This window comes from Myodes glareolus, chromosome 17 (genome assembly GCF_982192425.1).
Source record: "Myodes glareolus chromosome 17, mMyoGla1.1, whole genome shotgun sequence".
NCBI lineage: Eukaryota > Metazoa > Chordata > Mammalia > Rodentia > Cricetidae > Myodes > Myodes glareolus.
This window is the reverse complement of record NC_142042.1, coordinates 17,777,607-17,849,695: the sequence shown is the minus strand read 5'-3', so window position 1 is coordinate 17,849,695 and position 72,089 is coordinate 17,777,607. Positions and strand designations below refer to the sequence as shown.

The window sequence follows — 72,089 nt, the reverse complement described above, 5'->3', positions numbered from 1 at the left end:
CTAGCAGTCTGCAAACTTTCATATGAAGTCCAGGTGTGACTCAAATATAGCATTGATTAAAGATCTATTTTAAGAAAACCTGGTAGAATTCGTAGGAAAAAAAGATAATATTCCTAGTAAAATATATTCAGAAAACAATACCAATTTTTTATACTCAATCAAGATTATCCATCCAGGAAATCCCCAATGTTTCTATCAGTTGTTTGTTTTATGCATATTGGCCTCTAATCCATGTGAAATTAATGACTTCTTAATAAAGGATAAGTGAAAGAGATCTCTCAAAGCACTTCGTGCATTTAGCCTGTGGGCCTTTATTATCACAGGACGTCACTGCATCAAATATTGTGGATTGGATTTTGAAAGCTGCTGAAATTTTTTATAATGACTAATAGCATCATCATTATTCATGCCAAACTGAAAGTAATGAACTCTTCCAACGTAAGGCTCTAATCACCTCATGGGTCAAATAGAGTAGTCCTTTTGTATAGCTAAACAACAGCCTATTCATCTAGGAGCAACCATGAACTTGAGAAAAAGATTTTACAAATTAGAGACATCCAGAAAATATATAACACTTCAAAATTTCAGTGTGTTAAGGGGAGAACCTAATAATACATCACTATCAAACATGTTTGCTCTATTTTTTGCACAATTAGCTTTGGGCACTCTAAAGTTTGGTGAGGCTGAAATTGCAGTTATATCTCAATTGTATACTAACAGATAATCCATTTTTTAATTCAGAAGTCCAAGCACAGCCTCAAACTGTTTTAAAGACAAAGAAAACATTTTTCATTGCCTTAAACATTTATGTTAGTGTTCATCTATGTGAGGTCCACAATAGTAGAAGGCCTAAAAAGGGAAGAAAAGATTGGAGCAATGGCAGCTTGATCTTTCCTTTATTTTTCTATGTATACCAGTAAACACTTTAAGTACCAAGATAAAATGCAAAGGCTGTATGCATCACTTTGGTCTTCAGATTAAGAGGACAGTGTCATTTCTCCACCTGCATTGTAGGATAGAAAGAGATGAGTTAAAGCACAACAGGAATGGCCTTTGTCTTCCTCGTCATTGTTTTATCAGAGTGCTATTTTGTTCTATTTACTTGAACTATTAAAAAGACCTTTTTATACAAAAATGGAAATAAAAATTTAAACTTCAGACCAAAGTAAGCACACTGGGGAGGTTATGTGGTATTTGGAACTATTTAAACTCCTGTTATTTACCCTATTCTAAAGCAAAATTATCAGGAAAGGGCATTTTTGTGAGTTTGAAGTATTGCTAAGTTTCTATATTTTACATATAAGCAAAGGAGAAAATAGAATAGAAAACGTTTGGAGTTAAGTTTATTCATTCATCACTACTAATAGTTCCATAAATAGTGGATAAAAAATTGATATTATATGTGATTGAGGTAAATGAGGAATGGAAAATATGAATAGGGTAAGCACGGATAATATCTCTAGCCCTATGTAAAATCTAAAAAATAAAAACAAAACGAGTGAGGTGGTTACTTCTCAGAATCCCAAGCTAGTGTTTAGTTAAAAACCTGTAAGAGAGATCCCCAATTCTGTTACTTAATATCATGTCAATAATTGCTCATAATTATTGTTTATTTAGATATGGTTTAAATAAATGTACATTTCTGAAATCTAGGAAAATCTTGTTTCTAATTACCTGTTCCATGTTTTCAGTTAAGCTACCCTTATTGACAATATAAATATTTATTTAGATATCGAGGACTGTATTAGTTTTATGGACATGAAGGGAAAACAGCACTCATAATTCAGAATACTTTTACAATAATGTATGTTTACCAGATCAGCAGAGCTATCTTTTTTATTATCTTCTTCATCAAAAAAGTCTAAGGGATAAAATAACTCTTTCTTTTTTGGGCTCAGTTATCAATTTATTTGATGGCATTATTTTATAACCAGTATTTGGGTCACCAAGATAAGTGTGGCTAACTAATTCTATCTCTGGGTTGTCATAGTTGAGGATGCCAAAGAAATTGGTCCAAATTCTAATTGTTCTTTGTTGGAGAAAAGCAACTGACAGGGACATGAATATGGAGAAAGCAACTGCTCCCCTTCTGTTGCCCTCAATCCACAGCCCATTTCCCCTATTTTCAGAGCCTAAAAGAATCCCAGCTAAGAAAAGAACCCAGAAGACTGAACATGAGACTATAGAAAGAGAGTTAAAGGTGAGATTAGACAAAACTGATGCCTGACAAAACAGTTTTCTTTAGAGAAAATCCATTACAAACAAGAATTATGATGTTAAGAGGTAAATGTATAAGGCAGTTATGGCATTAAAAATTAATGAACTTCATATAATGTATAAAAATCTAAATTTTCGATTAGTTTAGACACTACCAACTGTCCTCATCATTTAGCAGATTATCATATACTTGCACAGTTTAACATTTGAGTATCAAGAAAATTCCAAAATTACAGAATAAACTATTATTGTCATGCTGAATAATCAACCAACTGATGACAGTTTTAAAATTATCATTGTTTCTTAGTAATAAATAAGAGCTGCTCAAAATATTTGAAAGGAATATAAGCATACTAGTAGAGTAAATATAGGAAATTGAGCAAAGCATGATTTTAGTGGATTAAAATAGCTTCTGTTGTATAAGAGATGAACAATTTTTCACATTTTCTCTTCTATAATATTTTTCTAATTGGTAATTGTCTTCACTCAGGAAAACCATGGAGTTAGAGGTATTTCCAGTTAGTCCATGTTCATAACTTTTAATAGTTCACTCCATTTTTTCATACTCCCAGTAGAAAAATCATTATCAATTATATTATCTATAAATGACGAGCCTTTTTCCTTGTTTAGCAAATTTATATTTGTTTCCTGCCTCATAGTGTACTTGATTAAGAAGGGTGTCACCATGTACTGTTACTTTCCCTTACCAAGTCGTGACTGACACTTGGTCCTTACTCTCTGCTGAGTTTACTTCTATTATCTGTATGGATTTTCTATTATTTGTCAAGCTCTGTTTTGTACTTCACATACATGAAAAAGTTTCCTGACATTTGAAAGTAAACTATATATTACTAATGAAACATCATATTGCTTCAGAGACACAAAATTAAAGGAGGTTTTGAAATATGCACTTCAAAGCAGTACTAAGATTCCATTTTCCGTAGCTAAACCAAGCATATTCACGCTAAATGGTGTGAGGGAAATGTGAACTCATTAACAAAGAAAAAGTGTTGTTTTCAAGTAGTTTCATTACAGCATACTAGACAGTAAGTGTTGTCTCAGGTTTTTACATAGATGATTACAAAATCTTCACAATTGGCCCTTGAAGTAGAGTTTGAAATTGCGTGGACAATAAATCTGAGGCTCCATAAAGCTTGGAAGGACTTGCTTAGGTCCATGTAGCGATTGCCTAATCCCCAGCAGAGTTATCTTTAAAGTACAAACTCTCTGATTAAGAATCCACTTAAATCTTAGGGCGACTTCCTCTGAAAATGTAGAACCTGGTACCAACTGGTTGGTAGCAGAGGGTGACAGTTTTGTGCCATTTTTAAGGATGGAAGTTTATTTGAGAAAAGTGTTCCACACAGAGACTCACTAATGAGATAGTATGTGACGATTCTAGGGTTTAGGGGACATGCTGATTTGAATAATCTAATGAATGTATGGTGTCTATAAAGGAGAGACAAAGTCTGGCAAATTTTGGAGGGAATGTTGAATGCTAACCTAAAGATTATTCTTTTCTCAACTTGAAGTAATTAGAAATAGCAGAGAGAATGCAGCACTTGTGAACAGAAGTCCAGATAAAGCAGGCCTTTTTAATACCATCAGTCATGTGGTTAAAAAGAGAAATTAAGATATTATAATCTAAAAGCAATACCACAGAATGGAGAAACCAAGAATTTTTCAGCAACAATTATCGAGACCAAGAAAATATATGAAAAGAAGAAATGAGCTTCTTTGGATCAGCGTAGAATTGCTCCCCTCAGCCTATTGCAGCCCCCATAGGGCACTGTCGGAAGGAACAAAGCTTGGGTTCAAAAGGCCCAATGCAATTTCCATCTTCAAAATTCTGTCAAACTGTGTTAGAAATATTTTTATCCAAACCCTCCTAAGATTTCAGGTAGCCTCCAGCTATGTGGAGCCACTTTTCATATGGTTTCAAACCTTTCATTTCTTTTGTGACTGAAATATGGATTAGCCTTATCTTAAAATGCACATGTATGCATGTGGGCAAATAAACTTTATCCCCATAAAAGCTTAAGCAAGAGAAAAGTTGCAGAATCTTTAAGTCTATCAGCAAAATTTAGCTTAATGTCCTGTGTGGGGGCCTTAGTCACCTGTCCTCTCACCAGTTTGTTCTTCCATAGAAATGACCTTAGGATCGGGACTGCGTTATAAATCGTCATGCTGAGGAACATTTTAATTACTGTCTGAGTCTAAGGAAGCCCTGTCTGTAAGCATTATCAGGCATTTGGCACAAAATTCAAATTATTGAAAGACCAGCACAGCAGAGAAGTACATCCTACCTCATCTGAGTGCTCAGACGCACAGCGACTGGTAACAAAACTGTTTATAATTGCAGTCACAAAAAAGGTGTCTAACTTCTATCAAAAAGTTTAGCTACCTCAATCCATATTTTCATGCAAAAAAGATCATGATCAAATTTGAGAGCCATATTTTAGTGATTTTACAAATGTTCACCAAGAGTAATTTAAATCTGTGCTAAAAGGAAAATATTTTTAGATGTTAGTGTCAAAAATATAGTGAGTGACTGATGCCAGGAAAAAAAAAGTGTAACTTTATGAAAATTTAAATTTTATGCATATTTAATCCACTTTATTTTTTCTTAGCTATATTGAGTCTTTATTGAGAGCAAGCAGAAGCTGTACTGAACAGCATCACTATCCAGTATAACTTTTTGTTGAAAATATTGTAAACCCATGCCCTATAATATCTAGGGTCATATATACTAATCATCTGAAAGTGACTAATATACCTAAAAAGTAGAATTTTATGCTTTATTTAAATTTAATGAATTGAGGTATGACTAGCCCATGAAATTAGTTACTATCATTTAACCCAGTAGAATATGAATCATGCAATATGATTATATAGATATCAAAGTGTTTTAATATTTTCACCAAGTTGTTGCTTGTGCACCTTCAATGAATAACATAAAAATCATATAGTGATAAGATACTAATCTTGCAGTTTTTTATTTATAAATGTAGTCATAGAACTTGTTCTTTTGGTCCGTGAAGAATTCAGGACAGTTGAATACATTGTGTTGGATGAGAAAATGTTTCTTCAAAGACCAGGCACTTTCTAATAAATGAGTTGAGTCTTCACAGAAAGAGTTTTATTAAAATTTTAATTTAGGGACCCAAGTATGGTGGAAAAAAACTGTGTCAGTACATTTGTGTGTGTTCCCATCAGCTTGGAGCGTTAGAATGAACTGGTGTCATCTATTCTCATTAACACTGTCGAAAATCTTTTCAACGCGTTTATTACATTGTGTTTACTCTTGGTTGTGGAGGTTAAATATATGCCCTTCAAACAACCTAGTTCTATGTCTTTGCTTGTGACTTAAAAATCTCCCTGAGTGCTATTTCATTTAGTAGCGTTACTTAATGAACAGTTACAGCAATTACTGGCTGATGTATGGCCACACGCAGGAAGGTAAATAAAAGGTAGCTGCCACACAAAAGTATTCAACTCTTGTTCTTTCAGCAATGACTTGCTCTCCGTGTGTCTACACACAACGGACAAGATCCCTTTCTTGGTTTTCTCCTCTGCTTTAGTTGATTATGGATGTTTTTGGAGTTTCTCTCTTTGTAATAATTATTGTTTTTGTTAGTAGTAAGGTGGCATATTTTAAGCGAATCAATAAGGAAGTATTTGAGACCACAAGGCTCATCCCCTTCTAAATGCTATTAGTACTGGAATCCCAAGGGCCAACTGTGCAGTGAACCATGGTAATGAGGTTGATAGTTCATGAAGAGGCTGATGTGACAAATTGCCAACCCGCTGCAGGGACAGCCTCTCTAGCCCTACGGAAGACCAATGTTATTCCAATTTCCATTCAGTTTTGTTCCCATTGTAAGTGTGTCTGTGCTCACACCACAATGAAATGATTCAAATGGGCACAGTCCCTCCCCTCCCCTCAGGAAGGAGAGCACCTGGTGGCATGTATATCTGTAATCCCTCCTTCAAACTGACATGCTTCCAGGGTGAAATTAAACAGCACTTATCATGGACAAAAAGAATGCTTCATTTTTCATGACTTATTTTGGAATTATTTATGAAAACAATAATTTCACCTATTGCTATTGTAGATCTATAAGGACCTTTTAGCTCTATTGTTCCTCTTTTGATAGTCACATTGACTGAGTTCTGCAGTATTCTGTTGTGTTTGAATAGAATCCCTTGCAGGCAGCTTTTCTTCTCTATCTCTGCCTGAATTTGCAATTTATGTAAGAGAGGCATAACGTGTGATCGACTGACACACAGTCAAAGCCGCTAGCAGGTGGATTTCATTATAAGTGCTGCTGTTTATAATTCATGTCAGTTTACACCCCTGTTCATTTCTTCATCTTCCCTTTGGACGTCTGCCTTTTAAGATGCTATTGTGATCAAGTTAACAATGAGACTTAGATGTCCCTGAATTTTAGAGTGAAATCTGACCAAATTAGATTGATGTTCAACAAGTCATTCATTAGAAAGAAATAAGTGTTTAAGGAAATCATTCTTTAGGCAGACTTCAAAAAATAATATTGACTTGTTCTGAGGGGATATAACCAATATGGACTAACTTTTCGGGAACAGACCAAACATTTTTAGAGAGAGAGGTACTAAAATGATCTTCTTAAATTCTTATATACTTCTAAAACTCGTCAGTCTTACATTCGGAAGCTTGCTAAAAACATCCTTTGCCTTCGAAGCTTAGAAATTTACCTCTTCTCTGTTTAGTCCTAAGATACTATGAGTCGTTAGAGAATCAGATTTTCTGTTCCAAGTCTTGATGAATTCAGTCTCCTAATCACTACACCAATGCCTCCAACACACAAAGTTTAAATCTGTCTTGTTCTACACAGTTTTTGTCTAAGTAAAACATTGTAATTGCTGTCATGCTGCCTGTTCTTCGACTTATTTTTTTTTTCTAAGCTCCTCAACGGAAAGTAAAGCATGTGGTCTTTTTTACTTTCTTAACTGCTAAGGTTCTCAGTCCTTGTTCCTCAAAAAGGGGGACCCATCAGTTGCTCTGCTTATTCACTGTGGGGACTTTATTGTACCTTGCACTACAAAGGCTTGCCACTGGTTACCTCACTCGAAGGTAAGGAGCTAGCAGTCTGCTAACCAAATTTAACTTCTGGATTTGTTTTAATTGGTCAGCAAAGCGTTAAAGCATTAACAGTTAAATGCTTTAATGCAAGTCTTGCACTCATCAGCTCTTAGGCCTTTTACTTCACTCATAAATATAACACTTCAGCAATCCACTTCTTGAGTTTGAGATGTTTGTGTTCATCTTAGTGTTCTATAACACCTACACTTGCAGTGTTCTAGAAACAAGCAAACAAACAGGATTCTCTCTCCTTATAGAGGTAACATTGTAACAAGTTTCATCAGGGAAATAAATGAATAATGTAAACCTTGGCTCTTGTCCTCTGAGAGGCAAATACCATAATGAGGTTAATTGTGCAAGAATTTTATTAAGGACGAGGATACGATGAGGTAACACAAAGCCTGTCCTAATTTTTGTCTTGACCTGTCTGACAAACTCAGTCTAAAATGAGTGGTTTAAGATAAAGGATAGTTAGATGTCCTGTAGACAATAATTATGTCTCTTACAGTTTCATATAACACAGTTGTTTCTCAGGAATGTATCATTACTTGCTGCTGTGGGCATGGTCTTGAATCTTTTACTTAGGGGTAGAAGATAGCATCAAGTTCTTCTCATTGAATCATTTCAGAAATCCCAAACATTATGTTGTTTTCTGTGCACAGCGAACAAATCCAACACCTAATAAGGCCTCCTAGATAGAAGATATGGTTCAAGTTGCATAGCTGTACTCACCTCACCCATGCCAGACTCTAGACTGACAACTGTCTATACCATCTGGTATGGGAATGAAATACTGCTTTCAGAACGCAAACTGAGTCACAAACCTATGTGCTGCTCTCCTGCAATAAAATACCAGATTCAGGGATGTGTCATCTTGAAGGTGATATTGTAGCATCTTCTTGAGGAATGAACCTATAAAATTTCTCATGTGTACCAGTCACCGTAATTACTTAACCTGTAAGTAAATTCAATAGGTCTTTCCATGGTTCTTATTATTTTACATATCTTCATTGCCTAGAATTGTTTGATTTACTACATTAAGAAGTATACTTCACAAATCTGTACAAATCATTTTGCGATTTATAAGAATTTTTCTGGAAAACATGCTTTGGTGAACCTGAACATATATGTCTATCTCTGAAAATAAATTCATTGAATATATTTTTCAACTAACATTTTGTGTTACTTTATTTGTCCAATTCTGAAGGAGGTTTTTATATTATCAGCCACTATAAAGTAAATTTTTATACAGTTTCTGTGTTCTTTGGCATTTATAGATTTCCCTGGTACTTTTCTTGCTGCATACATTTTTATGACTATAGATTTTTCTCAGTGTGTACCCTTTACCATTAAATAGTAAAAATTTCTGTCCTGCTTAATGCACTGGCATTGAGTTCTGTGTCCCTTCATATCAACAGTGACATTTTGGCGTCCACTCTGTTTAGATTTTTCCATAATCTCTCTATCATCATATTTTTACTTCACTTTATTTTTCGAGCAAAGTTTGAATTTATTAAGAACTGGTATAGATTTGAGTGTGGACAATAGGAGAGGGGAAAAAGAGATGTTTAGAAGAGTAATCGCATAAATTTAGCGTCAACCTGAGTTTCTGACAGAGCTGCTGTATTTAGATTTTTCTACTCTCAGCTCAGTGTAAGAGTCCTGCCTACACAGTACCCCTCACCTTCTCTTCTGAGTTTATAAAATCTTCCTGGATGAGTTTTCTCTTTGCTTTATATACCCAAGCTGATATAAAAAAGTACAACCCCACAAAATTCAAGCTGTATGAATTATATGAGATAAAGTTAATGATAAATTATAGAAACATGCTATGTATCACTTACCAATCACATAGGATGGATACATATGTCTCTTATTTTTGGCTAAATCAGTCTGATTTGGAAATAAGCTTAGCTATAATATCACATTGACTTTGATACAAAAATTAACCATGTGACCCATTATGAGCTAACTTCGATCAGTGTAGTTACCAACTGATATGCATGTATGAGTAGACTATTAGAAGGCAGAGCTGATTTGATGGAAATGGATACCATGGTCATTATTTTGAAGGTCTTTCTTGTCTTGAGATTCTTCATCACTCTCTTAGCTTCCTGACACCCTTGAAGTTTGTAGTTCATTGCTATATTACACCCTTCTGCCACCATAATCCTGCCTTTCCACTGGACTTGTTGAAACAGACCTTAGTGACCATACACTGAAGCCTCTAAGATTCCCGAGGGAGGAATGCCCTTTAAGAAAATTTGTTTGTTTATTATATTTATTTATCTATTTTACATCTTGACAGCATTTTCTCCTCACTCTTCATATCCCATGCTTTCCATCCTCCTCCCCTTCACCCTTGTTCAATCCATGCCACCTTTGTTTCAGTTCATAATGGGGCAGGCCTCCGATGAGCATAATAAAAACATAGCATATCAAGTTGTAGTAAGACTAAACACTTCCTTATGTAGTAAGACTAGGCAAAGCAATCCAGTATGAGGAATAGGTTCCCAAGGGTCAGCCAAAGTATTAGCAACACCCCTTAGGAGTCCCACAAGTAGACAAGCTACAGAAATGTCACATACATGTAGAAGACCTAGGTTAGTCCCATGCAGGCTCCCTGGATGTTGGCTCAGACTTAGTGGGCTCCTATGAGCTCAGTTTAGTCGTTTCTGTGACTTTTATTGTGATATCGTTGACCTATCTGGTTCCTACACTCTCTTCAGCCAGATTGGCTGAGCTCAGTCTAATGTTTCTGTGAAGGTCTCTACATTTGTTTCCATCAGTTACTGGATGAAGGCTATTGAATGAAAATTGGGATAGTCACCAATCTGATCACAGGAGATGGCCAGTTCAGGTTATGCATCCACGATTGTTAAGAGTCTTAACTAGGGTCATTCTTGTAGAGTCCTGAGAGTTTCCCTGGTGCCAGGTTTCTTCCTAACCCCGAAATCCGTTCCATTTCCAGTGATTTCTTCCAGTACTCTCTTCTTTCATCACACCCAGTTCAATCCCTCAAACTTTCATCTCCACCAATCCCCAGTTCTCACAGGAGATCTTGTCTATTTCCCTTTCCCAGGGAGATCCATATATACCCCATAGGTTCTTCTCATTACTCAGCTCTCTGGGCCTGTGGATTATATACTATTTCTAACCTTACCACTAATAGCAACTTATGAGTGAGTACATATCAGAATTTGTACAGTTTGTTATATAGTATCATGAGATATGAAACAGGGCTTCTACACATGGCCTTTGAGAGAAATCAAAAATTCAAACTAGGTCAGTACAACTTAAATAATATCTATTTTAACTGTGAACTTTAGCTAATTCTTCCATAAGATATAATATTATTTATAAAGTAATAAAAATTATAAACAGTTTATATCAAAAGTAGAGTATATTATAATCCTTCTTGGATGAGAAATAATTCCAGTTAAACTACCACAGAAACAAAAGAACTGTAAAGTCCTCTTCCTAATATGCTTTCTGAAATTTGCATATTTAATTTTTAATAAATGGAGACAGTGAGAGACTCAGTGAACAAAAGTACTTGCCTCCTAAGCCTTAAAATCTAGTTTCAAATCCAGGATTCCATGCTAAAGGGAAGAACTGAATCTTAAGAGTGTTCCTCTGACCTTCATATGCATGCAATAACAGGAACATGTGTGTGCATGCAAACATGTACATACCCTCTGCGAAATAAAAGAGTAAAATAACTACTATTACTACTACTATGATGTGACTACTATGATTGCCACTATTATTTTTATTAATATTACTAATATTAATATACAGACTGCTAGGCAAAAGAACTAGCTTCAGCATTCTTACCTTGTTGTGAACCTTAGCATCTTTAATATTCATCTGTCAAGCCATATTTGGTCACTCGTGCAAGACTATTATTGGTTAACCAACAGTTCTATGACTTGAGGCTCACTCTATAGGAAGAAATTATTATCTGATATCATAAGCCCAATCTGAGTCCATAATGGAGGGGCCATAAACTCTGAGCATTATTAATCTGTTGCTTAGGTAATTGACATACTATAAAGCTGTCCTCCAAACATATATTTATACTTGTAGAGAACTACCAGTCTGGTCCTTAATCTGAGAAACTTCTCTTCTCCAAGATCTATGGTGAATATGGAGACTTATGGCTACAAATAATGTTTAGAATAAGTGACAGTTCCATGACCAGGTTTGAAAGGACATTCGTAAGACTACCTCTAAGATTCAGGGAATGTTAGAGCTAGAAGGGAGAAAGAGAAGGGCAGACAAATAATTTCTTGAAAGCAATGCACATATATTGCAATCATGAACTCTTAACCACAGATGGCTGCAATCAACATAAGAATAAACACTTCCCACAGGGCAGGAAACCCTGACTGCCCTAAGGGAGGAAGAGGGAGGAGGAGAGGGAGTGGGGGGAGTGGGAGGGTGTTGGGAAGAGGGGCGGAAATGGAAACTTTTATAATTTAATAAAATTTACTTTCAAAAAAAAAAAAGAAAAAAAGAAAATTAAACACGGGTGAATTTCGGTACTCACTGGAATTCCCTCCTGATATTATCCTAAAAAAAAAAAAAAAAGAATAAACACTTCAAAAGCCCGTCATGTATGGAGGACAGGCTCCAAGGATACTGACACTCTGCTGCACTATATTCTGCAGCAACTTACGGGAAGAGAAAGTCATTGAACTGAGTATTGTAACTATTGGAAACCATGCATGTTTTCCTTATAAATTCCAAACTCAGAGGTCAGATGGATTGCCTAGTTTAAGTAAATGAACAATAATTTAAAAAGTGACGAATTTGGGAAATTAACAAGTGAGACTAGATGAGGTAAGAGATATAAAACAAGGGCTGGGAGAGTCAGTAAGCAGAATGCATTGCATGCAGATATGGAACTATAGAAGAACTAGCTTCTAACTTAATCATCTTTAGCAATAGGGTGTTAGCAATAAGGGAAGGTACAAATTAGCTTTGATTTCTTATAAATAATTGTAGAGGGGTGCAAACCAAATAAATAACAACAGAATGCTAAACTTAGTTTGAAGAATGGTATTTCCTAATGAGAAAGGTTATTATATTGCAAGAAAATCTAGAAACATGTATATGAGTATAGAAATATGTCTTAGAAGCCAAGATAGACAAATAGAACAGAAATGATATACTCAGTTCTAGCTCCTCTTAAAATAAAATGTCTCTGAGTAGGGGGAATTTAGTCGGTATTAAATCAGTAAAATGATAGAAAACCAGAAAAATGCAACAGACGGGAAGCCAAATCTGAAATAATCTCCAAAGTGTTCCAGTATCTAAGAATTATAAAAGTTGATAGCAAGATGAAATCTTGCCAGACAAAATTGGAGTGGGAAGCTCTGAGAGGGGAGGGCTTCAGCATGCCCGCCTGAGAGAAGGACATTCTCAAGGACTTTCTCCAGGCTCCAAGGCATCTCACTCTACTCACCCCATAATTTACACACCTCATAGTCATGCACAGTTCTGTTTAACAAAGTGTATTTTTAATATTCCTTTGGATTACAATAATTCCAACACAAAGCTCTGGACAAAAACCTCCTCAGCCACAGTCCTTAAGCTCAGGTTTCCCCCTCCAAGACCAATGTCTCTGCATCCAGTCCCTTGTATAAACCTCTCTTGTGTGGCCCCTCAAGTACTTTTTTCTTTTCAGAGCTTCCTTAAAGAGGCCTTCATTTTACAATTATGTGTGAATTATCACTGCTATTGCAAAATAAATATAACTATTCTTGGGAGAATCTGCTATTAGGGTGACGAAAAGTCTTTATGAGCAGCTTCAGACAAATATGACAAAGAATTTGGAGTAATGGCAATAACAGACCACCTGCAGCTATCTGGGAAGATTTTATAATGTAGTTTTAGAAGATCCAGTGATATTTCAAATCAAATGAATAACATCAAAGGATGACTTAAAAGTATATATAGAACATTTTTGTTGAACTCTGAATGTGCTAGACTGAAAGGACTATGAGGACATAGGTTCTTAGGTTCTTTTGTTTGTTTGCTTGCTTGCTTGCTTGTTTTTCAAGACTGGGTTTCTCTCTGTAACTTTGGAACCTGTCCTGGACCTCACTCTGTAGATCAAGCTGACCTTGAACTCACATAGATCTGCCTGCCTCTGCCTCCCAAGTGCTGGAATTAAAGATGTGTGCCACTACCTCCTGGCAGGATATAGGTTCTTATTAAGGCAAAAATGTTTGAAACTAAAATCTTAGTTCAAGGCTAGGAAAGATGAGGTGACAGTAGTAGAGAAATCACCAATAGCTTCACTACATTCCTTCGTCAAATATTACACTTAGAAGAAGATTGCCTCTGTGGAGCTATACGATGAAAAATAAAGAAGCAAGGGAGATGAAGACACTATGCGCACCTTTATAAAAATACAAACTACTCTATATCTCTTTTCACTGAAAAGAGAATCTGGAATAAGACTTGTATTTCTACATAATGAAGTCACGCATCTGGAAATAAGCAGAGATTTAAATACAAAATCCAGCAGTTTAGTGCTGTGCAAACCTCTGATTATTCAGACAGTACTAAGTGTAGTACCAACAGTGTCTAATTCAGCATAATGATGCACCCTCACAAGTGGAATGGATATCTTGTAAAAGAACCTCATGGTGGGCAGTGGGGGCACATGCCTTTAATCCCAGCACTCAGAAGACAGAGGCAGGCAGATCTCTATGAGTTTGAGACCTGCCTGGTCTACCAAGCAAGTTCTAGGACAGTCAAAGCTACACAGTGAAACCCTGTTTTGAAAAGCCAAAAGAAAAAAAAAAGAAGAAAGAAGAAAGAAGAAAGAAAGAAAGAAAGAAAGAAAGAAAGAAAGAGAGAAAGAAAGAGAGAGAGAGAAAGAAAGGAGTTTCATTAAAATTTATCTCCCTTTTTCTTTTGCATTCTGTGTGAGAATCCAAGAACATACTGGCCACATGCCAGAATTTTAATACTGCTTGCCACACTTTAGAATAGCTACAAATAAAAGTCTGGATACATGCATTTTCCAAGTTTTCTAGCAGTACAATTAGAACATGACAATCCCTAAACTGCTCCAGTCCTGCACATACAGACAAAGGAAAAAGAGTTGTAAAGAAATTAAGAAGTTGTTTTGACTATTAGAGATTAGAAAGTCTCCTCAAAGTTGCATATAATTACCAAAGACAAATGAATTCTTCTTCTATGGGACCTTTCATTGAATATATGTCTATCAACTTCAAACTTTTCATTTTGGTATGAATAATGTTTAAGTTTTCTACAGTGAACAGTACATTTTCCTGTAGTAATCTCCGAATTCTCCAGAAAGAAGACAGAGCCCACAATGACTTAACCTGGTTCATATGAAGCCATTGAGCTGATAGCAACACTCAAAGTTTGGTTTTGGACTACAAACTGCTCAAGATGATTCCAATTTGGCTAGCTGAGATGGTGCACCTTCTGAGAACATTCTGGACAGGACTTCAAATAAGAACTTCAGAAAACCCAAACTGATTTCTCAGAGAATATCTAAAATTGTACCAGACAGTAATGTTTTTTAGTTTTTCACAGAATCCCTTAGAAATAACATGGCCCTCATGATGGCTAGACATAATTCTAGAAAACAACTTCCCTTCTCACCACTAAATTTGTCCTCAGGATTAGGGACAATTGCAGCTTCCAGAACCCACATAGGACTGCAGCTCTCTACTCTTATTGTAAGTTTTTTCCCATAAATAAATAATTGTTATTCTTTATTCTGAGCTCTTGTGAACTTCCTCAGTTATACCTACAACAGACAGAATAAGACAGTCTCCAAACTGTTCTAGTCCTGCACATATACAGGAAAAAAAGAAAGAGTGGGAAAGAAATTAAGAAGAAACAGTTTTGATTATTAGAGATTAGAAAATCTCCTCCAAAGTGGTATACTATTACCAAAACCATAGAAATCATTCTGTCATTTCAAATTGGGGGAAAACAAAGAAACGTTTGTATCCTTGACATCTAGCATTTTAAAACACTCAAGAAAGGCTTTGTATTGACAAATTCACTTCAGACATGTCTGTTTTTACCAGTCCCTAAGAATATCAATACCTTCTTCAAAAAAGTCTGAACAGGATAATTCTATACCAGAGCAAATTATGATGCATAGTGGTGCCACTCTCTTTAGAAGCATATTTTAGAAATGGAAAGATATTTTATTATTTGTGGCTAATTTAAAAGGAAATATTTCTATAAATCTTTTACAGAATGTTTGTTTATGGATATATAGAAAAACCAGTGATTTTGTAAGTTCATTTTGTATCCAGAAACATCACTGGAAGAGCTGCTCAGCAGTCCAGGCTGTTTTGTACAAGAATGTTGGAGGTCTCTTATGTTTATCTTCTCATCTGTCAATGGGGATATTTGCCTTCCTTTCTTATTTGTACCATTCCTTCAGTTTCCCTTTCTTTTCTTGTTGCTGTAACTAATTTGAAATTTCATTTTACACTAACCAGTCCAAATGGGTAAGATCAAGTGAACAACTGTTATTAAATGCTGTAAGCATCTCTGGAAAAAGAAGTCTTCATTCATGGTTACTGGGATTGTAAATCAGCATGTCACTATAGAAATCAATATGAAAAATTCTCAGAAAACTAAAAATATATCTATCATACAATTCAGCTGTATTATCTCTTATAATACACCCAAATCACACAATGTCTTATTGTAGATATATTGGCTTATCCATGTTTATTACTGCTATATTCATAACAGCAAGAAAATTAAAAAAAACCTAAGTATCCTATAAATGGTGAAGAGTAATGAAAACATGCTACATATACACAAGTTGTCTTATTATATACATATAAAAAATTATGATATTAGCTAGGACATGCTCCAATCTAGGGACACTAAGGAATATCCTTTTCATATATATGTACAACTATGCATGTAGATATTTAATGATATATGATTTTACATTTGCTATTTTTATCATTTTATGTGTTAAAGGCAAAATCAGTTTTTAAATCAATTCATAAAAGTAATTTCATAAATTTTTATTTTTATTTATATTATTTTCCATACAGTAGATTTTGATCATATTCTTTCTCCTCCTCCAATTCCTCCCATGAACTCCCAGCCTCCCTAATTACTCACTTGATGTTCTTTCTCACTCAAAAATGGACAGAAAAAAAGTGAAAATAGAAGAATTCCAATGAGGAAGAATATAAAAAGGAAATAAACACACAAAATAAAGCAAACAAACATGAAGACTATTTTGTGGTGGAGTGCTACTCCTAGGCATGGGGGCTGCTTTGAAGTTTGGCTGGCATATTGTGTGTTTTTAATCTGAACAACTATAGAGGTTAGGTAGCTAGTAACGAAATGGGGAAGAGGTGGGTCTTCGAAGATGGGATGCAAATACAGTATTATAAAGAGAAATTAGAATAAAAGAATTATATGAATGGGCAGTTGGGAGAACAGGGTAAAGAAGGTAATTTGAAGCTGAACAACTAACACTAAATACCCTTTAAAAATCAACACAACTTTGAACTTTCTGATTTATAATTTAACATTTGTAATTATGAACATTCTTGAGTTGATGTGTTTTAAAGGTAAAAGAACAATGTGTAGAATGACTTAATATATCGTGATGTCCAAATTTCCTTGTATTTTTTTGTTAAAAAAACTACACATTGCTTCTGTGATTGACTTTTTCTTTTTCAAAAGTAGATTTTTTTCATATCTGTGAGACACTATTTTTGAGTTCCATGTTCTGATCCAATGATGCTTTTTTACCTCTGATACAGGCTGAACATTCTGTACCTAAAATATTTTAGATAAGATGTATTTCAGAATTGGAATTACATAGTAGTTTGTACTTCCAAACATAGACTGATGGTATTTTTTGTGCAGTATTATCTCATAATTTTGTGCATAAAATTGTTTCATTGTATAAAGATTTCCAAATATGGTATCACATCAGTATTCAATGAATGTTGACTGTTGGATAATTTTGTATTTGAGATTTAAGGATGGTAGAGTCCTAATTTGACCTGTGCTTTCTGGATCACTATGGTATAGTAAATTTGGATTGGGAAAGTATCTATCTCTTAACTTTTCTCTCCTTGATTTTTTTGAAATGTTTTATTGATTCTTTGTTAATTTCAGATCAATCACACTTATCATTTTACCCCTCCATATAATGCCCTCTGCCCTTCAAAGCCCCCCCCAAAAAGTAGTATTAATAAAAAATAAAATTAAAAGAAACAAATCTCACCATGGAGGTTGCAGTGTATCTCGGTATGTCACACATAGACCTTTTTTGCCTAATTAGCTTTACTTGCAAATGTTCATTGCAATTCGTCATTGGTCTGGTTCAATGCCTCTGGCTTCTAATACATTCTCAATACTGGATCCTCACCTGAACTCTTCTTGGATATCCTGTTGTTGACTTGTGTTGGTTCTACAGGTTTGGCCCTTTCTTGTGCTCCAGCAGTTCTTAAATTGGGTAGATGTTAGGGTGGTAGCAAAGCTCTGGATCTGGGCCTGGGTGGTATTTGAATTGGTCAGCACGCTCAATCTCCTGCTCCCCTGCCACTTGGGTCATCTCTCCCACTTTCCCCAGGTAAGTGGCCAGGCCAGCTTTCCTGAGTGCTGCAGCCAACAAGCAGCTGGGCCAGTTCTTGTAATGGTTGAGACAAGCTCTTCTGTATCCACACCTATCAGAACAATTCTCCCATGCTACCCAGGCATTGGATGAGTGTGGGGTGGACACAGAGCCAGCTCTCCGGTGTTCACTTCTGCAGGGTTACCTCCCCCACGCGCATACCACCAGGGCCCCCTCTACTGTGATACCCAGGTAAGGTCCAGGACCAGCTCTTGATGAATGCTATAGCCAACACGGGGTTGGACCAGATCACTCACTTTCATTCCATCTGTTTACCCAGATTTTCTATTTCCAGAATTTCCCTGGTTTGTGTTTTCTTTATTGCCTCTAGTCTTGAACTATTTGCTTTGCCTGTTTATTTTTTAGGTTTTCTTTAAGAGATTTATTGATTTCTTCCATTTTTTTTTGTTTTCCTCCTTTTCTTCAAGGTAACTTTTTATTTTCTCTTTAAAGTTCTCCATCATCCCCATAAAGTTACATTTAGAATAATTTTCTTCTGCTTCTTCTGGGTTAGGATGATTAAGTCTTCCTATAGTATAACCACTGGGTTCTGGTGTATGTTCTGGTAATGTTGCTTTTTAGGTTGTTGAAAGAATTCTTGCATTGGTGCCCACCCATCTCTTTCTCTAATTGGTGCAGGCAGTGTCTTTGCCTCTTGGCCCAATCCTTGCAGTTGCTGTCTGTTCCTCTAGGCACTGTTCTTGGTCTGCTCTTTGCCGTAACAGTCTGTGTCTCAGGTAGCCACTGAGCATTTTTTGGTCCACTCTCTTGGTTGGTATTTTTGGTCCATTTTCTTGGTCTGCTCTATGTAGTTGTAGCCTGTGCTTCAGAGTTCCTCTCTTTGTCCACTCAGTGCAGTCACACCCTGTGCTTCAGAATTCTTCTGAGGTCATGGGTGATCCGTTTCTGTCATTTCTATAGTTTTGGAAGTTGTTTGTTCTGTACTTTCTGTCAGATAATATATCTTTCTCAGGTCTCTTATGGGTATTGAAGACTAGCTACCTTTATAATTTTCTTTGTTATCAAATTAAGCAAAGAAATTTTTAAAATGTAAAGTTTATAAAGATTTGAAGACATAAAAGGTTAAGTTGTTTATCTAAGAAAATATTTTGGGATTTAGGAGGACATCTCCAGTAATAATAATACCAGTTATGATAAGAAGTGGTTTAGGTATAAACTTTGGGCTAACCAAGATAGGAGAGATAATAGAGTACTTTCCCAGAATTTGCCAAATACTAAGGGGCTGGACATTGTGAATGTAATTATTACTTGCTAATTATTCTTATTGTTTAAAGTTTCACTGTGTTAGGGTTAAAACATTTCCTTTTTATTTAGACCATATCTGATAATTGTTCTTATTGTGTGTAGTTTTACTGGGTTAAGAGCTAAGAGCTTTCCTGGACTTGTTTTTGGTGGGAGGGGAAGCTGATCACTGTAACATTCTGAAACTACTATACTTTCTCTCTCTCTCTCTCTCTCTCTCTCTCTCTCTCTCTCTCTCTTTCTCTCTCTCTCTGACATAGCTAATTACACTGTGAAAATCTGAAACTGTTAATAAAGTTAACCTTGAATTAGGAGGCAGAGTCAGTGACTATCTTATGGAATTAGCCATAAAGAGTCCAAGAATATGGATAGAGAAGACACACAGAATAGAGAAAGGAAGGATTGGGAGATTTCATTCTGTCTTTGATCTGGGAAGTATACAGAGAACAGTTAAGTAGCTCTTCTACCACTTCTTGGATCTATCAGGATTTTACCCTGATATTTGACTCCTGAGTTTTTATTGATAACAAAATAATTTACATAAACACTTTATACATTTATAAAAGGATTGCATAGACTCTGTATGTATGAAGGAAGAACTGAAATTTTGACTATATTATTCCAACCTGCGAATATGAAACACTGTGATATTTCATTTTGAGTAATCAATACAAACAGCATATTTGAAACAGCACAGTACAATTGCCATTAAGGTTGTTGATACAGACAATCCTATCATCTGTAAAACAAAGTTTGTTTTATTTTTCTTTCTGTTTTTTATTTTTTAATTCTCCATCTGGACACTTGTCATTTCCTTCTGCTTTCTTAGGTCAATAGTAGATTTCTACTATATTCATTAAACTGGACAAAGCAGAATGAACCCTTTTTTCCCTAATGTTAGGAATGCCTCCCATTCCTCCTCATCAAGCTAATTGTAGGGACTTCTCTATATTGAAAACTTTAAGGACAGTTTCCTCTTTTCTCTGCTTAATGGGACTTTTTATTATTATTTTATTATAAATAGGCATTTAATTTGTCCAATGATTGTTTTATGATAACTTATATGATTACATCATTTTTCTTGTATAGCTTGCTCAGGAGATCTGTTACATCATTTCATTTTCAAACTTTCAATCAAACTTGCATGCTTGAAATAAATGTCATGCCTCCCTGGTGTATAATTAATTTTGTAGATTAGTAAACTCTTTTTGACCTTTTTGAATTAAGGGGTTTGTAAGACTATTTCATAAAAGATACTGTCGTCTGCTTTTACTTCATTTTAATTTCTTCAACTTATTTTGGACAGTTCAGACAGTAGCGACCATATTAAACAAACAATAAATTGTCCTTTCTGTTTCCATTTTTAAAAACAGATTGTGAAAAATTATGGTTTTCCTTTAAATTTTGACTCAAGAGACAAGGCCAAAGATAATGTTCTTCAGAAGGTTATTAATTTTTAGCTCAATATATTTAGTTGATGTAAGTACAGAAATAAATAGGTGTTTTTTAAATGTTGCATTTATTTGTATAAAGGTGTGTGCATTTGTGTGTGTTTGTATGTATGTACATGTATGTATATACTACAGCACACATGTAAAGGTCAAAGTACAGCTTATGGGAGCTTATGGAAGTTAATTCCTTGTTTTATGATATTTCTAGGGACCTGGGTCATTGGTTTTGTAACAAGTGCCCTGATCCACTGAGACTTCTTGTAGATCCTCTTATGTCTATTTTTCTTTGACATTTGTATGTTTGCTTCTATTTAAATATTGTTCATAACATCTACATTATCAATTGTAGTAGCACAAAATTTCTACCATTGTTCATAGCATTCCTTGTCTTTTACTAACTGGTGTCTTCTCATTAAGCATAAAATGCATAGGGATTTATCAGCTATGTCAGCTTCATCTTCACAGAAGAGATTCTGACTCTTTTTTATATAAAAAATGTTCTATCTTATACTTCTTTGAATTACAATAATAGCTTCTCCATTTTTAAGTTATTTTGCTCTATGTTTTAAATTATGCATTTATTCAAATCATCTTATCCTCTCTTTTCTGATATGAAAATTATTGTAGATTATTTACTTTAGGTCTTTCTTCTATTATATACATTTAATGCTATAAATTCCTTGTGAAGAATGGATTCCTACATTCTATAAATTCAAATCATGTTTTCATTTAATTTCAAAAAGTTTTCAATTTCTTTTGAGATTCCTTTGACTCATATATAATGTGAAAATAATTTGACCTTCCAATATTTGTGTGTTGCCCAACTATGTTTCTGCTGTGGCTTCAATCTGACAGAGTTCTCTGTATATTTTCTATGCTCTCCATCCTGTGAAGAATTCTTTTATGTGGACAGTAATGTGGTTTATCTTGCTGAATGTCCCATGTAATCTTGAGAAGAATGTATATTCTTCTCTGTTTGGATAGACTAGTCTACCAATGCTAATTGGATCCAGATGATTGATCATGCTGTTCAGATAAATCTTATTTTTACTGATTTTCTGCTTATCTGCTCTAGTAATTACAGATGAAGGAATGTTGAAATCTCTAACTATGAAGGACAATTTTTTCATACACATTATAGATTTTTCTGTCTTCTGAGGAACTGATCGCTTTATCATTGTGTAATGTCCTTCTTCATAACTGATAATTTTCCTCCTTGAAGTTGGCTTTGTCTGAAATTCATAGAACTATGATCATTCACTTTGACTTGGGTTAGAATGATAGATCTGTTAACATATCTTTCTTTATATGTAAAGCAGATATTTTAGATAATTGACAAGTGAAGGAGGGGGTTGTTCCACCTTCTGTAAGTCTCCTGAACCAAACTGGCCAAAACAGATTAAAAAGAAAAAATTCATAAATGTTGTTACAATATGTAGACAACCTCATTAAGTAATTATCCAATACTTTATTATGACCCTGAATTTTTTGAGTTTATTCAAAATAGAAGAGGATAAGTCATTTGGCATTGGAAAATTTGGGGTGGGGGAACAGGTGATTTCTAGGAATATTCAATGTCCTGCCATTTCTGTGACAAATCCCATTTCTTCAACTGGAAATTACTACCTCTTATGAGTAATTCTCACAGCCTAAGAAATAATCTTACATTCATTCAATTACTGGTATGGTGTTTATTTGTGATTTTATATCATGTCTTAGAACAGTTTGCTTCTGTGGATTTCTTTGTAATACTTTTGTATGGGCCCCTTAAAGAAATTTCATCTCGTCAGTATTAACAAAATATGGTTCCAAACACCTGAAAATATTAATTTCTACTCCTTGTATACATTTACAGCTTATGCATAGGTGCAAGCTGTAGATAATGTACAGCTACATGTATATTCAAATTCATTTATTTATACAGTGCATGTTGTATAAGGAAAAGTGCAGGAATCAGAAATCCTGGAATAGCAGAAGCTACTCAGGTACCTGTTTCCTGACATCAGTATTATGAAAACATTTCTGTAATGCCAAATAAACACCAAAAGGAAAGTAAATAAACTCTCAGAGAAAAACTCAGTCTTTTAGAGTATTTGTCTGGTCAGTGAAAATTTCTACCTCTAAGTTAATATTTTTCTGATCGGTGTGTATTAGCAGAAGTTGGACACACACACAACCATTGCTCATAATTCAAACCTACCAACATGAGTTACCAAACCTTGAAGCCTTGAGGAGGGAGCATCACCATAGTCATTTTCCTCAAAATATTACAATTATTGAAAAGATAAATATATGTGAATCAGATTGATGGGGTAGTTTCTTTTTTTTAATGTATCATATTTTTCTATTTATTTATTAAAAATTTCGACCTCTTCCCCACCTCCCATTTCCCTCCTACTCCCTCCCTCCCCCTCCCTCTCCAGTCCTAAGAGCAGTCAGAGTTCCCTGCCCCATGGGAAGTCCAAGGTCCTCCCCCCTCCATCCAGGTCTATAAAGGTGAGCATCCAAACAAATAAGGCTCCCACAAAGCCACTACATGCAGCAGAAACAAAACTCAGTGCCATTGTCCTTGGCTTCTCAGTCAGCCCTCCTTGTCAGCCATGTTCAGAGAGTCGGGTTTGATTACATGCTCCATCAGTCTCAGTCCAGCTGGCCTTGGTGAGCTCTCATTAGATCAGCCCCATCGTCTCAGTGGGTGGACGCACCCCTCACAATCCTGATTTCCTTGCTCATGTTCTCCCTCCTTCTGCTCCTCATTTGCACATTGGGAGCTCAGTCCAGTGCTCCAATGTGGGTCTCTGTCTCTATCTCTATCCATTGCCAGATGAAGGTTCTATGGTGTTATGCAAGATATTCATCAGTGTGGCTTAGATAGTTTTAAGTGAGATAGTTTCAAGAGAAAGTGATAGAATATAGACATTTGTGTGTGTGCCTCTGAGTCGCTACTATGAATTTGTAGTCCCCATAAAATTTAAATGTAATCATTTTAAAAGTATTCCAAAATATCAGATATACTTTGGACATATTTTTAGATTCCTGAACAAAATAGGCACAATTTTTTTCAACATAAACTGATTTTAATCATAAATATGATCACATTAAAAAAAGAATTGCATTACTGTAAGAAGGCTATTATGATAGTGCATAGAGACAAGCTGTGACAATCATTGTTGTTTCTCATGATCACATCTGCAGTAGAAAAGAAAGGTCACATGAGGTGTAGTGGTGTAAATAATGAAGGATATGGGTATTTTCAGCACAGGGCTAAGGGAGGTCATATTCAAACTTCCAAGGCACAGCTTCTCCTTGTGAAATTTCAGACATCCTTATAACCTCAGTGGGTTTTGCTTAGCTCTGGCATCAGCATTTGAGGAAAAAAATTTCTAGGCATGAAAAATTTGTTCAACAGTTCATTCCACACAATTTATGTGGCTTTGTTAACTGAACCATGTAAGTGTCTTTGCTACTAGTATCATCAACAAACAAGTGAACATCAGCTATTTATTGAGAAAGCAGAAAAACTGTTTGGATTACACAATATTCCCATTGTGAGAATTTCTCCTAATACAGAAAGTAGATAAAATCACACTAAAGAAAAATAGGGGAAAACAGAGCAATGGAAAATGGCCTAGAGCAAAGATATAAGAAAAAAATACATGTCATCAGTGTGTCAGAGGGAGTTACAAAAATCTTGGTGTTTGTACCAAAGTCTGACCAGGTGATCTGTAAGTACTTTTTTAATTTCTTTTTTTTCTTTATTTTATTGAGCTATACATTTTTCTCTGCTCCTCTCCCTTCCTCCCCCCTTCAACCCTCTCCCAAAGTCCTCATGTTCCCAATATACTCAGATCTAGTCTTTTTCCACTTCCCATGTAGATTAGATCCATATATGTCTCTCTTAGGGTCCTCATTGTTGACTTGGTTCTCTGGGATTGGGATTTGTAGGCTGATTTTCTTTGCTTTATATTTAAAAGCCACTTATGAGTGAGTACATATGATAATTGTCTTTCTGTGTCTGGGTTACCTCACTCAGCATGATGTTTTCTAGATCAATCCATTTGCCTGCAAATTACAAAATGTCATTTTTTTCTGCTATATAGTACTCCATTATGTAAATGTACCACATTTTCCTTATCTATTGTTTGGTTGAGGAGCATTTAGGTTGTTTCTAGGTTCTGGCCATGACAGACAATGCTGCTCTGAATATAATTGAGAACATGTCCTTGTGGTATGCTTGAGCATCAGTAAGTACATTAAAGTGAAGAGATGCAACTCATTTTAAAAGGAATAGGTACAGAAAGCCCAAAGGCTATCTTGAAGAATTTATAAAGCTATTTTATTATTTTTTTGTTGTTTATAAAAGTATCCGAAAACACTCTTTCCACTTCCTCCCAATACCCTCCCGCTCCCTCCACTCCCTCTCCTCCTCCCTTCCCCAACCTATAAAGCTATTTTATGAAAGAGAAAGTAGACTTCCCTGAATGACTCAAAGACTTACAGAACACGTTTGAAGAGACAATTTCCTATGTCTGGTTGTAGAGCAGCATACGTGTGTGTGTGTGTGTGTGTGTGTGTGTGTGTGTGTGTGTGTGTGTGAATGTGAAAGAGAAACATAAACTGGGATATCTCATTATAACCCAGACTGTCACTGAGGTTGCAGCTCCGCCTGAACCACAAGTTTACAGGTTTTAGTACCACATATGACCAAGTTTTGTATTTGTGTGTGTGTGTGTGTGTGTGTGTGTATATGTTTTCTAAAATTACAAGGCATTCCTTCAGGTCACTGAGTATGCATTTGATTATTCTGATGATAGACAAGGCCTGGAATTTAACAGTGCACAATAAAAATTTTGTACTCATGCAACTAGACTGAATATGATGGGAAACAGATGCTGGAAATCTTATTATCTCACAACGATTGAATTACAGTATAAGTCCTGTGTAGGAAAGGCACCCAATATTGTAAATATTTTGATAAAGCTATCAAGAGTCAAAAAAAGATTATTTGAAAACGTGATAACAAAGCTAGAGTGTAATTATATGATAAGCAGTTAGAGAGACCTGAAGAGAGATTGATGTATCACTGAGCACTGAAAATAGTAGGCAAACATTTTGAACAGCAAAGAAATAAATCACCTCAGAGAACAAAAGCATGACAATGATGACAAAGAGATCAGAAAAGGGTGTGGGTTGGGCTAAGGAACATAAAAGAGTTCATGGTATGTTACTCGGGCCACAGAAAATATCTTTAGTGGTGAGTACTCAGTGGTGCATGATATCAGGTACCAAAAGTCATCTTACTTCCTCATAAGGTATCATTCTCAGTCCAAATAGTCAATAAACTGTGTCAATGACAGTCACTTGTCTAACCAGTGGTTCACAATCAACCCTTTTAATGTGGACATTGCTAAACTCTCCACAATAGATGAGGCAAGGTTTGGGCATTGTGAATGGCGACCCTTACAACTATATAATCTTTATTTGTATAAAAAGCTTGATATCTTTTGTAGTTTACTTACTATTATTTTGTAATTTAAGTTTTGTATTACTTCAGTAGTTCCTGTACAATGCTAAATAATGTGAAAATATTGGACCCTATTTACATTTCTATTTATTTTAAGAGGAAAAAATTTTCTTTCTTAGATATTAAAACACATTTTTCAATTGATTAAATGCATTTTTCTGAGTGATAACTTATTTAAATTTTTCATATTTTGAAACAGAAATGCATATTCAAATTTTTATTTTTTTTCTGTGATGATAAAAAACATTGTTCTTGTCAAATGTGGTGTGCTCTTCTTTATAACGAAGAAGCTGGCTGGATGATTTGCAGATGTAAGAATATAATGATGTGATGAGTAGATGGGGAGGGGCAATAGTCTACCCCTTTCATTTTCAGTGTTACTGCTGTTTGTTGAAGAACAGTTTAAGCAAACCTGTCAGAAATTGTCAAGCTATTCTAGAATATAAGACACTTTTTACTCCCTGACATTCTTCAAGTTTGTGGATTAGTCTCAAATACAAAATACATCCATGTACACTGAGCAAAAAATTCACTGGAAAATTCATAGACATTTAGAGAAATATAAGGCATTATCCTTAAAGAGTGGTTTTACTCATCCCCTTCATTATCTTCTGTCTAACCTAAAAAGAGTCTAAGAAATAAAACGTGCTTGAGAATTAAAAAGGTACCTTAGTGTAGAGTAAGAGTAAGTGAGAAGGGAATTAATATATGTCACACAGTTGCTTCTTTCTTATTGTCTCACCCAAAGCCTGCTTTGAAAGTCAATGCCAAGACTGGTGTTGAAGGTGCTTGCTACAAGACACGTGTCTTCTTCAGAACACAGTGAAATCCTGCACATTAGTTATAGTGTCTTGTTCCCAGCGAAGAGATGTGGCAGTGCGGATGTACACAGAGCCTTCTCCCAGTCCTCAGCTGGAAACCGTACAATGTGATGCAATTTGAAAGAAGAGGGGAGTTATAAATTATACACCGCTGTAATTAGATGTGAAATTGCCGCTCATCAGGTAGCCACACCATCCATAAAGACCTTCCCAGCTCGTTGCGCTGGACTTCTTAATTTGGTTCTTGGGAGGCAGTTAATTTCCTCTTTAATTGAAAGAATATCCATTGCAAATGATTTCTAGGAACAAGTGAATAGGGCGATGATTTGCTCAATTGGTCAGTGGGTCTTAAGCTTTTCCTTTATGAACTTAAAGTGATTTCTCCAGGGCCCCTAAATGTCTAACTGGATTCCAGGAAAGGTCTTGTGCTTTGGCTGGAATCAGTCACCTCACTGTGCATTTTAAGTGGGGTGGGAACATTGACTGATCACAGGGACACAAAGGAAAATTACCAAAAGTAACCTTATGTTTATGACACTGAAAAGCTGTTAAGCAAGCTGTGGACTGCAGTGTCTAAAATACCACTATGGAATATAAAGAAAAGAAAAGAAAAGAATTATTTGGGAATGCCTAGCATTGCCCAAAGAAAACTATTATATTATTTTCTCTATTGAGAAATTGAGTCAGATTAGATTCATAAATGCTCAACAGCATAAGTAATATTGCTTGATGGCACCTGCCAAGTCTGTTAACCATGATGATTCTCCTTCAGAACTGGACATTAATTATTTCACAGTTTGAACAAATATTTTAATCACTATGGGTCAAAGTTTTATAGACCTTCCACTAATAACCTGACTCTAATAGAATTCCTCCTTTCTATTACCTTACATTGGCAGAACACCTCTCCAAGGAACACAAGCAATTGCCAGAACATACCTTATTAATTCCAAAAACTTGAGAAAAGACCAACAGAAGTTTAAAAAGCATCTATACACATAAGGATATTTTGTACAATTACCACAGCTAGTTCTTATTAAATAGAAAACTTCAAAGTTATTCTTTAGGTTTTTTTCTATCAGTAACACCTTTGATATATATTTTGAATTAACAAAAACTTAAAGAGAATTTGCTTTCTTTTACTGTCTTTGATTCTTCTATCATACATTTTATCCCTGTTGCAGTTTCTCCTTCCTCACCTTTTTCCAGTACTCCCCCACCTCGTTTCCTCCCAACGCAAGATCTACTACTCCTCCATCTACTCTTAGAAAAGACCAAGCTTCCCAGGGATATCAATCCGACGTAGCATAACAAGTCACAGTAAGATTAGGCACAAACTCTCAGGACAAGGTTCGACAATGCAACCCATTAGCAGGAAAACAATATCGAAATCAGGCCAAGGACTAAGAGTCACCCTCCACTTAAACTACTAGGAGTCCCATCAAAACAGTGAACCTCACAATCATAATGTATATGCAGAGGACCTAGCACCGACCCACACAGTTTCCATGGTTGCTTTTTCAGTCTCTGTGAGCCACTAAAGTCCTGCTCAGTTTATTCTGTGGGCAGTGTTCTCATGGTTTCCCCAGCTTCCCTGGCTTCTGCCTTCCTTTCCTAACATCTATGGGGTTCTGAAATTTTTCTTTCTTATGTTGAGCAAACACAAAATATTTGACAATGTTTTAACAGGTTTAACCAACAAGTCAACACTAAGTTTTTTTCTAGTTATAGTAAATAAATACACTGACAAAATCAACCTGAAGGATAAAGGACTTATTTAATCACATGGTTCCAGATTATAGTCCATCTTGTACGGAATTCATAACAGCCCATGCTTGAAACAACTGGTCACAACTTGTCCATATCAGAAATCAAAAAATGGCAAAGAAACACACTCAACTTATTGTCTTCTATTTTTTATTCCATGAAGGACCCGAAAGCCCAGGGTACAGTACCTCTGTCGGGGTGGGGGGGGGGATCCTCACACATCAGTTAATATAATTAACATAATCCCTTACAGACAAACTTAGATATCTTTCTCCAGGTGATTTAGATTGTATCAAATTGACAATTAAAACTACTCTCCTGTGTCAGGCTACACTAGAGAACAAATCACACATAAGATGCAATCACATTTATTGTATGCTTGGGGATGATGATGAACTTCTGCATCAAAAGGCAAGGTAGATCTCAGTTATCATCAAGGATTTCAAAAACATAGACATATATCCTTATGTAATTAGTATGCAAAGGAAGTATATGCTATTAAAGTTCATTAAAGATGGTCATTTTCAATATTTGAAAAGGAGTAGAATGCAGTTATGTTTCTCTCTCATTGTGTGTGTGAGAGAGAGAGAGAGGGAGAGAAAGAGACAGAGAGAGAGAGAGAGAAACAACATTACAACCATAGTGCCATTCTTTAGGCACTCCCCCATCTTATTTTTGTTGAGACAAAGTCTCTTTCTGACCTTGGGATTACCATTAACTGGCTGGATAACTAGCCCCCTAGTCATTTGCCTGTCTGTGCCTCCATGGGACCATCATAAGCATTTGCATCAAAATCACCTTATCTTTATGTGGATGTGGAGACAAATTTGAGTTTTCATGTTTGGAAGCCAAACATTTTAATGACTGAGATATCTCCCTTGCCAATATTACTCAGGTTTCATGTGTCAACACCTGTTTATAGGGAAGAAATGGAAGTGTGAGGAAAGACTTTTAATGCCTCTGAAAACCTTTAATACTTGCCAGAATTTTTCCAAAATTAAAATAAAACCTTTTAATACATTCCTAAAAAGTCCTGCAAAGTTGTGGCAGAATATTTGAGCCAATTTCTGACAATCATCAAAGTACCATGAAATTGTATGAGCTAGCCCCTTATAAACTTATACAGCCTGCTTGTCCCAGAAATTGTGACTAGTTCCAGATCACAGCTGCCTTTGAACAATGACAGGCAAGAAAGAATAATGTCATTAAGGCCAAGAGAGTAACAGCCCCTGATGGATGTGATTGGACAGGATTCTAAGGCAATATTTACATGTATTTGAGGCAACAGAAACAAAATGCCTAGGCCATACCAAGTTCTGGGAATTTCTCTTCTTCCTGACCACACATCGCCTGGAAGACAAAATAACTGGGGTCAAAGGCTTCATTCAACCCAGTGGAGGCTGTTTCTCTTGAGAATTTAGTTCAGAAACACTTCAGGGAATATCTGTAACCTTGGACACTGGAGAAAGAGCTATGGTGGAAATGAGCCAGCCCTTCAGAATAAGATGTTTCAAAAGGAACATCCATTGCTCATAGAAATGGCACAAGACTACATATATTACCGAGAGAAGGGCAGGTTGTCCTACCCTGAGACAAATGTATGGCAGTGTGGGACTGGCACCCAGCTTAGTAACTCTGCACAGGTGAGAGGACCCGCACAGAAAACAAATGTCCTCTGTCAGGATTACTCATGGGCCAGTGCCCTCAGGGAAACACAAATTAAAGCAATAACTCAACATCATATCATGCATGTGGAAATAGGATAGACCTGGATACTATAAGACCGTTCTAGAATAATATTCAAGCTTTTCATTGGGACATCTTTATCTCTGACATCTACTGAAGAGATCGAAGAATTTTTATCACCATTTTAAACTAAAACACACACACACACACACACACACACACACACACACACACACACACACACACCAGAGGAGTTAAACTGCCAGTCAATCATCCATATAACAGTTAGAAAACTAGTCTTCTGCTACAGGGAGGAAAAGGTAATAATAATATTTTCATTTTAAAATAAAGCTATCCAATATTGTATACTCTAAATCCAACTGATCTTTGATATTGACTCCATGTTTTCCCATTTCCCTTAAACTTCTTTTGCAATTGTTTTAAGACAGGGCCTCCCATCGCTCATGCTAGCCTTGAACTCATTGCTTGCCTATAACTTCTGAACTTCCTGCCTCTACCTCCCAAACACACCACCATGCCCAGCTTCTAAGCCTCTTAAACTTCCCATAAACAAGCTCATGCATTCTCTTTCATCACTACAACATACAAACTATTCTTCATTTTTTATTCAAATTTATTATTGATGTGTAATTAATTTAAGGTCTTGAACCAATTTTAATTATGCCACTAGCACCATGTCTTCTTTCTAATCACCTTGCTTTCATTAAAATAGGCTGCAAGGGTTCCTAAAATCTTGTCATTCTCTGAAACAGTCACTGTCTAATTGACAAGAAAAGTAGACTAAAGCAATAGTGCAATAATAATGAGATGTCCAGTTCTTGTAGAGGTAAGATGGGATTTAAAGTAGAGGAACAATTGATTTAACTATGAATATTTTGTAATATTTGCACAAATGATGGTATATTTTTCAAAATTACAACCTGTTATAGAAATGTTATAAAGAGCAAAGGAATGTTTAGAGATTTGAGGTAAAGCTCTGTTAGGAGCAGGAGGTAGTTGGCCCAGAATGTAAATCTCTCACTCCTGACCTTAGAACGTCTATTCATCTGTGGTGATATCTGATCCTAAAGTTGAAAAGGAAAGAGAATTACTGGGGAGAGGACAATACAGAGAATATTAGACCAAGTTCTTACAGATGGATAATGAACAAAAATAAATAGATTTTATTTTACAAAAATAAATTGTTTTTATACTTTCTTCTCTCAAAACAGACAATGATGTTGTGGAGTTGTACAAACCTCTGGGCAAACCTGAGATATTCAAGGATCCCTCTTGTCATGTGTGGGAAGTACACAGTTAGAAAATTCTGTTGCTAAATACTTATCCCCTAGTTGGAATTATGAGCATATAGGTGGATAGTTAAAAAATGGAACTCCTAGTATTGAAATAATAGTCTAATGTCCTGTCTCTATGTTATGATATTTTGTTTGTGCTTTAACAAATAAAGTTTGTCTATGATCAGAATGTGGAGCTGGCCACTAGGTAGCCGTAAAGTCCAGGCAATGGTGGCACACACCTTTAGTCCTAGCACTCGGAAGGTAGAGGCAGACCGATCTCTGTGAGTCCAAAGCCACCCTGGACTACACAAGAATGATCCAGTCAAAAGGAGAATCAAAGTCAGGCGGTAGTGGTTCATACCTATAATCCCAGTTCTTGGGAGTCACATGCCTTTAATCACAGTACTAGGAAGATGGACACAGGAAGGGAGATGGCTGGGCAGAGAGAGGAATAAAAGGCAGGAGGAGACAAAAGCTTACAACATTCAGTCTGAGAAATCCTAGAGAAAGGATTGCCCTTTTAGCTGAGGAGTTGGTGAGATGTAGTGGGAGACTGTTTGTTTCCCAGCTGCCTGTATTCAAAATTAATTACACAGAAACTATATTAATTCCAATACTGTTTGGCCAATAGTTTAAGTGTATTTCTAGATAGCTCTTACATTTTAAATTAACCCATATCTATAACTTTGTATTTTACTACAAGGCTAGTGGTTTACCAGCAAGGTTCTGGCATATCTGTCTCCTACAGAGGCTATATGGCATCTCTCTGATTCTGCCTACTCTCTTGATACATCTCTGTTCGTATTTTCCACATGGCTTTACTCTGTTAAGCATTGGCCTATAGCAGCTTCTGTATTAACCAATGGCAATAAAATATATTCACAGCATACAGAGGGAAGCCCCACATCAGTGAGAGATGGCTATGGCTTGCTCTTTTGTTTCTCTGATTTTTCAGCATTTACCCCAATATCTGTCTTTAGGTTTTTTATTAAGACCAATTAGGATTTGTGCAACATCAGTCTATCATTTGTATCTAAAATAACTTCCATTTTCATGTGATTCATCTACTGGCATCCATAGTAATATATCTGGATTTCTCTTTGTAAATTAGTCATTTTACATTTTAGTTAAATTTCGCATATATTTTCTAGCGTCAACATGGATATGCTAATCTCTATCCTATAAATAATGCACTTCTTGGTAATCATGAAGCAATAAAACATGTTCACATCTTTGCAGGAAGGCTTATATGAAACATGATTATTGAGGCTCTCATGTTTATTGCTTTAGTGCTTATTTGCAGAACTCAACATATATTTAAAAGAATGAATAATTGTGCAATACATACTAACTGATGGATTAATGTGTTTTGTGTTTCATAAAGTTTTATGTAACAGTAAGTAAATAAATTAATTTTCTTTTTGTTCTGTGTGACATATTTTAAAGTTTTAGATGATTTGTGTCACTTAAAGTGGAACAAAAAATAATAAAGTTTGAAATGAGTGTCTAGGCTCCCAATCATTATAGTTTTTCCTGCCACATTAATTAATAATTTTACTTGAATTTTAAATATATGGAAAGAGTCAATTGCCCTTTATTAAACTTGTATTTAATAATTCCATCTACTTACATAGGAGGAAAATGTGAAAGCAAGAGAAGTTAGGCACTAGTCTATATGCCTATGAGTCAGGAAACACTAAAGTCAAGTTCCATTTTAAATATGTTTTAGTTAAATAAAACATAAAAATAATCCTTGAGGTAAAATGATAATTCTATTAATTAGAAGGTAAGATTCTACATACATCATAGTTTTCAGGAGAGATGGCTCTTATCATGATTAACAGATTAAGATTATTCTGTGTGTCATTTACTTTTAGGTTCTGAAGATATGCATTATTAAAGTCATTTCAGCATGGTTTGTCAAGATTAGTTTTCATTTGCAGAAAAGAGATGGTAAATATCTTTAAAGCAGTTGATTCATTATCTGAAAGTCCTTCAGAAAGAAACTATTGGGAAAATGTTGTATGCAGTGGGTAAAAATAAAATCCTTTGTGTTCAGAGAGAATAACTTTAAAAATCTGGATATGCAAACAGTATCTGAACAAGCATCCCACCAATATCCATGCTGAACTGGATGGGGAAAATCCCAGGAGGCCATAACCCTAGACAAAGAAGTACAGGCAACCAGGTAAAGTTAAGAGTTGAAGTAATATTCTTCTCCAAGAAAGAGTACACCAATCAGTTATCAAATGCCAAGTAGTCTTTCCTGAAAACATACATATGAGACACATTATACATACTAAACAGGTTTCATTTATGTACTATACAGTTATATGTGTGTATTTGTATATATAATGCATGTCTACATATGTATTAATGCATATATATGCACATATTGTATGAATTTTAAATGAGAAAAACAAAATCAAGTCCTCCTACAATCAAATTGAGATATATTTTTTAGATCTTTTCTTTCAGTTGGTACAATATTGGCTTATTTTATAGACCAGTAATTTTCCAACGGAAAAGAATCTTATAACATAGTTTATTTTCAGTTTTCAAGAATTCAATATAATATACTTTTTTTTAAAAAAAAGTCTCAAAACAAAACTTAAAGATTTCTGTTACCTTTCATCAGTAAATCAGCAGTGACTTGATGCCCAGAAGTAAAGAAGAGTGTAGCATGTGGTTTGAATGTCACACCACATAACCCTTCTATATAAGTTCAAGTCAGAGAAGGAGAGACTGCCAGGAGGCAATTATGGATTCGGTTACTTAGAGTATGGATACAAATCCTTTGAAACCAATCATTCTATGACATCAAAGATTCCAGTCAGAAGGTTCTTCTAAATCATGTGTAAAAGATTAGCACCACCTCTCTTTCTCTCTTACACACACACATACACACAGAGAGAAATCAGAGGCGTTTTGCACAATGTATTTGATATTTAACACATTAACCTTTGTCCCTTTATTATCCTTTTCGAATCTATTAATAAATGTTTACTTTAACTTCTTTCTTTACGGTTGGCTTCATTAAGATTCCATTACTAACTCCAATGATCTATCTCTTTTATCAAGTAAGGTTGTCTACAGAAATTGTTTGCACATCTGTGTATTAGTAACAGAACCCACAAGTGAAAGTTTCTACAGCTTTCTAACCATTAAGATCAGCTGCAAGATGCCCTTTCTCCTGCTAGTTGTTTGAAAAAAAAATAAAAGTTATGAACCCACTACCCCACAAACTGCTGGGGAAGCTGCTCTGCTAGAAAACCTCATCTCTCAAATTTCCACTAAAAAATGGGATTGTCTGTCTCTCAAATTTCCACTAAAAATGAGATTGTCTATCTTTTAACTACTCATAGAATAAAGACAGATCATTCCTTTCAGTAACAAACTGTTATACCTGGAGCTACACTTTGGAATATAATGGAATAAAATGGGTATACATTATACCTCACCAGGCATCTCTGAGATCTAATTTAGAGGGAAAAAAACATAAAATGGTGAACCGAGAAGTTAAAATCAAAAATTATAATAAATGCTATGTAATAGTTTGATACGTAGGTAGATGAGAGATAGTAGGTAGATACATATAGTGGATCGATGTTAGATAGATGATGTGTTGATAGGTATACATAGAGAGACATATTTTATCGATAGATAGATAGATAGATAGATCTACTGGCCAACATTCCTTCTCAGCTTTTATGTGGGTGCTGGGGATGTGAACTTAGTCTTCATGCTTTCTTGACAAGTGCTTTACTCGCTAAGCAAACTGCTCTACATAAACCTATTAATTCCAAAGCTGAGAGGTAGAAATAAGAATAAAATGATGTTAAGCTTTTTTAACTTAAAAATATCTCATTTTTGCTTTGCATTCTCTGATTATTATTAGGAAATGAAAACTATATTACTGTAAAGAATTCCTTATCATTCTACTGCATTAGTATATTATAATATGTTTAACAAATTTCATTGTTGCACAATTAAATTTTTTCTTTAGTTACATTTTAAACATCAAATCATATATATATATATATGTGTGTGTGTGTGTTTCTGATTTATATGCATATATTATATAGATATATGTAGATATATGGATTATATATGCTCATATATTATTATATAGATATATAAAATTACATATATAGATATATTATATGTGCCCCTGCATTTTATTTATATATATAAATATAAATCCTATGCATATATATCTTTTATGAGTTTTTTTATGTATATCATCCAATTGTAGTGCGGCAACATACCAATTATAGATAATTACCAATGTATGATCATTATGGTTCTTTTTTTAAAATTATTATTCATTTTATTTACCAACCACAGTTCCCCCTTCCACCCTTTTCTCTTCTTCCCCTCACCTTCCCATCAACTCAGAAAGGATAAGGCCCCCCCATGGGAACCAACCAAACCTAGCACATTAATTTGAGGCAGGACCAAACCCCGCTTCCCCGAATCCAGGCTGAGCAAGCATACCACCACACGGAATTGACTCCAAAAGGTCAACTCACAAACCATAAATAGATCTGGGTCCTACTGCTATGGGCCCCTAAAATAGACCAAGTTATACAACTATCACCCACATACAGAGGGCCTAGTAAGGCCCCATGCACCCTCCCCAGCTGTCTGCCAGTCTAGGGTTTGTGAGTTCCCAGAAACTTGCTTCATCTGCCTCTGTGGATTTCCCTGACATGATCAAAATCCCCTGACCCTTGCTTGTATAATCCCTCCTCCCTTTCTTCTACTAGAGTCCCCGAGCTTGACTTGGAACTTGGCTGTGGATCTTGCATTTGCGTCCATCAGTTATTGGATGAGGGCTCTATGATGACAATTAGGGTGGTCACCAATCTGATTACAGGAGAAGGTCAGTTCAGGCACCCTCTCCACTATTGCTAAGAGTTTTCGCTGGGGTCATGCTTGTGGATTCCTGGGAAGTTCCCTGGCACCAGGTTTCTCCCTAACCCAATAATGGCCCTCTTGTCAAGGTTCTCTTTCTTTGCTCATTACATTCAGTTCTTAATGCCCTATTTCATCTTTTTTTAAAGAGTTTATCATTTACGAATTTTATACATTTATTTAATATATTTTATTCAAACTCATTCCTTAGTCTTTTCTTCTCCAGCTATATTCAGATCTTTCTTACCCTACACATATCCTAATTTCATGTGCTCTCTCCTTTTTTTAAAAAAAAAAAAGCAAAAAAAAAAAAACAGAGTCTAATTCATGCTGCTGACACATGCAAGAATGAAGGGTCAACCACTTGGTCATGAGACTCTTAATAGGAGTTATATCCAGGAAAAAACCCATGCTGCTTCCTACAGAATCCGTCAATAGTTTCTTAGCTTTGTGCTCCTCCCCATTGGTAGGATTTTAATTGACTTGATCTTATGCAGGTTTTATGTATGCAGCCAAAGCTAGCATAAGTTTACGAGTGCAATTGTCTTTTCCTATATTTTTTAGTTTTATCTCTTTAACTGCCATTGAAATTAGCATTGTGTTTGTTTGGTTATTTAAGGTAAACAAGATTTTTTCTTATGCTTACAAATATTTTGATTTGAGAATAATATAGACGCTTACTCAATAAATTTTGTCCCTTGGAATATTCAGCAGATTGTCTTCGGTTCTATTAGTGTGAAACTGTAGGATTATTTTTCTCCATAAACACTATGGATTGTTGACATCTGTTGTTTGCTTTGGTTTTATTAATACAACAATTCCATCAGGCTTTTCCTTCTCTTTCTGCCTGTTTCAAGTATCGGTTGCTTACGTAAACTTGTGAAACAAGCAAAATACATCAGGAAAGGTAGGGACGGAAGAGCAGCAAGGTGGGTATGATTCCTGTTTGAAAACAAACATTCAAAAGAGCAATGTTCTTGCTTCTTAGAGTCTCAGTCTTTTTTACTGAAATCTCCTTTTAGAATAATGCTCAGTTATTTCAACATTTTAAAATTGTTAATCCATATCCTAACTGCTATGAATAGGGTTCTGATTTTTTTTCTAAGATAGACAAATTAAAGAACTGACCAGATTATACCTTATTTTGTTTTTGTAGTGAAGGAATTAGTCTTTCGATTGCTTATCTTTCACTGCTGATGGGAATCTGTAATGAACATGATCAGTCTTATAACTGCAAAAAATAATGTGCTTTTGTGTGCATTTTGTGTAAAGTATATGTCTTTTATCATGACAGAACATGCTCTTTAAGTATTAAATTCAAGGTAGCTAAGAACATAAGAAATACTGATAAAATAGTCTAAGGAAACAACAACAGTACAGTTTCCAAAACTTAATGGACACATGAGTTACCTAAGAACTTGTTTGCTGCACTCTCAGGAAATCCATTTTTGGCGATTCATGAGAATTTCTATTCCTAAGATGCTTGCCCCAGGTCTGCAGCTCACCCCTTGTACAGCAACCACAGATAATTGTTAGTATTGGCAGTAAACAGAATTGGCCCTATTTTCACCATGATTGTTTTGTGAGTAGAGTGTCTGTCTGCATTTTGTTTTGCTTTGTTTATCTAGTGCTTTTGTTCGCTTTTGATATACCAAATCTTGTGCCAATTATAGACAGTGACTGTAACTGAAAACTTGGCAGTCATAAGAATTATGTTGCCTGTGATGTGAAAATTAATTCATACTGTCAAACCTCAATAAAGAAAGTCTATTTTTCAACTGCAGTTAGGTACAAGAAACTAACACCTAGCTTAGGGATGAAAACTAGAAAAAAAATATTCAGAAAATTTTGAGCACTTTAAGAAAAACAGTTAAAAGCTCCCATAAAATTAAACAACAAAATTTAAAAAATGTTACTATAACTTCCACATACTCTTTTTGTAATGATTCCATTAATATTGGTTGAGAATACATTTTGAAAATAATATTATTTCTTTCAGGTATGTTTAATCTGCAGTTGGCCAGTTACCTGCATCCCAAGATAGCTGTGAATGCTACCCAAACCACATGTAGAAGACCTCGTATCATAATGTCAAAGACATGAAAACCTTGCTAACATTCATTATATTTAGAATCCTCAAAAGTAACAGCAATAGAAAAAGGTCCAGTAAAAGAAAATTCTAAACACACTACAGCATTTTGGCTGACCAGTGTTCTTAAGTGATAGAAGAGGGGAAACAGTAATTAAAAAAAAAAAAAGAACCTTCTTATCTTGATACATTGTCAACAGTTTTTGAAGCAGAATATACTGCTGGGTGTTCAGAAAGCCATCAAATGAGTGTCAAAATGTGGAGATGGATATTGAAGCTAAACCTCTGAACTTTAGTAGATCACCTGTCATCCCCAAATGTATATTCAGATCATCCCTTTCTCTCATTTCCTCACTTCTGGGAAAATCCTTAGCATTACTTCAAGCCATTTTGTTTGTTTGTTTTGTTTTGTTTTTAATCTTTCAGCAGGTTTCCTCTGCATAGGCAGGGCGCTGACAGTCTAAGAGTTTATGTCTATTGAGAATTCAGGTGTTGCTGATATTTGATCACAGAGTGTGAAGATATGGCTCTCCTTTTTCACCTGCCTAAGGCACCTTCTGATTGGTTTAATGCAGTGCTGAATGACCAATAGATAGATAGGAGAGGCTAGGTGGTACTTCTGTGGAGAAAGGCACTCAGGGGAAGAATCTGAAAGGCAGGGATTTGCCAGCCATATGTAGAGGAAGTCAGACAGATTGTACTGCAGAGAGGTAATGAGCCACATGACAGAATGTAGATTAATATACACTGGTTAATTTGAGTTTTAAGAGCTATTTGGGAACAAGCCTAAGTTAAAGCCAAGCTTTCATAATTAATAGGAAGTCTCCATGTCATTATTTGGAACCTGAAGTCCAAAGAAAGTCAGACTACATTCAGAGTTATCGCTTACCTTACTATGTAGAACAGACTGCCTCCCATACTTTCTCTAAATATAAAACAATTCTGGTGTTCTTCTTCTGAAAATTAACATTTCTGAAAGCTGGGGTTTGGGCTGCACAGCTCCTGGAGTGTCCTTGGCATGTTATTTTCATCCCCCACCATGTCAGCCATCCTGTTAAGGGAGCATAGAACCAATGCAGACTTTTCTTCTAATGCTCTGTTTTTCTTCGTCCAATATAGAGGGGATTAAATGACTAAAAAGGGGAATCTTCTGTTCTTTTGCTCTTTTGTTGCTGCTGTTTTCAATTACAGCAGCGAAAGCCATGACAGTTCAGCAATTCCGTCTTTGGATGAATTCTGTTGTCTTCATGAATCTAAAGCTGCTGACTTACTGCTAGATCTCAGATTCCTCTAGATGATGAGGTTGCAGGCTCACAAACCTGCTACTTCCTCCCACTGACACATTCCTTTATTTATGAAAGGGCTTAGCTTGACTTTTATTTGCGTAATTTGAAACCTTGAAATATCCTACTTTTCTTCTGTGCCAAGTGTACTGTTCACCAAAGTGGAGGAGATGCTATGAAATTTAACTTTCAATGAATCTTTTATTATGAAATTCACAACCTTTTCTTTGGTTGAGGAATATATCTCTTTGCATTAACTTTGTAAATGGAAAACACAGGTGCCAGGATTAATACTTGAAAAGTTCAGAATGCAAGTATTCAGAGACCATACCCTTAGTCGCCTTGCACATGCCTGGCAAGCCGTTCATGAGACTTCCACAAAACCAACTTTATATATACTCACGGCTATATCCCAGTACTGTTCTTAATACATGTGATGTTACCACCAGTTGTAATTTGTTCCTGAAATAATTACTTAGAAAGGTTATAAAGTCTTGAAGGTTGGAGTTATAGTGACGTAAAGATAGAAGAAGATGTTCTTGACGAAGAAACCTAAATAAATGCAAGAAATTCAGGTTCTGTTATGATAGTAGCATCTGTAACTACATGAGCCTTCAACAGAAGACTTGTGGTTCTACCTCTAAGTGACTGGGCTGGCTAGTTTTTATTTCAAGTCGACAAAATCCTGAATGCTATAAGAAGAAGGAGAAAATGATGCTAAAGATTGGCCTGTGACCTTCCTAGCATCTGTAATGATGGACTCTGAATTATAGCTAATTCTTTTTGAATAAGTAAATGACTACCTTTTAATTTGTTATAAGGGAGGCATTACTGAAGCTGATTGGTGTACGCTGGAAAAAGCTGGGAAGATGCAGCCTCCTGCATGCCTATCAGGCTGCATCCAGCCCTTAATGAGGGTTAAGTGAGGTCATGCAGCATGCATTTGAGATATGCTCAGAGAAGTCCCAGTTTCCAGACTTAAAGCCCTTGTGATGGTCCTGTCACCATACCTCCACAACTGTGGACATTAGGCAGTAGGCCCACCTTTTCTGCTAATGTGAATAACAGACAGAAAAACTGTCTTGTGATTATCTGTTCTGAGACTCTGCATTAGTGATCAGCTTTGAACAATCAAGCCCCAGTTCAGACTCCCCTGAGCAACTCCAGTGATCTTCCCTCCTTTCACTTGTTCCTTGACTTCCCTTGGAGAATTATTCCTAGATTTCAAATGGAATGCCTTTGTTTGTTACCTGAATTGTAAACATTGTCCATCTATGTAGTGATTTACGTATGTTTTATTGCTTTATTGAGCTGTACATTTTTCCCTGCTCTCCTCCCTTGCAGATGACATCAAGCCACAAGTTTTGTGGCTTGAGAAAGATTAAAGCTGTGGTCTTGAAGGAGGAGGTGTGTCGCAGGTCACAGAGCATGGGTTCTCTCTGTCTCGTGATTGTGTCCTAAGATATAAGATACTGCTCAGAACCATGCAACCATGCCTGCCTGTCTGCTGACATGCTCCCTGCTGTGATGGTCATGAACTCTAATCCTCTGAAACTATAAACTCCAAAAAATACTTTCTTTGATTATATATTAATATATAATATTATGTTATAATATTATATATATTAAAAAAAGATTGAACTGTGAGCAAACCTGTCAAACCTGTGGTGCTTTTCTTGATTGATGATTAATATGTGAGACTAGATTACTGTGAGAAGAACCACTCTCAGAGTGAGATCCTTGATGCTGAACAAGAAAATGTCACTCCTCCATGGCCTTCGCATCAGTCCTTGATTTCATGTTTCTGCCATGAGTTTTTCCCCGACTTTCCACAGTGACGAACTGTGATGTAGAAATGTGATATGAGATAACACCTTGTCTCCCCAAGTTTGGACATGGTGTTTTATCACAGCAATGGAACACCTAACTGAAATAGTGATCCTTATTTATATACTAGATTCATATGTCCATTCTTGAGCACATTAAAATTAATACTCACTGTGTGTTCAATTTATCTTTTGCCTTGGGAGACTGGTAGAACAATCCACAGACTGTATAAATTAAGAAAGAAGGGGAATAAAAATATTCAATGATGTGAGTACACACACACATACACACACATACACACACACATACAAGCACACAGATGGTTAGTATAATTTGTTATGTGAATCAATATGATTTTAAGCTTAATGAAGACAGACACAGGGTAGTCATTAGTGTACTTTATAGCTAGGTATTACTGATTATTCATTTTCTGTTTGGGTAGTGTACACAACTCCTTTTAGCTGTATGAAAGCCATCCAGTAGGGATGAAGCTTCAGGATCAATACCAGTTGTATTCTATATCTTCTACGACTCAGTTTTGAGAAATAGGGTCGTTGCTTCAATTTTAAGAGAATAACCAATAGAAAATGTAAAAATTTGGAATATTTAAGTTTTATTGGTCTCATTTGCCAACAACAATAGTGACAATAATTTTTGTAGTCTACTTCCATTTTTTTTTTTGCTAAAGGGTCATGATATTTAAACTGACTCCTAGTTAATTATCATTATACTCATATATGTGTGCATTGCTACCCCTCAGAAGGTTATGATTAATACAGAGACCCACAATTACTAAAGGTGCAGACGATATGAGACTGTAGAGTAGTTAGTTCAAAATAAGATATCTATATCATACGTCTCCTTCCCAAGGCTCAGTGATTATTGTGAAAAGTGGAGTGGAAAGTGTGAACTCACAGGCAGGTATCAGTGACAGCTTACAGAGGATCTGTGAAAGCTCAAGTCTGAAAAAAAAAATCCAAACTTAGATGGGGTAGATGATCACATTAGTCTACCATAGATAAAGAATTATTGGTAGTTTATATGTACAGGGAAAGGAGGAGAGGAAGTGGTGGATTTCTTGAAGGACATGGCCCTTGGCAGGTTTGGTACTCTCTAGTGGGTTTCCAAACACACAAGAGTATATTCCTAGCACTAGTCAAACTGGATAGGTTTTCAAAAGTAATGTGAAGACAAAAAGTTGAGTGGGTAGGAAACAGGCATAGCTGTGAAAGGAGCTAGGGAAAGATGATCAACCTACAGTGTATGAAATCATCAGAGAAATTAGAAATAGATGATGATGATGATGATAGATCGATTGATCGATAGATCGATAGATATATAGACAGACAGGAAGACAAAGTTATGTCTCTATAAAGATTCTATATTAATAAATAAAATCCCAATTTTTACTAAACTTCTAAATATTTTCAATTATTTGGTTTTCTTACCTATACTATTAGGATAGATTCTGTCCTGTGTGAAATGATAAACTTCATTTGATTTTAAGAACAATGTTGTCAATGTAAAGTTCAAAAATCTAAGCTCCTCTTGCATATTTGTATGAAGATTTCCCATGGCAGATATCATGCAGATACTTGAAAAATAAGTAAATATAGCATAAAGTTTTAACTATTCCTAACACTACCCTGACAATTTATATAAACAGTATTTAATCATTATACAAAAACAACATGAGTATATATTTTAGTTCTAACTTATTTTTTTTTTGAGGCACAAATAGTCTTTATTGGGCTCACACAAGGAGTCCGTTGATCTTGAGGACCTCTGTGAACTTACAGATTTTCTTCTCCACGTTCTTTTCTGCCTGTTTCCGTAGCCTCAAGAGCTGCTTCTTCTTCCGATTGTGAATCTTGGCCTTTTCCTTTTCCCTTTCCTTCCGTTTCTCCTCCAGAGTGGCTGTTACTGCCTGGTACTTCCACCCGACCTCATGAGCCAGAGGCCCCAGGTAAGCAAACTTCCTGGTAGTCTTCAGCCGCACAACCTTGAGGGCGGCAGGAACCACCATCCGCTTTTTCTTGTCATAGGGTGGAGGAATTCCATCCAACACCTTGAGGCGTTCCGGAGCAGCCTGGCCTTGCTTGGTCTTGTGCGGCAGCATGCCTCGCACAGTGCGCCAAAAAATGCAGCTGGGGGCTCAGAAATGGTAGGGGTCTCGGGAGGGGTTGGTGTTCATCCGCTTCCGGAGAAAGGCCAGATACTTCAACTTGTTTCTGTAGAAATTTCCGGAAATATTGATGCCCTCACATTGAACAACGACCACCTTCCAGCCCAGCAGTACCTGCTTGGCCACAAAGGCCGCCAGGCGACCCAGAAGATGGCCTCGGCTGTCCAACACCAGAACCTGCCCCTCCACCATCTTCGGCAGCCGCCTGGGAAAGCCTAACTTATTTTTTTTAATATGCAAGCTTGCATAGATGTCCCTATTACTTAACTTTCTATTACTGTGTCAAAACACTATGATGAAGGAAATTTATAAGAATAAGAATTTAATGGGGCTTACAATTTCAGAGGTTAGAGTACATGATGGAGAATCAAAGGGATGGTGACGGGAACAACTGAGAGCTTACATCTTGATCCACAAGTAGGAGACAGAGATAGAAGACTGGGAATGGCACTAGACTTGAAATCTCAAAGCCCTCCGCTGTGACAAACCTTTAACAAGGCCAACTCTTTCCGAATAGTTTGACCAATGGAAACAAAGTATTCAAGCCTAGGAGCCTATGGGGTCGTTCTGATTTAAGCCAACAAAGAGACAATGGCATTAATTATATTATTAGTTGAACATATGAAAGTGGGCTGTCTCCTGTCATACCAGGAACAGAGAGCCAGAGATTCCCTTCTTTGTCACTCTGAGTCGGCTTTGTCTTCAAGTTACTTGCCCTCATGTTTCCAAGATTATTATACTAGACATGTTTCAATATCTCCTTGTTAGTTTACAGAAGAGGGGAAGTTTCTTCCTTTTTAAAATATGAAACAAGTATTTAATTTTATTTGTCCTTTTATTGAAAAAATTTGTTTCATACAATGTATTTTGATTCATTTTCTCCTTCCTCAAGTCCTGCCAGATACTCCCAATTCCAGCCAAATCCACACCCTTTGTTGCTCTTTCTTTTAAGAAAACAGGCATAATAATAATAATAATAATAATAATAATAATAATAAATGAAACAGACATACATGAGTAGAATAAAACAAACAAAAAAGACCCAAATAAAAAGCACAAGAAACAACTATACAAGCAGAGACACATATGTTTACACAGATAGAAATCCCAAAAAAGTATAAAATCAAGAACAGTGATATAGAAGTCAAAAATCGGTACAGAAAATAGTCTTAAAATATGCCAAGACTAAACATTATGAGATTAAAAATAACTTACAAAAATATCAAGATTATTCTGTTTGCCATCTATTGCTGATCATTGGGCCTATACTTAACTCTTATTTGTGTTCCTAGTAAGAGTCCGTTGTTGAAAACTAATTTTTTTATTTTTGAATGGTTATCAAATAGAGATAGTTTCTGGGTTACAGATGGGGCCTTGTTTCCAGGTCCCCTCTCAGAGCTGGGAGCCCACCTGGTGCAGAGCTTTGCAGACAATATTCATGCTACCAAAGTCTCTGCAAGTTCATATGTGCATCAAAATGGTCCTGTTGTGTTGTTAGAAAGCTAATAGTTCCTTTCCCTACTGCCCAGCAGCTCAGACCTGAAATAATCACACAGAAACTATATTATTTAAAATACAGCTTGGCCAATTAGCTCTAGCTTCTTATTGGCCAATATTTACATATTAATTTAACCCATTTCTATTCATCTGTGTATCGTGACGTAGCTGTGGCCTACTGGGCAAAGTTTCCAGCATCTGTCTCTGGCAGGGCTACATGGCTTCTCTCTGACTCTTTTCTCTCAGCATTCAGTTTAGTTTTCCCTGCCTACCTAAGTTCTGCTTATCAACAAGCGAAGACATACAATTTCTTCATTCACCAATGATATTCACAGCATACAGAGAAGAATCCCACATCACTATTGCAAATAGAGGGTCTGTCTTCATGGTGACTTCTAACCTTATGGGATCTTTCAATCTCTCTGCCTTCTCTTGTGCAAAGTTCCCTGAGCTCCGAGGTAAGAGATTTGAGACATCCCATTGGGGACTGAGTACTTCAAAGTCTCTCACTCTCTCTGTTTTGTCCAGCTTTGGGCCTCTATTTGTTCTAATCCCCTGTAGGAGGAAGCTTCTCCAATGATGATTTAGCAAGACACAGTTTCAAGCATATGATCACACTTGAGATGAAAATGTCACAGAGTTCCAGCTGCTGCCTTACTCAGAAAAGCATCAAATGCATTTGAAAGCAACTGACGTAGACACAGCAAGACCCACATCTGGGAGTGGATATTGGATCCTCATCCTCTGAGTCAGAGATAATAACTGCTAGACAAAATCAACATGAGGCATTCAGAGCTATGATGACAATGATATTTTTTCCCTAAATGCGGATCACTTTGGAGAACAAGAAATGATAAGAGCAGTCTGGCATTAAAACTAAGGCACATAAAGTGTCTTTCCTCAGAGTTCAAAACTCCATTTTGTTCTTCTGGAAGTATTATTTTTAGAGCAATTTGAGTGAGTAATATAAAATTTGGGATAGTCAGACATACATTTAAAATAACTCGGTTGAGAAGAGGTCTGAGCCTAAAATTATCAGAACCATTACTCACTCACTTCCAGGTAACTTAGAAAACAATAATTTCCTGATGTGGTTACTATTGGAGCCTTATGTAAGTGTGACTTATATGTGGCAAGTGTCTCCAACAGGTGTGATTTCTGTCTTTTATATTAGTACTGTCATGCCAACAGACCTTCCTTACTGCTAATATCCAATGCAACTGATGCAGTAATCTTTTCTGAGAGGGGAATATTTAACACATAACCCAATCAAAAACTTAACCACAGTAAGCTGTGGCAGGTAGAGTTACGAATAGCAGTACTGTGATTCTGTACCTCCCATCAAATCTGATAGCCACACTGACACCTTGATCTTACATGGGTGAGTCAAGTATACACTGTAAGTGTGTTATTCCCTCAAAGACCATACAAACCAAGTGCTTGGAGTGTTTAACTTACAAATCCAATGGCAAATCAGATCCTACATCTTCCTGGTAACATGTTTGCAGGGGGTGGACCAGCAAGGCCTCCCTTTTCCTCTGAAAACGAAGCTACTTTAAGATGAGCAGCACGGATACCTGTTTACAAGCCTGGGTGCTGCATTGGCTTCTGTTTTCTAGCATGCAAGCAGCACAAGCTCCTGTTTCCTAGCCTGGATGTAGCACAGACTTCTGTTTCCGAGCATGAGTACAGCATGGACGTCTGTTTCCTAGTATTCATGCAGCACAGATCTCTGTTTCCAGCCTAAATGCTGCATAGGCTTCAGTTTCCTAGCATTCATGAAGCACAGGCTTCTGTTTACTAGCCTGTGCTGCTTTTCTCAGGGAAGTCAGCAGATTAGCTTTTCACTTTCTTTCAACAATCAAATACTTATTCTCAGATTTGCAACTAAAAACCAACTATTTCCTAAGATACAAACCTTAAAGTCTCTACAGGTTGTGAAGAATTTTGGTATGTTTCCAATGCTATCTCAGCCTGAAAACTATTATTAGAAAACACTTTAGGATAGTTACATCAAATGTTTTTTCAGAACATTGGCCATGCATCTTAGGTCAGCGCTTTTTGACAATTCATTGAACACACAACAAATACAGACATTTCTTGCCACTGAAGCACACATGATGGATTATAAATGGTAAATTGCAAAGAGGGGCACCTCCCCATCAAAACTCAAAATGTATCCTCATACAGCGAAGACAGGATGAAATCAATCCCTGACTGTTGTCAGGGCAATTGTCTGCAGCAGTGAGTAGCGTTGTTAGTACCTGGAGTTCTGTTCCGCCATCACAGCAGTGTTGTGGACATGATAGACACAGAAGAGACAAAGAGGGAGACAGGAAATAGGGGTAGAAGAATAGGAAGAAAACAGAACACAAGAGAACATGGAAAGAAGGGAGAAAGGAAAGTATGGAAGAAAGGAAGTAAGAAAAGAATTATCAATCGATACACAGATAGATATCTGATAAATGAAAATACCTGCTCCAGCTCACTGTTTGGAGCAGACACTGTCCTTCACTTAGATTGGTACAACTGCTCCTACTCCTAGGTCATTCTTCTGGATCCTGTTTCTATGCTGTTGGCTCTGTATGTGAATCACGTCACTACTCTGGCTTAGTAATATCATTTTGATGTTGTACCGTTAAACATGTACCATTACACCAATGTTTATGTCACATGACTGAAAAAAGCTAGACTAACTCCATGTTTGTTGACTTATTTAATTGTTCCTTTCACTTTTCATATTCCACATAGTTTACCATTTTTATTTTTCAAGGAATGTGGTCTTTGTTATTTGTTGACTTCTTTCTTTCCTCTTGGGTCAACACTTGGTTCTTAAATCATCCTTACCCAACCCATTGAAAGCAATCCACAGGGTTCTGGAGATGGCTTATTCAGTCGGGTGTCTGCTACACAAGGGCAAGAAATTGAGTCTAGTTCCAGTACTCACATAAAGTGATAGGCATGGTTCTTTCCCCCCATTTGCAATCCTAGCATCGAGGAAGAAGAAACAGTGAATTTCTGGGTTTCTATGGCCAGCCAGACTGTCCTTTCTGGTAGGCTTCAGTCCAAGTGAGTGACTACATAATAACAAAAACAAACAGACAAATAAACAAAAAACAAGATGAATAATGGCTGGCGAAAAATTAAACTCAAGGTTGTTCAAATGTATTTGCATGCATGTGCCCCACATACTTGCACCTACACACACATACACACACTTTCTCTTCTTTTTCACCCCCCGGTCACACACACACATTCTCTCTCTCTCTTTCTCTCTCTCTCTCTCTATTTCACACACACACGCACACACACTCACACAGAGTAAGTAAGCATTTGGAATAATGAATTTATGAAAAGATTTAATATAACCATGTTTTAAAGAATACTATAAGTATTGTGTGCTACTAGTGTATCAATAAATAAATAAAAACTTTATAGATCTTATATTCCAATGAAGATTGATACAAGATACTAATTAAATTTGATAAATGTGTAAATTTCTTAGTAGTTAGAAAATATTAAGTACTATGAAAATAATTTTAAAATGTTTAGTATTTATTTTCTTATTAATTATAATATGTACTTATAACTTTAGTTGTGATTAATCCTTCCAAATTCTGGGATATTTCTTCTTATATAATCTTACTAATACTACTGTTTTTAATTCTATGATGTTTTTCTGTTAAGAGATATATTTCCTTATCATTATTTATTGCATTCATTCCATTCTTTTTCAATGTTATTTTTCTAAGTATTCGTTAAGAGTCTGGTATAAATTCTGGACCCATTATTACTCATTTCATCTTCTTATTTTCATATTCTCTACCTTTTTCGCCTTTTAGCACATATTCTGTGAAATATGAGGTTAAAAATTTTAAATTCCTTTAATCTTCAGTTCCACACAATTTCCACTACTACACATACACATATATCAAGAAATATTTCTTAAATAATGTTCAATTTATTACATATATTGTGTTTGTTTATTATGTTACTGTGTGTGTGTGTGTGAGAGAGAGAGAGAGAGAGAGACAGACAGACAGACAGACAGACAGACAGAGCTCACGGGCATGCAAGATGGCAGAACAGCATTCTTATGAATAACAAAGAATAACTGTGCTCTCTTTTGTGCCAACAAAATGCTGCTGCAATTCAACTCTATGTGCTGAAGCTCCTCCTCCAGCATGGCCATCTCATGGTCTAGCCTCTCATTTTGGCTGAAATTCAGGGAACTGTTGCCACTGGAGGCCCCGAAGAAGAAGATGCCTAGCTGATTGCCATTCTCCAGGTGGCACTTGATCTCCAGCAGTTCATGGTAGCGTTCATAATCCTCATCAGTGAGCCTAGGCAAGTCTGCCCCACCCAGTCCTGCCCCCTCAGCAGAGTCTATGCCGAAGTGGAAATCCCTGCTCTGCAGGACATTTCCTTGCAGGACAAACCTGCACAGGTTTCCAGGGGTGTTGAAAGTGCTGGAGGTGGGGATCACCCCCCAGCAGGTCACGTTCATTACATGTATTATCGTCAGTCCGGCCCATCCCGGTGTCCAGCTCCTGGCTGTTACTCAAGATTGGGTTCCCCTCAGGAGCACCCTTCTCATCATTCCCGGTCTGCTGGGCAAGGGGTGACTTCAGCTTCCAGATACAAAGGTCCCCTTCATTCTCAGACCCAAAGTCATCTAGGAAGTCATCTCTGGCACTGTCTTTCTACTAGCTGGCTCTCAGGCCAGAGCATCAGCAGGAAGATGTTGGTGTTCTCCTCCTGCCTCCTCTCGGTTCTGGACATCCATTCCATTTAATCTGTAATCAGTCTTCCTCACGGATTCGGCTGTCTTTCGCAGCAATGCTGTTGAGATTTACCTCTCCTAGTAGATGCCTAGGTCTTCCTCATCGTCTGTGCAGTAGCCCACCATCGGGCCCTACTGGTCTTGGTGAATGTTTTTACACAGCTCCACCTCCTCATACTCCAGCTTGTCCATTCTCACTGCCTCCTGAGGGCCGCCCTCTATGAACTCCCCTGAGTCATAATACTCATGGCTAGTTGGGTGGAGGGAGGCTCAAAGAGGACATAGTGCTCCAAGATGCCCATGGGTGGGGTGGGCATGTGCAGCTTGCCAAGTGCCATGATGTTGGTCTGAGTGCCACTGTCCATCAGCTGAAGGTCATAGCAGTAGCTGTTCCCCCACAGATGGGGGCTGCATCTCAGCACCTGGATCACCAGGGACTCCTTGGAAGCACACAGCACCAGACAGCTTGGAGAGCTTCTTCATGCTCACCTGAAGCACCATCTTGTACTGCTCCTCCGGTTTCTGGACCATGCACATATTACCCAGGTCTGGTTTTTTGATGCCCTCTACCAGAGATTATAGGCACCAGGCTTGAATGTAATGGACATATATACAGACAGGCAAACACACAAAGGCATAAAGTAACAGTATTTTTAATTAAAACACTAATGAAATTGTATCTTGCAATACTTACTCGGATGTGTTTTATGTAGTTTTAATTTGGTGACATTTTGAAAATAAGTTATTCATACATTTCATTTTATATATTTAAAGGTATTTTTTTGTTTTTTGTACTCTTTAACATTTAGATTTTGTACTTTGGATTCTTGTATTTTGGTATGCCTTTACTTTTCTGGATTTTTCTCTACTGTTCTGTGATTCCATTTTATTATAATTTTAAATGGAGCAGGATTAACAGCTTTGATGCTGTTAATTCCTTCAGTCTAATAATGCATTTCTTAAACCCAACATATACTCTCTATTTCATGGGTAATCAGTGCTAATTATAAAAGACTTTCATTTTTCCATGACCAGATGTAAATGTGAGCCACAAGCCAGAGAATTCTTTACTAATAAAAACATATCCAGAAATGACAGTGATGATTAAATTACCAAGCTTGGATGTTAATATAACTATAATAAGTATGCTCAATATGTTCAGTGGGTAAAAAGGAAAACAAACATAATGAGGAAAGAAAGCTGGAAGATAAAATAAATGCCAGATGGAACTTGTAGGGATGAAAAATATAAATGACAAGAAAGTATCGCTGGATGAAATTAACTGTAAATTATACTCTGAAAGGAAAAATCAGACAGTATAAATACAACATAAAAATTACCAAAATGAGTTACACAGGAACAAAAAGTCTAAATCTAAATAAGATAGCATCACCTTGATCATTGAAGAAAATTATGCTGATACAATATAAAATCTGTTCTAAGAGTTGTTGTCAGAATTCTCCTCATACGAGAAAAGTAAAAGAGGTCTAAGACTCTCAAGCTGCCATTAGCAACATAAAGACATGGAAAACTAGGCTCTTCCCTTAAATCCTGTTTGTGAGAATACAGAAAAATTCTTAGATGAGTGAGAGATTGAAAGAACATTAATCATACAAAGAGAAAAGATAAGAATTACTGCATGGTAGAACTCGGTATAAAATGTCTGTAAAGCACCAAAAGAAGCAATTAGAATTTTATACCCAGCAAAAATGTTTCAAGCACCAAAGCAAAATGCAGACATTTCAAAAGATAAACTAAGAGAAAGTGTTTCTAGCAGAGTCCCACTAAAAGAAAGATTCAAAGGAGTACTTTGGGCAGAAGAAAACTGACTTTTAATTTGAAGTATATAATGGAATATAGAAAGTCAAAAGTGGGCTGACATAGCATTTGCATTCCTCATTCCTGACTTGCACTGAAGAAAGCCACATTCAACTCTTCTGTAACCACAAACACTGTTTTTGAAAACCTGAATCCCTTATTTCTTTTGAGCACTCAGAAATCCTAAGTCAACTTGCCTGATTTTTCCACATATAAAACTCTTGTATCCTCCAATAGTTACATCACTATGTCATTTATTTAATTTAAAAGTGTGGAATGATTTACAAATTAGTACATTACATTTCTCTATATCACAAGTGGTGTTTGAACTGTATATACAAACATTATGTATGAAGTATTAATATATTAACATAAAAGCAATCTTTTGGCAACACTTTAAAAACCTAATTCGTACTTGTTATAAAATAAGACATATACATGGTATATCTACAGACATGTATTCATTAGCATAAGCACAAATACATGTAGTAGGACTAGTAGTGATTAACAGTTGTTGGGAGAGAGCTTTGTCATTTTTGTCAGTGGTATAGTCACTGGTAAATTGTTCTTGCACCCCTAAATAACTTTCCATTCACATTTAAGCAATTGAATCACATACAAGAAAGAAGATACAAAAGAGAGACTTTTGTTGGGAGGAAGCATTACAGTGGGAAAGGGAGAAGAATGGAGGGAATGCTTATAGAGAATAAAATGACTAACAGTGAATATAAAGTATGTGAAACTGTCACAGAATAAAAAAGTGAAGTCTTCTTAAAAAGTTGTGATAGCAGACAGCATCTAGCAAAAGAATCATTAGCTGCACAGAATAAAAGTCTTACAACTATGCCAACTTAGAAGCATTGTTCTTGAGTGGCAGCCCTATAGAGGATTGTCGTAACTAGTCTCAAGAGATGAGCATAGACACTAACTTTTTACATTGGTTTAATTGGTATTATTTTGGGAAGTACTAATTTGTTCTGCACACTAAACTGTGGAAGTAAATGACTCCTTGAGGGCTTCCATGGCTGCCAGTAGACTAATCCTAAGCAATTGGAAGAATAAAGTAGATTTTCTCAGAACAAATGTACAGATTAAAATCCTTTCAGCTCTAGATACCATAAGGAAGGAAACATACAAAATCTGTTTGACTAACTAAATATATTAACATCCATGCTGAAGAGATTTCAGGTAAAATGTTTACTGATGGTATACCAGCAAGAGAGATTATTCAGAACTGGAATACACATATACAGGTATCTCTCCAGTTGTGTGTGTGTGTGTGTGTGTGTGTGTACATACATACATACATATTGATAGCTAGAGTCACACAATTTTACTAACTTTAATACTAAGCAACTTGTATTTGAGACATCTATTGGAAGTGTGTATGAATTGATGCTTTTCTGGTTTTTAGATAAAGGGTTTCTCTGTATCTTTGGAGCCTGTCTTGAAATTAGTTCTTGTAGACCAGGCTGACCCCGAGCTCACAGATATCCACCTGCCTCTGCCTCCCCAATGCTTGAATTCAAGGCATGGGCCACCACCACCTGGCTGAGCTGGTATTTTGTGATTGCTGTGGTTTTACATAGTATGACCATCTTTAGTACTTAAAAATTTGATTTAGTTTTCCATTGAAAATGTATAAGAGAAGATAAATTTATTAGCAATATTGCTTTTCTCTAAAATGTACTATTCAAAACCATGCATATGAATGGAACTGATTGCCCTAAAACATTACAATTGCGTATTATCTTTCTAATATATGGATGACATCATGTATGACTACAGATTTAGATGGATAATCTCAAGAAATGTCAATAAACCAATATTATTATAAGTATAAAAGTCTTAATAAAGTATGTAGCAAATACTTGAAATAGTCACAGTTTGATGTTATTCAATGCTTCCTAATTATAATTCAATAATAAGTCATAAATATACAAATTAACTGTAGTGGAAAGGTGACCTCAATGTATTATGCTCCTAATAAGTATTATTAAAGATTGATTTAATAATTCTAATTACATTCATATAGCTTATAGGTGTTATCCTAGGGAGTTACTCATTTGAACTATCTCTTTCCAAGTCAGGTTGATATTTTCTTTGTTCCCAATGTGTGTCCATGTTAAAAGAAGCATTTATAATATTTCCAACAGTCTCAAAGACGTCCATAATTGTTCTTGTCAATGGTAACATTTCTTTACCCAAATACCTTTTCAAATGTAAGAACACATCCTATTCATGTACATTTTATCCTTCCTTGCTACTTTACATGAAGCTTCTCAGTCTCATTTTAATGACAAGTTCCAAAAACCAGTAAATGTCCTAAAGTCTCGTTTGGATGCACCACCAGAAAACTGCAACCCTAAGTGGCAAACACAAGATCAGGTAATCAAGAAGTTTGAAATATAAATATAAATGTTACAGACAATGCTACAGGAACAATATTATATTATAATACAAATGAAATACTGCCTCATATTTTGGTATCGAAAATTAAAGGTTAGAAACCCAAATGTTTGAATGATTGGTATTATGTATTAAGTATAATACTTATATAAATATTAAAACTAAATGACATTAAAATTTTAATAAAACTTGGCTCACCAAGGTTGGAAGCCCAATACTTATTCTTCCTGGTAACTACAATTCAACCCTGGAAATGAGTTGGCCAACTTTTTGGAAACCATAGTTGGGGTTAAATAACAACATGAAAGACACAATATAATGACAGAAAACAACTCAGATTGGTTCATACTCCTTCTGAGATGAAACTAGATTAATTTAGTTCACCTGACACAGTTCTGGAAAGACAATTGCAAAATCCATTTTAGTAGCTGTAGTTTGGATATGCAGTGGTGTGGGAGAATTGTCTGTATTCTGTCAATCATGTATTTTAATCAAACGCTGATTGGCCAGGCAGGAAGGATAAGTGGGTCAATCAGACAGGAGTATTCTGGAAAGCAGGAAGCTCCCTCCACAGTTCTGCCCAGACCACCAGAGAGGAAAGATGTAAGCTGCCCCACTGGAAAAGGTACTGAGCCATGTGCTAATGAAGATAAGGATAATGGGATAACATAAGTTATAAGAGCTAATAAGTAGCCTGACGTAATGGGCCAATCAGCTTTATAATCTTATGGAGTCCTGTATGTGATTTTCTTTGGGATTTGCTGGTTGTGGGGTACTGGGCAGAACAGATACCCCAACAAGCCGGCCTTCATGTTACAGATGGCGCCCAGACGTGGATAACTGAATCCACAGAAAGCTTGAGAAAGCTTGGCAAAGAATAGAGTAAATCATGTTTTCTTAGTGGCAGTAATTTCTCGGGTCTGCTCTGCGATTTCAACGGACAGAGGCTTCCTGACTCAGCCTTAGCTGCAAAACCCTGCAGCTCTTTTAAGAGGTCCTGCCACGAAACACTTCAACAGTGTTGATGAAAAGCTGAATGCATACTTTTCGGTTTTTAGCCGTAGCAGGAAAAAAACTGTGCTGCTTTAAAATGCCGGCTTTCTGGGCTGTCCTGCCAGGGCAATCTCTGACTCTTTCAGGCAGGTAGTCCGACTGAGTGTGGTCTATGAGAAGAATGCTGCAACTTGCTTGCTGGCAAGGACCTTGAAATGCCATAGAGTTGTGGCAGTGAACACAGCTCTGGCTGGTAACTCTGCCATGAGGCTGGAAAGCTATGGAATGGGCTGGATCTAGCCGTCAAAGTCACAGCTCTCCATATTGCTTAGTAAATTAAAGGCTCATGTGGTCAGAAAAAGAGATATATATAGTAAAGAGAGATTCAAAGAGGAAGAAAACCTCTAAATGGTTTACAGTGTGTTAATATATATGCAGGCTAAAGGTTAAAGTCATTAAAAATAAAAAAGAAAGAAAGGGAGAAATAGGGTGTGGTGATACACACCTTTAATCCCAATGCCTGGGAGGCAGAGGCATATTGACCTCTGTGACTTCAAGGGGTAGAGGTAGATTGACCTCTGTGAGTTCAAGGTGTGGTATCACACACCTTTAATCCCAATGCCTGGGAAGCAGAGACAGATCTCTGTGAATTCAAGGTGTGGTAGCATACACCTTTAATCCCAGCACTGGGGAGACAGAGGGATCTCTGTGAATTCAAGCACAGCCTAGTCTACAGAGTTATTCCAGGACAAAGATATATACAGAGAACCTGTCTCAAAAAGCCAAAAGTTAAAAAGTAAAATTAAAAGAAATAGAGGTTGAAATAAAGATGGAAAATACACAGAGAATCTTGATACTGTGTGTTATTATGCTCTCTTTGAATTGTTTGAATGCTGAGGAAGGAGCAACAGCTGATAAAAGACTTTTGTTTATAAATGCTGCTGAACTAATCCAAGATAGGTATTTTGAAAATACCTTGGCTTCAAAATTGAAGTCAAAAGGTATGTTACTTTGGAGAAGAGACTTTGCTTTTGTTTTCACAGAAAATGAGAGGCTCTGGATTTATTCAGAGTTAAGAAAAATCATCTTTGGCCAAGGGAGACCACCTGAGCAATCTCCAGCAGGAACAGATGGCCCAGATGTCTGAGTTCTACATCCAGAATGGATTCAAGGCGCTGCCTGAGATGATCAGGTCTCACAGGATACTCCAGTCAGGACTTGATTATAACTCTAAATTTTCTTTAGGTTCCCTTAAGATTATCAGTGCACCCAACCAGCAGGAAGTAGCCTGAAATACTACGCCCACATTCCCAACAAATGGAATACGGGTATTTTCCTTTGTTTAAAACAAAAAGAGGGAAATGGTGTGGGAGAATTTTCTGTATTCTGTCAATCATGTATTTTAATAAATGCTGATTGGCCAGACAGGAAGTATAGGTGGGTCAACCAGACAGGAAGTAGAGGTGGGATGATGAGAACAGGAGTATTCTGGAAAGCAGGAAGCTCCCTCCACAGTTCTGCCCAGACCACCAGAGAGGAAAGATGTAAGCTGCCCAGCTGAGAAAAGGTACCAAGCCATATGGCTAACATAGATCAGAATAATGGGTTAATATAAGCTATAAGAGTTAACAAGAAGCCTGAGCTAATGGGCCAATCAGTTTATAACCTAATGTAGACTTTATGTGATTTTCTTTGGGATTTGCCGACTGTGGGGTACTGGGCAGGACAGATACCCCAACAAGCTGGCCCTCATGTTACAATGCAGAGCAGCTTTATGCTGCGTATTTTGATCTCCAGAACTAGAATATTTGGGTATAAAATGCAGCTCTTCCATGCAGTAGTAAGGTTAAGTTGTAAATACTATAAATGTCCTATTCCCTCGTTCATTAAACAGAAAGACTATGATAGTAATTGAGAGTGGTTTTGTGTGTGCTAAATGTCTTCCACATAAAATAACAGAGTAGATAAGTGGAGCGTGGTACATATGTGATTACCAGTTCTGTTAATGCAATCTCGACATCAAATCTTTTTGCTGATGCCTATTTTTCTGTCATCACTTCGTCCACATATTCATGCTTTCTCTACTTAAATTACTATGATAACCATATTATTAGCCTCTTGGTATCAGTCTTGACCTTGGTCCATCAATTCCCTTAGTTCTAATTAGACATTATTCCTTATGCTAGTGATATTCCTCAGTGACTTTTCTTTCCTCTAACAAAAATTTTTATTCAAAATGTTCTATATACCTACTCATGACCTTCTTTTCTTGCTCAAAACAAAAATATAGTGCAAATCTCTTAAACAGACAAAGTTTGTTTTACATTAAAGTTTTTACCATTCTGGTTCATATGTGTATAATATTTCCTTTTTACCATTTTTATTTATAGGATATTTCCTATTTATCCTTCATTATTAATCTTTTTAAACATTCATTTGTTTTTTGTACTATGTGTATGTGTGTAGGCCTAAATAAATCTATGTGGACCATGTTTATGAAGATGTCCACAAAAGCCAAGAGAGGGTGCTAAATCTCCTGGAATTAGAGTTACAGGTCTTGCTTGCTCCTTGATATGGGTGGTGAAAACTGAATCTAGTTCCTTTGTGACAGTAGAAAGTGTTCTTAAACCATTGAACCATCTGTCTAACCCCTCATTGTTACTGAGAGGGTAAAATATATGAGGGGTAAAAATAATGTCTCTACTATCAACTTTAGTTTTATGGCCACATGTTTTCTTCACAGAATTATTAACATACAACAAGACAGATATTGGCTTTCAGATCAACTCCTTTCACTAAATTGTGTCTTCTATGAAGGTAAAATTCTTAGTTCTGTTTATCCCAGCTCCCACTATAACAACTGAAAAAGGAGGCATATTCAATGTGAATTGAAGATTGAATCTACCCTGTAAAGAAAGAAATCACAAAAGTACCAATATATCTAAAATGTGACCCATTCAGGGAAATAATAATATAGTCCTGGTAACTATGTTCACATAACTTTGCTTTTAGGTAACTAGACAAACCTAAATGTAAAAGCAAAGAAAGAAAGAGATATGGATAGCATCATGGGTAAGCATGAATTCTCATTGAAGAAATACTATAAATTGAGACATTCTTATAAAAGATTTAATGCTTTGTATATATTTATGCTAAATACAATCATTTTTACATCATCACACATTAACACTATTGTTACCTCACTTTTAGAGATATGGGTATGAAGAAAAAATATCAAATAATGGAACTTAGATGCAAATCCTGTCTTGACCTATCACAATTATAACATTTACTAATATTCTGTATTCTCTCACACTGTACTGGCAGCAAATATTCTGAAGCCAAATGACACTTAACTAAAATACTAAAGCGTAAAAAAATTTAAAAGAACAAAGAAACAGAACAAACCCCTCTCCTAGTTAGACCCCCCCCCTTAAGGAATGGAATCTCTGGTTTGGATGGAGACTGGTCAAGAACATCCAGTTGAGATAGTTCAATTACAGGGCCTAAAAATACACTTATGGAAGAGGGCTCATATTAAGACTTGCTAAAATGATGGACAGAATAACTCTTCTTTAATGAGATATAGTACACTGTTAGTTCTCAGAATTCCTACATGTAGTATAGTAGCTTAAGGGACACAGCCATAAGTCTGCCTGTTTTGAATTACTTATGAAATAATTACTTTTTCTTTTCTTCTTTCTTGTTATTTTCTAACCAAGCTTTTCTTAAAATGTTAGGCATTCCCTACATTTTATACTTCCTTATTCTTTATCTAAATCTTCCTTTCCTATCACATGTATGATTGTTAGCCAGGTATCTGCCCTCCATGCCAACTTAAATGGCATGGTTTTTTCCTTTCTTTCCTAGATTCTTTTCTTGACAATATCTGAATTTAAAATTTATATGCCCTAAGATTTTTCTTTTAAACTGTACTAAAATCCCCCTTATGTGTCCATTTGAGTACATTCTTAAATGACTTTATTAATGTAATTAAGACCCTAAGAGAAGATACCAGTTTTCCTTGTATCAATATTCCAGTTAAATTCCTAGCTTTATTCAACTGCATTCACAATAGTCGCCATACAAAGAAGATAGGTATTGATATATATTTCAACTCTTAATCATAATAAAGTAAATTTTTCATCAGTAGACATGAAAATTCTGTTATTTCTCCAAACATTCACACATACCACCAGACCACAACAATAATAATACTGCCATCTCCAAACAATTATTTAACTTAAGAACTTTAGCCATCATTCTACAAAATCCTTAGCCCTAACATCACAATTTATAGTCATGTATTATATAAATGCATATGTCTCTAAAAATGAAAAAGTCTATTGCATAATGTAGCTTCATTTAACTTTTCTGGTGGCTGCTTTATGACAGTGACCTACATGGTCTGCAAATGTAATGTGACAAAGAATATATCTGCTTTCCATCCCAAGGACATTCTTGAAAATGAGCTGTAATATTTCAAGAGTTTTATCCTTGTGAGTAAAATTTAATAAATAGATAAATCTTTAGCACTTGCCAAGTCATGAGCTTGTGTTCAGTTGTGATAAAGGAAGAATGTGAAGCTGAAGGGGGAAGGAATAGAATAGAAAGTTTTAATGTTGTCAGCACTATAAATTAGCATAATCCAAAAAGTTATCCTTGATCAAGTGGTAAAGGACACTCAAACTGGAATAAGTGGTTGGTATTGTACATGTACAAAGAATTAAAACAAATAAACTACCAATACCAAAAAAAACAGGTAAAATTCTTATTTGCATAATTTCTATGGTGACCTGGACATCTAAGGTGACTAGGTCTGAAGCATTTTTCTCCTCATACATTTCTTCATGCTAAAAAAAGAAATGTCAACTTGACTGAAAGCAAATATGTCAGAAAAGAGAAAGGCAAACTCCAGTAGACTTAACTCACAGATAATTAGAGAGGAATTATTCTGTAAATTTTTATTGTTAGCCAAATTTATCTTTAATGTATTGTCTTATTGTATAATTTTATTTTTTTCTGTAGTATTTGAAATTGTAGATATCTGATAAAAAATAAAATAATATATAACAGCTACTTGAAAATGAATGAAATTTATGCCCTGGTAATGCTGAAGCATGCATGGGCAACCCATATATGGTAGTTCTATTGAAGTTGTCCATATTGGGTTTATGGCCTAAGTTGATGAGAATAAATGACAAGATCTCTTTCTCAAGAGGGCACCAGATCTCTCTACAGATGATTGTGAGTCAGCATGTGGTTGCTGGGAACTGAACTCAAGACTTTTGGAAGAGTATGCAGTGCTCTTAGTTGTTGAACCATTTTCCAGCACTCTGTTAACTATAAAAAATAATTTTCCCATTCTTAATCTTCTTGAAACTTTATTTAGATTAATGACCAAAATCCTATGACAAAAGATAGGAAGTCAAGTTAAGTCTTTTAAGACGATTGAAATTCTACTTGATAGTATCCACAACAATCCTGCAAATATCGTGACTTCCATGTTGAGGCTCTTTGTTGGTGTCAGTGCAGTTCTCTGACAGTGTCTCCATGATCCGTGATACAAGATAAATTATTTTTATGAAAGTTACTTGGCTATATTATAGTAACTTCTCACTTTTACCAATCATTTATCCCACTCCATTCTTTAACTCTTCATGAAGAATATATTCAATGAACACTTTCAGTAACCTGATACTGTTCTTATGCTGGGGAGGTATAAAAAATAGGTACAATCTGCCTTTCTCACAACATGATGACATGCAAAGAAGGAATTACCATGTTGACATTTTAAAACTTTAATATCCTTATATAATGTAGTGTGTGGTGTGTGTGCTTGTGTGTGTGTGTGTGTGTGTGTGTGTGTGTGTGTGAGAGAGAGAGAGAGAGAGAGAGAGAGAGAGAGAGAGAGAGAGAAAGAAAGAGAAATGAATAGGTATATTTATTCTCAGCATTTGCATTATCTTTCAGAGGACAATTCGTAGAATAGATTCTCTCCATCCTCCTTTTTATGGATTTCAAGGAATTAAGTCAGCAGTTAGTTAGAATTGAAAGTAGTAAGCATATTTACATTCTGAGGAATTTTTAAGAGTCATCACTTCATACCTTTGTTTTCCTTCAGTTTGCTCAATGCCAATATTATATGCACCCATACCGTGAAGCATGGTTATTTGCTGTAGGAACTCCTTCAGCCAGTAGCCTTTAAGATATCAGCCCATCTTGGGCTTAGCCTTTTATTCTATAAATGCCAACGTAAAGCATGTGTTGGCTCTTTTTTCTGTCTGCTGTATTTGGTTCCTGTTCCCTGTTCATGCAGAGGACTGTGACAGTGAGTATAACCCTAAATAAATAACCCTTTATTATACTCAATTCTGAGCTAGTTTGGGATCACTTTGTAACTTACGTCATCATCTGGCACCCAATGTGAATCCCGACTCTACACGTACCAGGTAGACTGGCCTAAAAGGCCCGAAAGATACACAGCCCAGAAGATCTCCCACTACTGCCCACATGGCTGATTTCACCTACTGTTTTTTGCAAAAAGCCCACCATGGCGTAGATAAGCAAGGCAACTTGGAAATTTCCCAGGCTCGCGCATGCTTCCTGGCCCTGCCGCTTTCCCTGCCACCTGACAACTTGTGTGGCACTTCTGCAGCCTCCAGTTTGTGTTCCCTGCTCATGAGCTCTGGGCTCCTTGGAAAACAACAGCAACAACAACAACAACAAAACCTCTTTTCATGTACAGAATTGATTCAATTGCTCTTAAGCAAAGAGCAAAGCATATTTGTAAGTATTTAACCAGGCACCTGCTTGCATCCCCAAAGTGGCACAGGACTGTTTGTGCTATCACCAGTCCTATCTCACCTCCATCACCACCATGCAGCCGCAATTGCAACACCTGCCAGCCAATAAAGATAATTATACTTACAACAAACTACTGAAATCGTATTACAAAGGTAACTATTTGATCAATAAACAAATCAATAAACCTGAAAGTTTTATAATGGCAGGCAATAATACCATCCAGGAATTAATAACATTTTTGCTTATATTGTGGATTGTGTTCTGCAATGCTTATATGGTTTTTCTGATACATCCTTTTATTTGATACTATGACTTAGTTTTGTTCTTAAGCTACATAGAGATTGTTTTCTACATAGATAGATAACCTTCAACTACTTCAAAGAGCTATAGAATATGGTATATAAATAACTTAAGGTTCTGTTGACACGAGACACAATTGTTCCTGACAGCACTGATCTATTCCCAGGAAAAAGGTGAACACCAAAGACAATCCACTTGGAGCTTGATTTTTTTCTTGGCAATACTGTTCTTTGGGCAATGAACTGTCCATGCCTCAACTACTAACGAAATACATGATATCTAAACAGGACAAGCATGATACAAGAAAAAAGAGTGTCAAATCTTGCCAAGACAAGGTGAGGTGGTTTTGAAAAATTTCCTACCTCTGAAAATGGTCTGTCAGTTACTCTAGGTCTTAGCCAAAGTTGGTTGCTCCAATGTTGCAAATGAGACTTTGGATGATTGCCCGGGTATTCAGTTGTCTCTGTTATTTATTGCACATTTTGTAAGTTATTTGATGTACTTCCTGTTTACTGAAGAAATCTTATTTTCTTTCCTAGGTCTTCAATGGGTGTGAAGACTGGATAGTCATAGTTACCTTCCTTTCATGACTTGGCAAAGCTATTTCTAATACAGGACATAGACTCATTAGGATAGGATGATTATTGAAATATTTAGCTTATGCTTTTTGCTTGATATTGTTTATGCTGGTTGTAATTCTAATTTTTGTACTTGATATGTTCTTATTATATATAGTTTTGTATTAAGCTTAGAAGTCTGTTTTTCTAAGAAAGGGGGTGGTGCTGTAGGAACTCCTTCAGCTAGTAGCCTTTAAGAAAACAGCACACTTGGGCATAGCCTCTTATACTTTAAATGCCAACATAAAGCACATGCTGACTCTGTCTTCCAGCTGCTGGATTCAGTTCCTGTTCCCCATTCATGCAGAGGACTGGGATCTGTGTGTCTACCCCTAAATAAATAACCTTTTATTTTACTCAATCCTAATCTAGTGTTGGAATATATTGTAACTTCCATCATCAGTTATTAATAACTTCATTTTTAAGGCAGAAAGAGATTTTCTCAATGCAGAATTATCAATAAAAAAACATATCAGAGCAGAGGACAGGACAACCTTACCATCTCAAAAATATCATTACATCAAATTCATTTTTTTTAGCTTGATGAAAAGTTTTCTGTGCTCACAGAAAAGCTTTACCATATAAAATAATTGAGCTCTGTTTTAGGCAATGTGTAGCTTAGTAATTGCATACATCATCTTCATCCAATGGGAAAGGTAATGGGGGCAAAACATGTATATTCATCAGCAATAATTATTAGAGCAAAGATTAATTGCCACCAATAATGATTAGTCAAGTTGATAATTAATGACCATAGCGTACCTACCACAGCATTAAAAAGGCAATTATGTTCCTCATTGCTACATCTCATCTGTATCATGTAGCAAATTACAATTGTAAATGATAATGCATATTGAGGACTTTATTGCTGCATAATTAATTGAAGATGTGTTCTCCATCTATGATTCACTGACTGATTTTATGCAAAGATATAATGTAAATAAAACAGATAATGTAAATTTATTGCTCTAAATTTAATTCAATAAAACTGAATCATCCTATCATATGTATAGAAATTTATTTAAATGTATTTGTTAAAATTTAATAGATGTAGTTCTTATTCCATCTGGAATTCAGAATTGCAAAGACTAGCAAGGGAATATTTCCATAGAATTTGATCTTTTCCAAAAACTAATTATAGAAGTCAGAAGAAATAAAATGACAAAAATATAGAGAAAAGCAATAACTATGAAATGTTAAAAATAATAGAACTCAAATAATGTATTTATATAAAATACATGAAGTCAACTTTATAAATAAAATCATAATGAGAAATGCATCTTTTGCACAAGATGGTGTTCACTGTGTAGCACTGACTAGCCTTGAATTTGCTATGTAGACAAGGTCAATGTTGACTTACAGCAATCCACCTGATTCTTACTTTAGAGTCCCAGGATTAAAGGCGTATGTCACCACAACCAGTCCAAATATCAACTTTCCAATAAAACCAAACAAAAACAGAGAAAATGAAACAATATCTTGGAAGTAATAAACAACTCTCTAATTGGACTTTAGAGAATTATAAGAGGGAAATCATGCCTGGTACTAGAAACCTCGTCAACTACCCGAGGCTTGGGAAGTCATGAATCTTGGTGGAGAATCTTCAATATCACTTTCCTACATGAGCATAATCCCCAACTATGCTTTAAATATTTGCACTTATAGCCACAGATAAGTGTAGTATTAACCTGTCATGAAGAAAATGTCTCATTACAATAGGGAACATTGCAGAAAACCACAGTCAATCAAAATGCAAAGATATGAATCTTAATCAATGGATAGATGTACAAAACAACTCCCATAACTAAGGCTCAGGGATACTTGTAGAAGAAAGGGCAAAAAGGTTGTAAGACTCAGAGAATCCAGTAGCTTGTTATAAGAATCTGTCTGTACTAATGTCAGAAGCTATAGCCATAAAGTCTCACCCTCATGACTGCCTAAACATGAACCAAGCAAGCACAACAACAATAGATATGTTAAAATGAATGAGGAGAGCTACATGTCTTCAACCCTAGACAAAGAACAACAGGCAACTAAGGAAAACTGAGAGTGGAAGAACTCATAGTAGTTCCCAAGGAAGAGCACAGCAACTGAAGATCCAATTTTGAAGTAAAACTTGTAGGTATCATGTTTTGAAGTTTAATATCGGATTCCCTTCTGTATGCTGTGAATACCAGTGGTTAATGAATAAGGAATCTGTATTGGCCTGTGATAGGGCAAAGTAGAGCTTGTATGGGGAGGGGAACTAAACCAAATGCTGGGAGAAAGAAGGCAGAGTTGAGAGACTATATATCCCTGCGAGAGACAGACGCCAGTTGGAACCTTGCCAGTAAGCCACAGCCACATGGCAATACACAGATGATTAGAAATGGGTTAACCAGAGATTTAAGAGTTAACTAGCAATACACTTAAGTGATTGGCTAAGCAATGATTTAAATAATATAGTTTCTGAGCAATTATTTTGAGACTGGGCAGCTGGGAAGAAACAAATGGTCTCCTACAACAGAAGCTTATAAATTTTACTTCAACATTCACATTTAAAGAAAATGAGTAATGGACAATAAGAAAGGAAGTAACAGAGAAGAAAGTATATGGGCAATTACAGAATACCGTCTGGAATGATAGACTGAAGATCACTTCAAATTTGACCTTCAAGAAAAGAAATTTAAGAATATGGACAAACAGCTACATCTTAAAACTGTAAAAGTTAGCAAAAGTTAACAGATCAAGTATATACCATCTTTTTAACAGCACTTACAGAACATCTATAAACAAAACTATTCAGGATATTTTTCTTGAGGCAGTTTAGTTCAGTTTAGTTTCTTGTACTTTTCCAGGTCTGCAATAGGGCAGCAAAAACAAACATCCTGTTTGTGGAAGGAGAGGCTCAGGTTCTTCCAGAGATTTACTAAGCACTGTCTATAAACAGGAGCCAGTGTGTTGCCTGGTGTTACAACTCCCTGTAAAGTCTGCATTGCCAGCATGTTATGACAATTTCATTTGCTTTAGAATTTAATTCAGTTGTACAGAAAGGATCTCCATGCTCACCTCACTCCACCCCCAGGACTACCATCAGGGCAACAGAAATCATTTAGCAGTTTCTCAGCCACACAAGTCTCAGATTGAACTGGTTGTGAAAATATTGGAAAAATGTAAAAAATAAATCCTGGAGAACCAGATGTCTACAGGAAACTTTGATCTCTCTAGCTTCCTAAGTTACCTAAAAAAAAAAAATGAGTCCAAACTAAAAAACACAAGGAAAGGAGACATAAATAGTTGGTTATTAACCTCTATTAAAATATATGTTTGCCCTAAAATTAGTGCAAGAATGCAGGCACTAATATTGTTCATAGTGAGCAAAATTGAAAATGGCCTATATATTGGATGAAGGCTAATAGTATAGAATACAATAAAATGTTATTCATCAGGGAGATGTATTTATCAGAGTGCTAAAGAAAAATACTCTGCACTGAAAACTCTAATACTAATTCATGCTACAAAGAGTAGACCTTGAACATATCTCAGTTGAAACAGTTAAGCTGTGGAAAATCTCTTATTTGGGCATGCTATGTAGGTGAAATATTGACAAAAAGCAAAGCCATGGACACAGGGAGAAAACTGTTACAGGGATGGAGTTTGAAGGAGAGGTGGGAATACAAGTGGAAACTAGTCTTTAGAGGATTTACTTGTCTGCATTAAAATTAAATTCCATTGATAACATTGAACAATTCTGAATATATTAGAAATCAGTGAAACATAGATGCCAAATTGGCCATTTTTATGATATGAATTGTAGCTCAGTAATACTTTTGGGGGCTAAAGTCCCTTAAAAAAAGAAAAAAAAATTTAAAAACTTGGAGGAGCAAAATAAAAAAAAATTCATGTATTTGAAAAAAATGAAGTAACTGAGTAAAGAATATCTAAAAGTCTGATTCAGCATAATATAGTCTTGTTATCCATTAGTTCAATTTATCAAATAATGTCATCCAATATATTACTAAAGAGAGAGGACTTCAGAAAGGTTGATACTGGGTTCAATTATAGCAACATTAACTGAAGGAGAAAGTCCATCTGGGGTTTAATGTTTCTAGAGAACAATTTCTTGCAAGAAAACTCTGATTGCTTTTCTGTTCATATGTTGCTAAATGCTGAATAGTGAAGTTTTCACTCCCATGGACCTTTGTTTTCAGAAATGAATCAACCCAAATTCTTACCTCATCATCCATGTGATGGAATATAGCTCGTTGACAGTTTGTTTGAGTTGAGTTAAAGACCATAAAGGACAAAAGGAAAGAACCCTGTACAATGAAAGACGTTTTAGCTTCAGTGAATCATTTTTTCCTTTAATTTGAGTGCAGTACTGAGTATCAAAGCCACTGTGATGAGCCATCAGTGATCCATTCAGAAGAGACAGGCCTCACCTTAGCTGTGTGGATGATTTCCAATTCAACTTAGCTCCTGGGCTGCATGAAAAATACTGCATTGCTCATCGTATGGTAATCCCTTCTATGTTTGTGTTTCAGGAGTTTGTGAAGAACAGAAATACCATGTTGAAAATGTCTGAAATGATAATGTAAGCAGTAGGAAAGAAGGGTCTTACAGAGGTCTTGAAATTAACCAGTACCTCCTTAAAACCTGCACCCTACTATTCAACGCTCTGGAGCTTTTGTTCCCCTAACACTCACAGTCTGTTCCTGCTTTCCTGGTTTCTGTTGTTATTTCTATCTATCTATCTATCTATCTATCTATCTATCTATCTATCTATCTATCTATCTATCTATCATCTATCTATCTATCTATCTATCTATCTATCTATCTATCTATCTATATTTAAATCTACAAACTCAGAGCTAGGACTTACAAATAGAGAAAACATTTCATGTTTATCTTTCTGTGTCCAAAATTACCACACTCAGTATTATATTTTCTAGATCCATTCACTTCCCTGCAAGTTTTGTGATTGAGTTTCTCACTGCAATTAAATAGAATCTCATTGTATAAATATACCATATTTCCATTAATCATTCATCAATAGAAGAACAATTAGGTTGGTTCCGTTCCCTAGCCTTTGTGAATAGAGAAGAAATGTACAAGTCAGCGAGCATCTTTGTACTAGCATACATTAAGTCCTCTTGAGTGGAATAGCTGGGTCATATAGATGCACTTTTAGGCTTTGAGCATTCTTTACAAATATTTGCAGAATGGCTGCACCTGTTTCCCATCGCATCATTTAGCTGTCAGTTGTTTTCCTGATCCTGGGCTCTCAAATGGGGGATAAGCTAAAAGTCTCACAGTAGTTTAAATTTCCTTTTCCTCCATGGTGCTTCTTGGCCATTTTTATTTCTTTGGAGAGCCCTTTGTCAAAATCAATAGTCCATTTTTTTAATCGACTTTTGGTTTCTTGCTTGTTGTTAGAGTTTTGTTTTGTTTTGTTTTCTAGATATTAACCACCTATTCAGTATGGATCTGGCAAAACTTGTCTTCAATTCTGTGAGCTTAATTTTTATGCTGTTCATTGTTTCCTTTTTGTCAAAAGTTTTAGTTTTATGAAGTTTCGTTTTCCAATTGTTGGCTGTAATTACTGAACAAATACAGTCATGCAGGGTCTTGAGAGTATTAGGGTTACATTGAGGTCTTTAATCCATTTAAAGAAAATGTTTTTGCAGAGTGATAGATTTGTGCATAATTTCATTCTTCTGCATATGTCTATTCAATTTTATCAGCAAAACTTATTGGAGATGTTATGTGTTCTTCAGTGTGTTTCTGACATCTTTGTCAAATATAAGACATAAAATTCTTAACATGAGTATTTTTTCTTTGATTCTGATAAAGATCCATGTATTTTATGGCACTAACCAGGGATTCTACTTTATCTATTACTATTATTCAAATATTTAAATTCTATTTATTTTATTGATATTTTCAATTCCATCTACATGTGAGCTTGAGTTCTTTTCAATATTTCTATCTCTACTGAATTCAGTTTTCAAATCTAAAGTTATTCTTAATCATTTAATGTCATTAAATGCTTATGTTTTGTTGTGTATTACTCAGGTGTTCATTTTAAATCTGTTAAAGTTCCCTGAACTGTTCATTAGTATTTTCTTTCAAGTCCTTGAGTTTTAGAAGTCTTAAAAATGATATTATATAAACTGGCCATTACTTCATAAAGCATTAATTTTACAAGGAAAAATCAATGGTAGACAATCATTATCAGATTTGGATAATGGGAAGCATTTTAGTCTAAATTATACAGTGATCTTTTTGCTTCAGGAAAACAACTGACACTCTTTGTTGCCAAAGATTAAATTTTAGCTTTCAAAATAAATTGGAATATTATTTTCATCACCAAAAACTTGACAGCCTCTCAATATTTTAAGATTCTTCTTTAATGACATTAACAAATGGGAAATTTTTCATATTATTTAACACAACATGTAAACATATTTTGCATCTCAGTTACTCATATTAGCTTATTTTTATCTTTTCCTAGAAGAAAAGTCCATTTAAATTAAAACACACAAATATATTTTATTGTAAATTAATATGAGAAACTAATTTGATTTCAAGTGATGCATTATAATTAATCTTTTAGAATCTCTGGATATGAGAATGTGTCGGTATCCTCAGCTACCATGTGAAAGACCCTAAATTTGATGGAATAATGATACGGGCATCAGTTCTGTGATGCCTAGCATGTGGATGTAATCTCTAGAATAGATGTTCTGCAAAACAAGGCCGAAACTGCACGTTAAACATACATGGCAGGTTCAGGCACCCTCTCCTCTGTACAGAGAACAATCTGGGAATCTCTCCTTGGACCTGGGATCCCATTTATAATCAAGTCTCTTGTAAACCCTAAAATGACTCCCTTAGTTGAGATATATTCTTCCCTGATCCCATATCCATCCATCCTCCCTCCCCCATCTCAGTCCCCCGAGTTTTCCCCATTCCTCCCCTACTCCCTTCTATCTAACCCTCTCCCCTTCCAACAACCCTCCCACCCCCCCCCCCCCATGCACCCGAGGTTACCTGGGACTCTTGTCTATTTCCAATCTCCAGGAGGATAAGTACATGATTTTCTTCAGGTTCACCTTCTTATTTAGCTTCTCTAGGATCTCGAATAATAGGCAGGAGGAGAGGGTGCCTGAACCGGCCTTGGCCTATAACCATACTGATGAAGATTTTGCTTATCACCATAGATCCTTCATCCGACGATGGATGGCGATACAGACGGAGACCCACATTGGAGCGCCGGACTGAGCCCCCCATGATCCAAATTAGGAGCAGAAGGAGGAAGATCATGAAAAAAAAAAAAAAAACAACTCAGGACTGCGAGGGGTGCGATCACCCACTGATACAAGGGGACTGATCTAATGAGAGTTCACCAAGGCCAGTTGGACTGGGACTGAACGAGTACGTGATCCAAGCAGATTTTCTGAATGTGGCCGGATTCTCTGAATGTGGCTGGCCCGGAGTCTTTCTGAAAAGCCATTGACAATGACACTGGGACTTGTTTCCTCTGCATATACTGGATTTTTGGGATCCAGTCAGTTTGGATACTCACCTTCTTGGACCTGGAGGGAGCGGGGAGGAACTTGAACTTCCCACAGGACTGGAAGCCCTGACTGCTCTTAGGGAGGGAGAGGGAGGAGGAGGGAGAGGAGGGGAGTGGGAGAGTGTTAGGAGGAGGGGCGGAAATGGAAACTTTTATAATTTAATAAACTTTGAAAAAAAAAACATACATGGCAGGGCATAGATGGAACTTGAGTTCCTAAAAGAAAAAAAAATGCCAAGTGGAACAATGGGAATAAGAAACTATTCTTGTCATATAAAAATCAGGCTTGTACTGGGTCTTGTTCCTTCTGCATGTACTGGCTTTTTGGGATCCTAGTCTTTTTTGGATACTCACCTTCCTAGACCTGGAGGGAGGGGGGGAGGAACTTGAACTTCCCATCGGGCAGGAAACCCTGACTGCTCTTAGGACTGAAGAGGGAGGAGGAGAGGAAGTGGGGGGAATGGGAGGGTGTTGGGAGGAGGGGAGGAAGTGGAAATTTTTATAAATAAATGAATAAATAAATAATAATAATAAATCAGGCTTGTGTTTTCAAGACTGGTGACGTGGACACAGGGAGGATCCCTGAGTATTTCTCTTGATCCAATCTATATGAATCAGTGAACTGCAGATTCTGTGAGAGACTGAGTCTCAAGACAATGGTTGAGGAAGACACACAGTGTTAAATTCTGGCCTCCACACATTGGCACACACACACACACATACATGTGCATTTATACACACAAATGCACAAAAGCAAATGTGTTCATACACAAACATGCACAGAAAGAGAAATTGAATACCATAATTGAGCAAATAATGATCTTTGAATTATTTGGCCCTCTTAACACAAAAGGAGTCCTAGCTCTTTGCTCTTTAGTACAAGGGGACAACGTTTATGGACCTTAAAGGGAAGTGAAAGACACAAGGGGATTGATTGGTTACAATTTGGTGTTTGCTTTATTTGAACAAGGACCTATCAGCTGTGATTGACTGAATGAAAGCTGCTGTGATTGGCCAGTGTCCAGCTACTTAAATTCACTCTTGTTTTATTAATGAAAGTGAAGGGAGCGCTCTGATGCTCTGAGAAAGTTTTCTTTAGCAGTCTGCCAATATTGTTGTCAGAGTGAAACAAATTTCTCTTGAATAAACCACTGAAATTTTGATTTTGTGTTTTGGTTAATTGATCATAATTTG

The 72,089-nt window shown here is 36.1% G+C and overlaps 2 pseudogenes; both read right to left on the bottom strand.

Annotated features, from left to right (window-relative positions):
* Positions 1-43,649: 43,649 nt before the first annotated feature.
* LOC125414699 (large ribosomal subunit protein uL13 pseudogene) lies at positions 43,650-44,312 on the bottom strand (annotated as a pseudogene).
* A 5,289-nt stretch (positions 44,313-49,601) lies between these two features.
* LOC125414606 (PDZ domain-containing protein 4 pseudogene) lies at positions 49,602-50,933 on the bottom strand (annotated as a pseudogene).
* Positions 50,934-72,089: the final 21,156 nt, after the last annotated feature.